This window comes from Pecten maximus, chromosome 11 (genome assembly GCF_902652985.1).
Source record: "Pecten maximus chromosome 11, xPecMax1.1, whole genome shotgun sequence".
NCBI classification, from domain to species: domain Eukaryota; kingdom Metazoa; phylum Mollusca; class Bivalvia; order Pectinida; family Pectinidae; genus Pecten; species Pecten maximus.
The window spans coordinates 13,546,099-13,607,046 of NC_047025.1; the positions used below are offsets into that span (position 1 = coordinate 13,546,099).

The following is a 60,948-nucleotide window of genomic DNA, read 5'->3' on the forward strand; positions in this document are numbered from 1 at the left end:
ACAAGAAAAAACAACCCCGATCAAAGATAGATCGCTATCGGTAGATATTCAGGTATATGTTATTAAAAGTCATCGGATCGTAAACTGCACAAACCCATGCTTTCCGTTATCGAACAATCTTCTAACTGTGCCCCGTATCGATATTCCACCCAGCTGTCACATACCCTTGGCGTTCACGAGTAAACGAAACTTTTCTGAAGATACACATTCAGATATTTCGCCTTCTGGTTATAAATCAAGGCAACTAATTCATTAAAGGAATATCATATCGCGAGCAGTGCACGTGTGGCGACCTTGGCGCCATCTGTAATTTACCATGGTCTTAAACTAATATACTTAACATGAATTCCCTCCTCCTGAAGCGAACTTTATGCCCTGGAAGTCAAATTGATATCACTGTCTCTGTTAAACGTTGGCAAATAACGAAACTCGCCAGTTCAAGCGTCATTTACTTTGAAAGGATTATCATTCAGTTGTCTTAAATATATATCCAAGCCAATATATGTTCAAACTAATATGTAAAATACAATGAAGACGACTCTCCTAAATCTTGATATTTAAAGTGAGGGGTGGGGGTGAGTGTTGATTCTTTATATAACATACCAGATGAAAAAAAAACAACATTTGACGATGAAAACACAATGAATACAGTTTAAAAAACATCGTTGTATGTGCTGATTTATCACTCATGTACAGTTAAATATAATTACGCCTGAAAAATATAATCCCCGTTTTATTCCCGTAAGTTGAGTTTTTTTTGCCATCTTTTCACATGAAGTAATACTAATTTTAATACGAATTATTGTATTTGATATTATTTAATGTAATTAAAATAGAAAGCAACCCTCCCCCCCCCCCCCCAAAGACCGAATTTGTGGAGCGGAAGGACACGGTAAACGATCGCGATGGTGCATTGGTGGGATCACCGGCTGTTGTATTAATTTAGCATCTTTTCGTACATAGTTATCAAAAGATTTAGACACATTGCTCATATTTGAATACATTGTTCACATTGTAAAACAATGTTCACATAGTAATACATTGAGCAACAATAATGTACTTAATACTTTTTTTGTGAAGTGTGTTGCAGTTGTTTATAATATAATACATTGTTCGTTATGTATTAAAGTGTTCAAAATGTATTACAGGTTACATAGAGGTTACACAACGAGTGGTTGTTGGATATGGAATTTATTTCACACGAGTAAGTTATTTTTTAAAAGTTGCAAAAGACACGAGCTTTAGCGAGTGTTTTGTGCAACTTTTAAAAAATAACTTACGAGTGTGAAATAAATTCCATATCCAACAATCACGAGTCGTGTGACCTGTTTCTACCACAATAATATCGACTTGAATCAAAGGGAAACGTGGCCAAGTATAATTTCGCGTATGCAAATAAAGTGTACCGGTGACGTCCGGGACCCGGTGATATGACGTCATTAGATTATTGATGACGTCAATAACAATTGCAGCTTGGGTCAAAGTTCACCGTGTTAGCCAATCGAAATGCGTACAGAGTTTATACCACGTGTGGTATAAACAGATTGTTAATCAACAGCTGTAATGATTAACTGATGGTCTGAGAGTTGAATAACACAGGGTATTGTGGTAGAAATAGAGGTTACACAACGAGTGGTTGTTGGATATGGAATTTATTTCACACGAGTAAGTTATTTTTTAAAAGTTACAAAAGACACGAGCTTTAGCGAGTGTTTTTTGCAACTTTTAAAAAATAACTTACTCGTGTGAAATAAATTCCATATCCAACAATCACGAGTCGTGTAACCTGTTTCTACCACAATAATATCGGCTTGAATCAAAGGGAAACGTGGCCAAGTATAATATTCGCGTATGCTAATAAAGTGTACCGGTGACGTCCGGGACCCGGTGATGTGACGTCATTAGATTATTGATGACGTCAATAACAATTGCAGCTTGGGTCAAAGTTCACCGTGTTAGCCAATCAAAATGCGTACAGAGTTTATACCACGTGTGGTATTTAAGCAATAAACTGCCTAGATGCGGCAGACCTACTGGTATAACTGCCACATGTGTCACAGACAAACTGAATGGTGCGCGCTTATATTTACGTTCTATTAATGAATCGCAAAAAATAAAAAAAATATGAAAAAAATCTTCCAAAATTCAAATTTCCCGCTTTCTACCGTCAGGGCAACTTCAGTTATACTCTCATAGATGAAGCTGCTTTTGGTAGGGATTTACTAGTAATATATAAGGGCATTGCCACACCAAATGTAAATATAAACAGATTGTTAATCAACAGCTGTAATGATTAACTGATGGTCTGAGAGTTGAATAACACGGGGTATTGTGGTAGAAAGAGTTTTATACACTTGTTGCCGCCCTGCAGGTAGGGCGTAAGAATTGTTCTAGCTGCCGTCATTGCACGATTCGTTAGAGGCGACTAAATTTGGGATCTTATCTTTTCTCTTTCTAAACAAATTTCTTCTTCATAATGTCTCCCTTGACAATGCCTCATTTTTGGGCTTTAGTTGAGATTTAGCCCACTGTGAGGAAGGCTGCAAGGTCTGTTCCCTGACTGAGACATTTGCATTATGGAAGTGGGACGACTAGTTGGCCCCTTGTCAGCATAATGTGACCGAATCTGGTGCCCTGCTGGATGTCTTCAGTAAGGTAGCATCATAATGTTGACATCAGTTTCGCCATATCACAAATAGACAAACACAAACATACCCAAAACTCACACACATTGACTACACGGACATATCTTCACACAGAGGAGGCCGTCCTGAAGCGACCATAGCTGCTGATAGGATGATAAACAATACACAACCAAACCAAATCGTTACAGCGGTTCATAGTGCATTTCAATGGTTGAAAGGTTTTACAGTTGTTCATTATATATAACAGTTGTTCATAGTACATGACAGCTGTTCATGATATATGGCAGTTGTTCATAACATATTACAGCTGTTTTAAATGTATTTCAGTGTCGATAACGAATTGCAATGTTTAAAATGTATTACAGGTATTCATAATGTATAACAATGGTTAAATATATTTAATTTGTTTTGAAAAGTTCATAATGTATTTTATTGTCCATAATATATTTTGAATGTAATGTGTATTGTCCGGATGTTGTTACAGAGAATAACGACAATAACAATGTTTCTACCACAATAAATGCGTGTTATTCAAATCCCAAGGCATAAATTGATCATTACAATTGTTGAATAACCTTGAATAAACTCTGAATGTGCTTTGATTGCTTGACACGGTGACTTTTGACCAGGACTATTTTTTAATCACGTGGTCAAATTCGTTTTGATTGACTTACTCTTGAATGCCGCTTCACGGGATCCCGGGAATGATATTGTACAATAATTAGTTCGTAGTTGCTTTTATTACATCTTTAAAATTACCTATATAGATTTTTATCAATTTATTGCTTTAAAGATAATAAACCTACTTATTATCTGTTATGATTTATAATAAATTGCAATATTTCCATACATTTCCGAAATTGACAGATTTGCATATCAATTAGCGGTATTTCACTTTAGGTCATATCCTTACACTCCAAATGATATTGTGAAAAGAACACACATTGGTACAAGACAGGTCAATTCATCCTCAGAATAACTTCTGTTGTGGTAGAAACAGGTCAAACAAACTCGTGATTGTTGTATATGGTATTTCTTTCACTCTCATTACTTAGTTATTTTTCCAAAGTTTGTAACTTTATGAAAAAATACTAACGAGAGTGAAAGAAATACCATATACAAAAACCGCGAGTTTTGTAACCTCTATCAATCGAACCAGCACTCATCCTCCGAGGTAAATACTGGCGGGAGTTTTGATCAGTTAAATGCAGCATATGCCAGGGCATAGTGTACATGTTCAGCAAAATACAAGTACAATTTATAAATCTTGTAAAAATCTTTTTAAACCTGTTCTTATCGGGATTTTTTTCTCACTCATCATCGCGTCATGCTACGGATGAAGCAGTAAATGGATACAAGTGTAACGTTGATTGTATCACTACGCGTTTTATCTATGCTATGAGGACTTTGATCTTTGGCGGTGTGTTCGATAGACCATGCATTTCACAGACCATGTCCGATTATACGCGCGTTAAGACTTCCACCATTCGAGACGTAACGGCTATAAATTTTAATTTCCATCATTAAGGTTACGCTGAATAATGATTGACATCAATATCAGATCGTTCTTTTCAGGTGATTTCTTTTCTTCTTAAAATTTTAAGTTTAGGAAAGTGTCGTAACTAGTGATAAATATTGTAAATTAGAAAACGGAAAGCGATAAGAATCTTTCCGACATAAATGAAATCAAAGAAATGCGTAAAATTTCTTTTGAAAATTTCTTTTTAATGAAATTGACACGACCTTATGGTTTGCGCAATTACAAACGGCCTCTGATTGGAGATATGCGCGCGCGTGGACTCCACGAGCTAAAACCACGCGCTCCAGCCAAGTACCTGGTCGTGTGCATTGTTGAGGACACCACCTGTCTTTTAATGGCGCTACTGTAAATCAGATACGTAACTTTATTTTCCCCCTTTTCAATGTCATTTTATCCTCATTGAAAGATTTCAAGTCATAACTATAAACCTATAATCCAGATAGGTGAAGAAAATTGAGCTGCATGTTAATGGAAAAAAAAATCGAAAAAGTTTAAAGTGAAATATTGAATAGGTTTTTCCGTTCACCCTAATCTTTTATTATCAACGAAATTTGCACGCTTTCTAATATCAAATATAAACCCACCTGTCGCTTTCTTGTGAGACGTTCGATATAGAGATATTCGGGTCTTATTGAGCAAGCTATGTTAGCTTAATGAGCACTGACAGGGCATGTAGGGACACATTAGTGTACTAATATGTCTCTTATACATGGTATTACAATAGTATATATCTATATTTATGCATATGTAATGCTCATCATTTCAGATCCCTCTCTTTATTGAGAGGTAAAAAGCATTGATGCAGCTAACTGAGACGTTATGGTCATTAGATATGCTGCTTGTCAATGATGTCTTGTCATAGGTACAAGTGAGAGGAACAGATGGTGCAATTCAACAAGCTTTTATATATCATCAGCCATGCTTGATTTCTCTATCTCTTCGTTACATTTTGCGTCTTCTTCAGTTTGAAAGCCCCCCCCCCCCCCTTAAAAATACGTTCCACGTTCCTGAAGTTTATTTAAGATAATCGGAAGAGAAAGCTTTTAGTTTCAGAGTCGATTGGATTATCTACGGTTTATGGAAGCGTTGTTGTTTTGTGTATCACTAATTCTACTAATATTTTGTGACTTTATTTCCTATCAATATGTCGGCATACTTTTTGTACATTTGAGATTTTTAAAACTTTGATGATGTATAAGGTTCTTAGTTAGGTTTGATGATTAGTTTTCTGTTACAATCTTGACCCAATGTACTGATTTCTGCTGGAACATCTTAAATGCAATTAGTAATGTCATATTTTTCATTAGGACAAACTCTTTTAAAAGAATTCAAAGGAAAATATGTACTGAACCGACCAAAACAAAGATAAATAATAAAAAAAAAATATTGAGGTGTTCGTTAAGTGAGATTTCACTGTATTAATAAAAACCTGATTATAAAATTCAACAAAGATGTTACGTATCAGTAAGCCTGCGGATAAATACATTTGTAATAAGGCTTCGTAATATATAGTTATTGTCTTTGGTTGAGGTGTATATGGATAACAGAGCACAGGCTGCGATATTGACTGGCGTGAATCAATATCCCAATTTAAGCGTTGATATTCACTACAGCTAAAGACGATAATTATTTTCTAGCATGTGACTAGAAATAAATAATGGGTGCGCTGTTCAATTCAACACCCCTTCAGAAAATTATCCGAAATCTATAGGGCCATACTCAAATTACCTTGACAATGACGTCATAAACAATAGCCTGACGTCACTAAAGGAAAGGCAATATCAAAATGTTAACCCTACACTCGATATTTGTCGTACAAATGAAATTTTACAGCAGTAAAACATATGTATATATATATAGAGAGAGAATACATGGTCAGTGTCTTAAAATATAAGCTGTATTTTGGCGAGGGTAAAGAAAGACAAAAGTGGCGAGCCTTGGCGAGCTACTTTTGTCTTTCTGTCCCGAGCCAAAAATATTCTATTTATCCGGCAACAATAAAAAAACAATCATCAAAAATAATCATTTGAAGTGACAGAAATATGTTCGTTGCTTCACTTTGAAGTAGGTCAGTCGAATTTACGCACGTGCTAAAATTCCAAAATACAGTTTTCCGTCACTGCCGTATACAGCAAAAATATATACTTATTGAACTCTCCTCCCCTATAAATACTCAATGTCAACTTACTGAAGTCCCCTCCCAAATAGATACACAATGTTAACTTACTGAAGTCCCCTCCCAAATAGATACACAATGTTAACTTACTGAAGCCCCTTCCCAAATATATACACAATGGTAACTTACTGAAGCCCCTTCCCAAATATATACACAATGTCAACTTACTGAAGCCCCTTCCCAAATATATACACAATGTCAACTTACTGAAGCCCCTTCCCAAATATATACACAATGGTAACTTACTGAAGCCCCTTCCCAAATATATACACAATGTCAACTTACTGAAGTCCCCTCCCAAATATATACACAATGTCAACTTACTGAAGTCCCCTCCCAAATATATACACAATGTCAACTTATTGAAGCTCCTTCCCAAATATATACACAATGTTAACTTAATGAAACTTGAATGAAAAGGTAATTTCTGTTATCTTTGGTGAATGAAAAGCCTGATTATGTGGGATTCAGTCATTGAGGTGTACACTGTGTACACTGTGAATGAAAAGGTAATTTCTGTTATCTTAGGTGAATGAAAAGCCTGATTATGTGGGATTCAGTCATTGAGGTGTACACTGTGTACACTGTGATCACATGTACCAGACGTGACTTACCTTATAAGTGTCCTATATTATATATATGGATCATAATTGTATAATATACATACATTATAGCTATATAAAGCTATGTGAACATAGGTTGCAGCTATGTAATATACATATATTATAGCTATATAATATACATACATCATAGCTATATAATCTACTTATATCATAGCTATATAATCTACATATATCATAGCTTTATAATATACATATATTTGCTATATATAGCTATGTGATATGCTTAGATTTTTTTTAAACATATTTGATTGCTTCCTAAAAACAAGCAAGATGATTGGGTACAAGTTAAGGCAACTTCAAGAAGCCCTTTCCTCCACATTTTACTTCAATGATGTAACAGCAACAAATATGTACATTATATACAATGAAGCTATATTGAAAGAAGAAGCAGATTGAAACTAAAGGAGATTTTATCATTTACAACAATAAATTGCATAATAATATAGAGGAAATATAAAATATAATATATCATATATCTGCGTGGCACATACTAGCTACACACTCTGACAACTTCCTCTGTTCCAATTGTCCATGTAAATATTCATGCCTAGTAATCTCTCTCTAATACACACTCCTGCTTCCTCTAGTTATCTTTCTTTGTGCCAGGCAGAAATTCAATTTCAATTTATTTTCTTATCTTATAAACACAATTTATATAGTGAAACATAATTAAGAATACACATTATATCTAGTTTATATCGCTTGTGATACGATGTTTCAGAAAAGGTATTTATAGGATTGGTAGATTTTATAAAACAGACAGGGAATAAGAGAATAGTTTATAGGGCAATCTCACCTCCTCTTCAACATTATATTTAAATCTATCATTTTTTCGAATAAATATTTGGACAGTTTCAAAAACAGTTTTATTGTCTTTCAATGTTAGATCAACAATTCATGCAGTTTCTAGCAGATTCTGAGAGTCTATTCCAGAGTCTGGTGATTGATGGTATAAAAGATAATCTAGAATTTGCAAGACTATGATTTGAAACAGTGTAAATTGGTATTATTTCTCAAAAAAATTTAGTTCTTTCTCCAACTAAATCAGGTAATAATGTATTCAAGTTTTCTACTGTCTCGTCTACTTATTAAAGTTTCCCATCCTGTTTCTAGATACAAAGATTGTTTACTGCCATACCTAGGCAGTCCTGTTACAATTCTAGCTGTTTCTAATTGTTTTTTTTTCTATTAAATCAACATGATATTGAGAACAACCCCTCCAGATTTCCCAAGCATATTCCAAAGTTAGAAGTGGGCTTTAATGAGTACTTTTCAATTTACTATGAATTTCAACTTTCTTAAAGCATTTACTTTTTTTTTTCAATGCTGACTGATATACGTTCTCTATATGGTCACCCTACTTTGCATTAGATCTGATGGTCACACCTAAATGCCTATAGTTATCTGAGAATTGGAGAATTGTCTCGTTGAAATACAGTTCAAAGTCAAAATCGTGTGTTATATTAGAGCTAATTTTAATACATTAGTTTTGAGGGATTAAATGTAACCACCCATTGTTTTGACCAATGGTCTATACATTTTAGGTCATGATTAGTTATAGAAAAAGAGACATAATTTCGTAACTATGTCGTCTGCAAAAAGTCGAGAAACACTTAATAAGTCAGCTATATCATTAATATGAATTAAAACAAGAGGAGTCCTAACACTGAACCTGGATGCATACCTGCTCCAAGACCATTATTATCAGAGTTAGATTCGTGGACAAAAACCTTTTTGCTTTCTGCCCATATTGTAATGTTCTAGCAATTTTAAAATATTACCTGACATACCAAATGCTGTTTGCTTTGCTATCAGACCTGTGTGCCAAGCCCCATTAAAAGCCTTAGAGACACACAAAATAACTTCTCTTCCATATTCAAACAAATTTTATGTTAAATTTCAATTAACTCGAGAACTATAGAATGACCAAACCCTGACTGATTAGTATGAGATAGATTTTTTCTTGTAACTAATTAAGTATCTGTTTTACAATAACACGTTCGAAGACTTTGCCTACTACTGATAGTAATGAAATAGGTCTGTAATAGCTTGCTTCCACAAACCTGGATACGTACACTCTGACAATGATCTATTGAATAAACTTGTAGAGGTTTACATATACGAGGACTGATTGATGCGTTGTGAGCCTCGTATTATTACTATTCTCTGACTGACTATAGGACCGTGTAACCAAGGACTGGTCTCATTTGGTTGCCCGGTAGTGTATATCGACGAGGTAGCACTCTAAATTAAACAAGACAAGCGACTTAAACGAAATGGTCAAAATCGGTCATGCACCCCAACCCTAACACTAAAATTTTATCATGTATTAATATATTTGTTCGTATTTTCGACGTCACCACGGCTTGTCATGAGGTCTGATAGTGACAGTTTTCGTAGGAATGCATTGTCTAGCCATAACCTAAAAATGCTTAGAAAAATTCGTGCACGCTTGTTTGGCATTTACCAACTGACAAAATATAATTCCTCCCATGGAAAAAAACCTCAATTAATCTATTAAGTTCCTTGTAATCTGCTTGGTTATAACACCAAATTTTGCTTTTATAAGATGTAGATAACTTAACTATTTATCTCGATATATACTAAACATGATCAGTAACATTTCTATCTATAGGTAAAACAGAAGGTTCTGTACGTTTGATCAGATATGGCAAGAGTACTGGACCAAGAACACAAGTTGGAAAACTACCAATACTAGTAGGTGCATTTACAAAATTTCGTAAACCAAACGTTGCCATGATATCTAAAATTACATGGTACCTGGTTAACTGTAAGCATATCTACATTAATATCATCTACAATATTTGGTGATATGTCTATTGCTAATTCTAAAGAAAAAAGTAATTACCTAAACTATTTTTGTTGTATTTGGTGTTCTGTAAATAGTGCATAACAATTTACGTTATGGGAAATCAAGCTATAATCGTATCAACTCATCACGGATAATTCGAGGTGTTAACTTCTAGCTGATTTGATTTGTTTAGGCACAAAAGCTAAAATCCTACCAGCAAAATTGTTTGCGCTAAAAGGCTCCATGAAACCATCTAATTTCAAATCACTCGATAAAATATTGTCATCAAGATGTCTTTCTGTTAGAGATATATCATATTCGCTTGCAATGTCTTCGATAAAACTTTCGAAATTTCGAAAACTGCGAATATTTAAATTAAAAATAGATAGAGCATTTCAATGAATATATAACATAGCTATATGATATACATATATTATGGCTACATAATATACATTTATTATAGCTATATAGCTTTGTATGTAGTATACATATATCATATAAAGAAATTTCGTAAACCAAAAGTTGCTATGATATCTAAAATTACATATATATTATATAAAGAAATATACAGAGAAAAATCTTTAAATTCACTACATAACACAATACTGTTGCAAGGTCGAAATCATTAATTTTTATGCAATATCTTACTTTACATCCCTTTTTAATTAAGCAACCTAATACGTCACAATTAAGATGTTTGTCTTATTAAATACAAGCCTGTTACCTTCTTGAGTAACACTAAACCCGAGAATGGCATAGGTCCTTTTTACACAAGTAAACCATTAGTCAAATTAACTACAACATTAGTGTAAGTAATCCTCAAGATACAATTTCTATCTCTTTGTTTGTCGACCACAGTTTACAAAGTGAGGGTATTGATATACATACGGCTATATGTTCCCCGTTATTAGTAAATACACATTTGTAATTGATTATGTGAATCTGTTGACCTGTGACGGCAAGATGTTGTCTTATTTATCAATCGAAAGATTTACAGCTAGAGGCCTCGGAGTCGATATATCCACCAACACTTGCTGCAGACGACACTACCTTGAAGGAGTTCAAAGCAACATCTGCATCCATTTATCTTAGTTAGATATTTCAATATGATAACGTCGGAGTTGTTTGTTTGCATCGACAATGACCTGTTGGTAATCACCACACATAGATTCACACTGATTGTCTGATGTCATATGTATGACATTGACAGTCTGAAAGACGTAAAACTTCCAGAGTACATCTGTCGACGTAAAATATAACGAGCACGGATTTATGGTCAGTAATTTCATATAAAACGTATCAAAGAATTGTACAAACTCTTCGCAAATAACAATTTAAAACTTGAATTTAATAAAAGAAACATTTATGCCGAATATTGAACTGCATCATACAACTTTTCGTCCTTCTATGACTTGTCAGTGAAGTTATGGGCAAAGGTTTTGCAATTTTGAAGAAAAGTGGGTAAAATGAAATTAGGGCCGAATGAAGTTAAATAATTCAATCCTCTGCTTTGTGATACTGCCCATACATGTACTTGTTAAATCATTCAGTCGATTTTCTATCGTTTCATGTTATGTTGAAATTGCCGTGAAAGATTTTAAAGAAAAGTACACGAATCCTCTACATAGAATAAAATTTAAATTGACCTCCGGTTTATTCGGAAAAAAACCGTTCAGTATTGACAATGCCTGGTTGATTTATGAATTATGAAATGATGTAATATCAGAAATCACAATCATCAATTTTTATATTTACAGTATACTTTTTTCTGACAGGCATGTTACGGTATCCCAGCTGGCGTGTTTCAGAGTTCGTTGTTATATATTAAAGAAGGATGGCAGCTTGGTGAAACATAGCAAGAACAATGTAAATCATGACTAGTGATGTTTGTTTAAAAGTTTTGGCAATTGCATGAAAAATTACATTAGTCAAAGGATATTTTTGCACTGTATAACCCTCATTATTATACAAAGTATTAAATAATAGCTGCAAATCTCTCCTCCTTCCGGGATCATATAATATGCATTTTCCCGGCAAATTGCCGAAACATATTTCTTGTTCGTATATGGAAAAAAATATTTCCATTTTAGAACATTTGAATCATATCCTTACAGCATTCCAAAATATTTTCTCCAATCTTATTGTTGGCTGAGTAACATTTGAGTTCCATGTATGCTGAAACAGACTGTACTTAAATATTTACATTTGCTCCGTGTTTTCCCATTGACACAATGCTAAGAGGCAGTTGCAACCATACCCTTATAACACACATTGCCTCAGGTAATAACACCCGGTGGGTCATGTGACATTATAAAAGGCGGAAACTATTTTTGTAGGTTCAGTTTTTTTTTTAATTTGGCGAAAATGGTAAGTCAATGCAAATATAACGGGTTCCAATGGCATTTGCCCCTCATACATCTTACTGTCATATCGACTATAACAACATTAAAATCACTGTTCATAGCTTAAATGTTCCACAGGTAAACGCAGGTAATGTTAATATAGTAAAAACATGTTGGCAAATTGGGGATGAATCTTATGATGGTGTAAACGTGACTGCAATTTGCAAATTATTTTCCATGTTTGTCATAATGAGTTCCGATATAGACTATACTGAACAATATAAAAAATAATGAACAATATTATGATAAACGACGTCACCTCCCGACGATATTACGTTATAATAATGTTGTCATTATGACATCATAGCCGCAGAGCACCATGGCGGGTCCGTGGATACGGACATTTTCACCGGAGCCAAACAGAAGAAAGGCATTTGCTCCTGTTCCACGTTAAATGCGTATGCCTCCTAGATACACTGAGCCGTTATCATACTTCAAGTTGCTTTTCCCTGATATTCTGGCAAAAGAAATCATCAGACACACTAACACGTAAGTTGAAATAAAAAGTAAAAACAAAAAACTATTTCCTTTCATACGGTTGTCGACATAATACAATGTATGAACATTATAAGTATACATAGATCGAAAGTATACATTCCTTGATAATTTCACATTTGAGCGTACGTGTATATATAACAAGTGCAATCAATGATTGCGAAAGCTCACCGGCGGCAGCAATCACTATTTTTTATGTATGTATAAGCATGTCATTTTGAAATTGTACGTCACATAATATCGCTCCTAGACCTCTACTGAATGAATGTATAAACCAAATGATTTTGATATATGGCGTCTTACATGTTTGTTCAACACAACAGACGTACCGGAGAATACCGTGCTACATGTACATGTATGATATTCATATATCATGAACAATCTAATCAAATCATAAACTGAGTTAGGCAAATCCTAAACCATATCCCAAATAAACACAAACTGTCCAAATCTGGGATGGTAAATTACAATTTTCTGGTATACATGTAAGTTAAAACTGATATATGTATTGTATACGTGTATGACGCACGTGCATGATATATCGTTATCTTTGATAGATGATTTTACATATCAATACTAATCATGAAGTGTTGCTTGTAGCATCCTTGGTACGACCCATCTGTCAGATTTCGACCTTTATTGCACTTAGTCAATCGACAATTCATGCGTTTCAAGGTTCCAAACAGGGAGTTATGCGTGGACGAGTCCCTTGTACCAACCTAAGGACACAGAGGTCTTCGACAGTACATCCCATCAAAGGTCGCGAAGGTTGGTGTCAAGTTTTGGGTACTGTGTGAGTCCTCTACAGGTTACGTGCTTCAGGTGCAAGTTTACAGGGGACGTGAATTAGACCCAGTTCCACCAGGACAACTCCAAGGAACGAACGTAGTTGTAGAGCTCCTACAAGGATCGCCACTTCTTCATAAAGGCTATCACGTCTTTTATGATAGTTTCTTCACGTCCTTGAATCTTGGACACAGACTTCTCCAACTCAACACATACTTGACCGGTACGTATACACTATATAGCCTTATTTTTCTTGTGCATGTACCCATTCTCCGGCACTACACACTCGAGTAAGTAAATTGCCAAACGTTTCAAGGCATGGATGTTCCTTATAAAGCTAAATGTTTTCTATGGGATGCCGGGAGGAACAAATATAGGGAGTATATGAATATTTCAAATTAAAGTGGAATAGTGTGAATGTGGTGTAATATGTTTCTAAAGTTGGATTTGCATTCAAAATGAATATTTTCGTTGTTGTTGTTTTTTTGTAATCATCTTTTTTCCGTTTTCTTCTCTTCAAATAAAACCCGTATTTTACAGGAAATTTACGAAAGAATCGACCAATGCCGAACCTCGTCAAAGACATGAACCAGCCAGGGAACACTGTCTACTTGCGACGTGGCGACTTCTTGTGTCTGTCTCATTTCGGCGCTGATCAAAAGAAACCTGTGTGGTTGCTATCGACACTTCTATCAGTACAAGATCTGGGGTCATGTAAACCGCGTGTCATTGCCCTCGTACAATACCAACATGGGAGCAGTAGATATATGAATGATGGTCTTCATTCATATGGAAAGCAGAGGAAATGCCAAAAGGTATGGAAGAACATACTGGTGCATTTATTTTTCAGAATCCTTATGAATTCCTATATACTTTATAAGGAAAATACAACATTGAAAGTAAAAAGCCGCCTGCAGTATATCCAAGCCGTTATTAAAGCACTTGCTGGAACGAAGAAACGTGACAACCCTCGCCGCCGAGCAGTGAAGAAAGTTTCATTAATCACTTTGCCACAAAAGAAGCAGAACGACTGCTGTGTCTGTTCTTCACGTATGCGCCATGGCCGTGGAATACGTCGTCGGTGCAGAACGATTTGTTCATTGTGTGAGCGTGGACTTTACTGCCAATGTATTGGAAGGCATTTGAACTGCATTAAACAATAGATTGTGTAATTACCATACAAAATCTGAACTGTATATATTCGTCTACTCCCCAATATATCTTGTTGCACAAGGACTAACATATTTTTAACCTCTTATGTTTCACATTCGTATAATGTAATTTATCTTTTTTTCCCGAATTTGTTTCTTGTTAGGACTAATAGAATCTTATCTCTGATGTTTTACGTTGGTATCATGTAAATCTCCCGATTACCTTTCATCTTTTCATATAATTATCTTCTGACTTGGAGAAAACTGTTTCGGAGATAATGTACAAACAAGTATTTATAATGGGAACGTATTCTGCAGACGTGTAATTGATATAACTCGCTAATTATGCACGTATTCAAAATATTTAATACCGTGTATTCATTAACAATACAATTTTTCATCCGCATGCCATGTTGTTGAACTAAAACTAAAACTTTATAGCATTACCGATGGAAAGTACATCCATTATGTAGCTCGCGTATAAACTACACCGAAAGTTATACGAATTTAAAAAGTAATTAGAATGTTAAATAACAGACGTTACTTTCTTAATTCTTAATTCAAATCCTAAAAGTATTTCTTGGATGGTTGGATTCAGCTAAACTCACGATTCGGTACTACTTGATTCGCTTGACACGTTCTAAATGTACCACCTACGACGGCTGACGATTACGAGTGGAACAGGTGTCGGGATATACACAGCGCATTATGACGTCACAATACTACAGACGTCACTGTAATTCAAATAGGCGGATCAGAGTTTTCGGCGGTCTAAAGGTTAAACAGTATTAACATGGAGTTACTGTAAAGTTAGATTTATATTGATGTGCTTTATGTGGATTTCTAAAAATGTTAATGCAACCTCATTTTTCTGCATTTAATAAATAACAATAAACAGCGTTAACTTATTATACAGTAACCTAAACATATTGTTTTTGAAGCAAGGGAATATAAATGCATTGAACATAATACACATACTACATCAATAACACGGAATCCGTCACAATTAAGATTAAATCCCAACTTACTGTACCGGGAACAAAAAGATAAGCTAATAAATAAATCGAAATATATCTAAATAAGTTAAAGAAAATGATGAAATAAGTTCATTCTACCCATTCAAACCATTCCTGTCTGGTCAGTATAATCCAATGTTCTAGGTTTAATGAGCATGTGTAGCCTCAGGTTGATTTTAGTTGGGCCATGACACATTGGCCGGAATTCAAACCACAGTCTAGCCTTCGGATAAAATATTCATTAAAGCACACCCATGAGAGATTTTGATTTGATAACTTATTTGCACTATCAGTCCAAACTATATCCTTACAATTTGTAAAAGTATATCGCTCACATTACTCACATTAGGGTTTTCAAAATCACGAGATTGCTGAAAAAAAACTTTATGCAAAAATACATCAATATAATATGTCTCGATTCCATAAATTGTCCTTCTAGGGCACGTTAGCAATACTAGACAGCATAGTTGGTGACATCCCAGACGGGTGTAAGGGAGATCGATATAGATCTAACCGAATGCTTAAGTAAGTAAATAGAAGTTACACAATGAGTGGTTTTTGGACATGTAATTTATTTCACTCAAAGTGTGTCTTTTGTAACTATAAAAATAACTAACGAATGAGAAATACATATCATCTCCAACAACAACTAGTCGTGTGACCATTTCTACCACGAAATTATGAGTCGGCATGGGCCGGAATAATTCACCGAAAGAGTTCTTTAGACCTCTGCGTAGACCTGGGGAAAGGGAGGTAACTTCAACAAGATATTACCAAATCTTAGTATATATCCGAAAAGTAAACTGAAGTGGCAATTCACAATGTTCATACAGTGAAATATGTAATCAAAATATAAAATAAACTGGACATAGGATACACAAGCCCGTTTACCTAAAATAGCATTTAAAACATGAGTTTATTTGGTGTATTGGCATTAGTTGTGTACTGCCAAGTAATACAACACCATCATGTATATGTAACTGTACAGGCGCGGATCCAGGGGGGTGTTAAAAAAAGTTTTTCCTCGTCCGAAAAAGGGGGGGGGGGGGGGTTCTGACCCCCCCAGGACACCCCCCCCCCCCCCCCCCCCCCTGGATCTGCTAGTGCACTGTATATGTTCTTCAAGAGTTGTTAACAACACAGAAGTTGAATCAATATTACAATATCACGACACTTGTTAGTTGCCATACAACATATCTCGAGACGGTGTGTTTGGATTTACCTCCCTTGTATTTGTGACCACGGACAGTACATCATCGTCGACCGAACACATTGCATCACTGGGTTCTCGGTAAATGAACTGAGATGGAATATCCATCACATCACCAATGAAAGGACGACTCGGAAAAGCAGCAAAATACCCAGTATCTATATCCTCAGGGACACATGGATTTGCCACGGGGATATCATGCAAATTCAAAGGAAAGAGGGAACTTTCCAAGCGGCTTTACTCCATGTGGAATCGGATGAACCTGCGCACTCCCTACTCTCTGTAATTCATCTAAGTTTGATGAATTTTCGTTAGATTCGGAAGGATTTTCATCCATCTCATTGACAGTGATATCCGAAGAAGCTCCAGAAGTTGACATGCTTCCTCCTGACTCCCGGCCATCGGGAGAACGCCTGGTTCTCTCTTGTCTCCTTGGTGGTGCCTTTCCAGCATTTCTGAAAACTTGACGCTCTTTCCCAATTGTCAACAGGTCGAGATAAAATGCGCTTCCTAACAGACCTACAAGTATAATGACGCCTAAACTTCCAATAGCAACAGCAGATGGTCTGTTGTCCTGCTTTGTCGAAGTGGAGTACATAGCGCTGGTTCTCCTGTTGTATTTAGGTACCTGTTGAAGTTTTGGTTGTGACGATGGCGGCTGAACACTACTATATTCAGCACTGGATTGCATGATTCCATGGGAATATGTACCTATAAGAATGAGTCAGTTATATGTATTATGCATTTAATTAAACCACCCTAAGCCTTAAAGCTATTTTACACCTTACTATTTTCAGTCTATCATTTGACAAACTGACTAAATAAACCAATGAAAAAGAAAAAGCGTGTGAAAAATTATAATATTTATTAGCAAACGTCCTACTGATTGTACTGATGAATTCCATCGTAAAGAACTATTACTATATACTACTATGTATATTACGGATTTAGTTGTAACCAAGCAAAACGCTGGCATATGTACTGCTTATATTTGGTCCAAATTATTTTCACATTCGTTTCTTGATAATGACAACATATTGAAAGATTTTATTGAGAAATCACAATGAAACGTAATATTCCTCGACACACCAAGTTTAGAATTAACAATAGTATAAAATTTCGTTTTTTGATTTTAACCTACTTTTAACCTAGGTATCGTTTTGTAAATATATAGTACAATATATCATACGTGCAGAACAATTTGTATTTCAAATTAACAAATTAACAAGTTATTTATTTCAATATCAATCTATTAAAGGTACATAATCAGCAAACGAAATCGGTCACTTAAAGGATACTGTACATTTAATAAACAACGCTAGCACGATCAAGAGGATAGAAGACGAGGACGGAAAAAAGTTACACACAGCCAGTCGGGGTATATGAAAAAAAAACACTTTTGATTGGAATTAATTGGTGTTTACTTTCTTGTTACTTCTATAGAATCTTTAATGTTAAATACGTTTTTAGTGAGGCCGGTTTCAGAGCTGTTTATTTCGTAAGGTAATTGTAAGGAACTTTTATAACTTTGATCAATAGAACAAATATATTTCCTTAAGCTAATAACGTAAGAATTTAATTATCAAACACTTGACAACTGATACCTAAGTATAATGCCGTTTTTGAAAACTCTCGGAAAAATCCAGATAGGAACAAAAGGGAATGAATATACGTCTCACTTTCTAATGAATTCTAGAAGAGATCATGAAAGTTGAATCAGCCAAAAATGATTAAAGACATTGATTTCTATATTTTCCATGATCGGTCATTTATGTCTATGATGTAAAAGCTTGATCAATTATGTCATTCTAAAGAAGTTAAGAACTCTACAGCTATACCTTTGCCGTAACTTTCAGGATTTGTCGTCCTTTTAACAGCGTCATTCTGATTTGAATATGGTAAATGGGGCATCAACTTTTGATTCAATGCATCATATGCACCTATATTCCCCAAGTAATAACTCTAGCTCTGAGAAATACAATGATTGAGTGACTGCCGGACTGCCGGACTGACCGACGGACGAACGGACGGACGGATGGGATGAAAATAATATATATTCATAACGAAGAAATATATATCGTAACTTGGAGCACCTGCTGTTGTTGATGTAAAGGGAGAGTATGTTTGACTATTCATGGTGGTAATTTGGATACATTGTGTTGGCTGTAACATCTCCTTGGTTGTCATAGTGACTGTTTCTGTAGTAAAGGACGTGGTTGTTGACGTCATAGTTTCTGTTGTCGTCGTTGTCGATGTAGCAGCCAGGCAAAACGATGATGAACTGGCGATACTTACTGAAGAATAAAAAATTTTTCCAAATATACCGGTGAGCTCTAAATAGTTAAGAAATTACTTAGTATGACATACATTGTATTCAAACGTTTTTCACTAATTTCACTAAATAAATGATTACGTTAACTGCATTTACTTATATTGTGCTCTACAGAAATACTATTGGTACAAGCGCCAGTTCAATAATGCGCTGTTCTATTTCTCTGTGAGCGCTAAAATTTGGTAATATGATAATTCTTACTAAAACTCGACCAAATGAGGGCAAAATATGAGCACAGAAATTGATTTGTAGGGAAACCCTTGAGAGTATATAATCAAAATAAGATCATGTGTTCCGGTAGAGTAAGCGGCTTCTGCTTCATCTAGAAATAGTTGCCGAGTACTTCATTTCCGTTATGTAATATTGGATAGAAAAACCACATGAAATATACCACGTAAAATACGTTTGTATATTACCGTAAAATTTGAATCGATATAAATACTGTATACATGTATATGAATAAGAGTGGACAACATAACAAAAATCAACAGGGATTTCACAGACCAAAGAGTGAACCTTTCTTAATAACAAATACATTTACTTATGCTGTCGTTTATGAAGGCGTTGATTCTGTCGGTTAATGCAATAAAACTCTGGCATCGTGAATCAAAGATACAGTTTGTAAGTCAACACTGGGAAGGTTCGTTGAGTGTATTGACATAAATAGAGAAACATTTTAACGACTAATGCTCCAGGTTTTCTTGCATTAGGATAACTTCTGTTGATCATACATTATTGCAGATGAGATACAACGTCCTCCAGGGCCATTGTGTGATACGCCATCTCCATTCTTTACACATTTCGTAGTCATGCGACGTTATTTACAAATGGTGAAAATTATGAAATTAATTAATAATGAGCTATTGCATCGTGCTATCTTGATTTCAAAATGCCTTTCAACCTTTTTTAAAATTTCGTCCTATGTATCAAAATTGTAGGCCCTTATCATCACTGACGAGTACTAAAATGACGAAACACCAGTCTAGTATGGAGTCGTCTAATTTAGTTTTAGTTTTAACTGTATTAGGTTGAAAGGTACTACTACATTGCGTGTTCTGTGTACAATAATTATGGATATTGTGTAATATATTATCTAATATACTCCATTACACATTATGTGATACAATTTCATTGATTTAGATCGAAGCCATAACCCCTTTGAAATAAGTTGAACTATAACATATCTACCCACATAGCTAGCAAATATTAGCCAAATTAGGTTTACAGCATTTGGAGGAAAAATCACAAGGAAAATCAGACCAGGTGTTCCGGAAGTGTAACAGTCTTCTGCTTCATCAACGGCATCGGCCATGAATACAAATGTTAAATCCATGAAAAATGAATTGGTCACTATAAGAGCTTGGTATTGACCATGACACCAATGATGCGGCAGACACTTAAACTTAAACAAATCACGAAGAAATGCATGATATTTTACTAAATACGATAAATGAAACGTTGGTATAAGTTAAATTATAATTTCTTTACCTGTACATCGCACTTTCACGTCTGTTGTGTGAGGTGCAATTGTAGGACCCCATAGTATATCCTCAAGACTGGCACATTCGTCAATCGTGGCTGGCTTGGTACTGCAGTTTACACCATCCAGCCAAACGGGTCCAGTTCCATCCTCAACTGTAGAACTAACATCATAATCTGCAAAACTGTCGGTAATAGATAATATACAATTATAGGCTTATAATGGTTTTATTAACCGGAGAAAAATATCGATCGTGGAAGAAGTACTCTTTAAATGTTAGGGAAGCTACAGAAAAGGTTATGCTGTGGTAGTATTTTGTATACATATTTATAAACTGATACAGATCTATTTTATTTCTATTCCATTGTACAAGCTTAGTTTTCAAAGATGAATCGCTTCCTCAAAAGGAGATTTATTTTCATGCATATTGGGTACTCATTATATAAATATGATACATATTTTGTTTGGCAATACGTTTTGACTATGGCAAATTAATTTTTGCCTTCTAACGTTCTGATGTGGATTGGCAAGGGATGCAAACTCAAAGAAGATCCAACAATTTGCTTGATCTTATTGTGTCTAAAGGTTTTCAGATTATAGCACCCCAACTATTGAGGAAGTAATGTTGTGCAAGTTAAAACATACGAATAGTATTTTTTTACTCGTATAACTACACAAAAGACGAACACTTTTTTAGGATAGCATAGACTATTAATGTTTGGCAGTGTGTACACTACTCACTCGTATCCCAGCATTTTACAAATAACAACACCCAGCGTGTCGGGAGGATTGCTGTGAGTCACGGTCCCCCATCTATTGTAACGGTATATCTCCACTCTTCCCTCCAATGTATCATTAAACAGCCGAATGTTCGGGTCTAGGAAAGAGAATGCATACAAAAAAGCATAACAGACTCGTATGTACTATGTAATTTATTAACGAACTCAATGTTGTGGGTTTTTGTTTGATTGCTACTGTCATATCAAATCATGAAACGAGTTTACTGTATAATTTTTGCGGTTGTCCTAGTCAGAAATAATTCCCGAGTATTATAGATCACAACACGTATGTGTTTCAGAAACAATTCTGTACATGAACATTATGTCTATTTTTGTGCTATATATAATGCTTTTGTTTGTTTTTGTTTAACGTCCTATTAACAACATTTAGGACGAGCCTTGATTTTGGTGGTGGATGAAAGCCGGAGTACCCGTAGAAAAACCACCGGCCTACGGTCAGTACCTGGCAACTGCCCCACGTAGGTTTCGAACTCGCAACCCTGAGATAGAGGGCTAGTGATAAAGTCTAATGCCTATGAATATTACCAGCTATATAATGATACGGTGCACATTATATCAAAACGACTATAATATTTCATTCATTATATATTTATGAAAACTCTCAAATCTATTTACCCTGTAATACCATTGGATTTTGAAAACTGAGATAATATCTTGACGTCATATAAAATATCACGTGACGAAATGACATGTGCGTATTCCATGGGAAACAGATACGTTATGTGATCATTATAATTGGATGTATACTTTAATGCTGTGTTATTCATTTTAAGAAAGTTGACACATGTGTGTCAGAATTATACAAGTTATTTTAAGACAGAAATAGGACTACCTACAGCTAAATATAGTACAGAAATGAACAGAGTGAAATGAAGAGTATTTAATAGCATTTCGTCATGTAAAGTATGCATCTCAATGTAATATTGTGTATATGACTATTCCTCGAAAATCTTGGGTTTTTGGTATGTATATCCTATTCAAAATGTCCAAACGTTTTTAATTTGTAAAGTCTTAATTTGACACCACTTTTCTTAAAAAATCCACTTACCAATATTTGGTATGATGTATTCACAGATGTATGATTTCAACACAGCACAATTTGATAGGTCCCATTCCCACTGTCCGGTGTGGTAGTAGTAAACACATCCGTTTAAGACATTGGTCAGATTCCCAATGACGTCAAATCTTCCTGAAAACACCTCCCCGTCCCGCCATAGTAGAGCACCATTGCTGTCGTTTAAACCAATGTAGTATGTTTCTCCTCTGTCATAAAAATACAGGAATATTAATACAAATAGACTTTTATATATATCTCAACAGATCTGATTTAAACATATTTTTATTTGTAACTGAACTTTACAAAGGGATTGGGCACAAGTTATACAACTTATATAAAGCCATTTCCCGATATAATTATACATAATCATTACAACAAGATGGCATATTTACATATTTAAATTTTGAGAGAGAGAGAGAGAGAGAGAGAGAGAGAGAGAGAGAGAGAGAGAGAGAGAGAGAGAGAGAGAGAGAGTTACATATCTATATATCCACCGAAGCATTTAGATTAGAGCTAATCTTCACCGATGCCGACAACAGAAGTATACACAAAGCACTTTCCAAAGCTTGCTGCTGGTACTAATGTTCATCACTTCCCATGCCAATGTTTCGTTCTCCTTTCACTCCTTACTTCCTTGAAAAGATCTATTCATTTCCCTTAAAAAATTATTGATATCAGTTGCTTAATGTGATAAAGATATAATTGATATTACGGAGTACGTATACCAAGGCTTTTTGGTGGGTTAAGGTTTTTTTAGTGTTTCTTCGATGCCTTTTATTGTGTACTATTTACGCGCTGATTTTGTTTTCAAATCTTTTCCTTGTTGGATGAAATTATGATATTTTGCCTTCGTATTTCATTTTGAAAATTCTTACACATTACCTCTTAGTTTACAAAAGTCAGGTGTCAGACATTGCAGTGTCAGACATTGCAACATATCAAATATTTGATTAATATTCAAATCCTGTGACTTACATTTGAAATAATTTGATTTATTAATCCAAATCCTATTTCACAGTGTGTGATTTATATTCGAAATCATGTGATTTACATTCGAAATAATTTGATTCGCAATCCAAATCATATGATTTACACTCGAAATCATGTTATTTATGTTCAATATATTGGAATAATTTACCTAAATGCTATTCCCATAAGATAACTTACGTGTCGAGAAATGTGGTTACGAAATCGTGTATGAGCCTGTTGTAAGGTTGGGCTAGGCTGCCACCATTGGGACACGATGCATGATGCCATTGAGAATATGAATTACTGGCGGCGTAGATACATAGGTTTGGATAAACCGGATGGATCGTGTACGAGGTTGGACAGCTGATGGCCACTGTAAGACAGGAAATTGACATATAATGATGTTGTAAACTCTCATTTTCATTCATTGGGCAGGCCTATCAGCTAGACAGTTGGTTTCGTATAATCGAAATTCACCGGCGGAATAATCACAATATACCGATATCATAACAAAGCCGTAATTCTAGCTGATATGGTGACCTTTGTAAAAGTACAAGGAGAAAAGATCAGGTATCTAGAGACACAACTGTGAATCAAGCTCTGGCAAGGTAATTATGAAAATATGATTGTATCTAAATTTTGAATATGAAAAGAAAAGTATAATGATATGTAAACGAACGATGAGCTAAATGAAAACAAAATAATAATACTAACTCAAATTTAATGGATCGAGGGCAAACCATAAACGATTTATATATTTAAACGAAGAAGTGGACAAGGCGTTGCATTAGAGTAAGCGTCTTCTAATTCGACGTCGATACAAGTTTTTTCCCTTTTTGTTTTTAATCGGGGACCAATATACGTGCTGCTTTTAAGCAATAGAATATCAACCATTCACCAAATGTGCCATGCCAATTAAAATTAACACAAATATCAATCACGCAGAAATCTTAATGTATTTCATTAGGCCTAATATGATTCACAAGAAAATGAAATATCAATTCAATTTGATAATAATTTTTGAAAATTATTACCGATCCATATATTAGAATAATTAAGAAGCTTACCTTGCCCATAGACATAACAAAATTGATATATATGGAGGAACACTATGATGAAACGCATCTCTCAGTGTTGGAATCCGTCACAAACTGAAATAGCAGTATATATCCTGTTGTTCAAGGTACATCCGGTTGGTTGTCTTGGTTACAAGCCAGCACAACAACTGTATTTACAGCTGTTTTGTAAGCAGCTTTCGAATCTTCGCATTTCTTTGAGATTTCTATGGTAGGAAACCGCATTCATAATCCATTGTTTGGAAGGATATATCTAAAGAAGCGCCATTCACCGTTAAAAGCATAAGTATGTAGATATACGGATTGTCATAATACTGAAAATTCTATGATAATGAAATCAGCCGGAAACAAAGCATATTTTACATAAGATGCCATTAACCCGATTAAGGCATGAAAGTGAGATACGCGTGCTTTCGTGCGGAGTGTGACCTAGTTCCTGAAACATTTAATCCTGCTTTGTCACTTCGTCTCTTTACACCGCTAAGTCAGATTCACATACTTATCATGACATCCGCTATTGAAATCAACTTCCAACATTGACTTTCTGCTAGTCATTCAACATACCATGAATTCCATGCGAGTTCGTTGCTGTAAGCCCAAACGTTTCACATGTTAACCTGTCTTTGCTGTAATATCTTTATACTTTTATCACTCGTAGATACTGTCCTTATCTAAATGGTCTTTCCAATTTTGTTTATGTGCTTATAATCAATGTCCTTGGTAGGTGGCCATATAAATTGACCAGTGTCATTTTGAAAGTGATATCGGCTTTGTCTACTGAAAACAATACATTGTACTTGTTTGTATATAGTTATCTTTCATGGTATTATATTGACCTACCAATGAAAACGCCCATTTTCAGACGGGCTAATGTTGAAATGGACTGCATTGATTATGTTATAGATGACAATGGTCTAGGTGAAACTGTGTATTCAAAGTAGACTGCTATCATCACAACGTATTACTGGATTGTTATTTCAGTACTTTTATCTACCCAATGTAATTATTGACTTCCTTGTTTGCATATATTTGAATGAAAAGGATACTTTTAAGGCTAGTTGCTTCCTATAATGGTCATTATCGTGAAATATTGATTTGTAAACAGTACAACTGGTATTAAAGGGATGATTTATTAATTTTGATCATTTACTAAACATTCAGGCAGAATAATTATATACAGATGGGTTTCATATCAATCATATACTGATGCATTTTTAAAAAATCGTATAATATGATAAATGTTTTTCACAGCAAAGTTGAATGTAAAGGAAATATAAACAAAACTTTACTCCTCTGGGCCTTTACACTCCTCCGGGACAGAACTCAGCACCCAGGACCTTTACACACCTCCAGATATAACTCAGTACCCAGGACATTTACACACCTCCGGATATAACTCAGTACCCAGGACCTTTACACACCTCCGGATATAACTCAGTACCCAGGACCTTTACACACCTCCGGATATAACTCAGCACCCAGGACCTTTACACACCTCCGGATATAACTCAGTACCCAGGACCTTTACACACCTCCGGATATAACTCAGTACCCAGGACCTTTACACACCTCTAGATATAACTCAGTACCCAGGACCTTTACACACCTCTAGATATAACTCAGTACCCAGGACCTTTACACACCTCTAGATATAACTCAACACCCATGACATTTACACACTTCCGGATGTAACTCATTACCCAGGACCTTTACACACCTTCGGATATAACTCAGTACCCAGGACATTTACACACTTCCAGAAATAACTCAGTACCCAGGACATTTACACACCTCCGGATATAACTCAGTACCCAGGACCTTTGCACACCTCCGGATATAACTCAGTACCCAGGACCTTTACACACCTCCGGATATAACTCAACACCGAGGACCTTTACACACCTCCGGATATAACTCAGTACCCAGGACCTTTGCACACCTCTAGATATAACTCAGTACCCATGACATTTACACACCTCTAGATATAACTCAGTACCCAGGACCTTTACACACCTCTAGATATAACTCAACACCCATGACATTTACACACTTCCGGATGTAACTCATTACCCAGGACCTTTACACACCTTCGAATATAACTCAGTACCCAGGACATTTACACACTTCCAGATATAACTCAGTACCCAGGACATTTACACACCTCCGGATATAACTCAGTACCCAGGACATTTACACACCTCCGGATATAACTCAGTACCCAGGACCTTTAAACACCTCCAGATATAACTCAGCACCCATGACATTTACACACCTCTAGATATAACTCAGCACCCAGGACATTTACACACCTCCGGATATAACTCAGTACCCAGGACATTCACACACCTCCGGATATAACTCAACACCTAGGACCTTTACACACCTCCGGATATAACTCAGTACCCAGGACCTTTACACACCTCCGGATATAACTCATTACCCAGGACCATCACACACCTCCGAAACAGAACGTTGTACCCATGACTTATACTTACTCAGAAGAGGATATTGGCCTCGTAACACCTACCAATGATAGTAAGTAACGTATTATTTTTCTTCAAAATATTTGCAGACGAAGGTTTGACTTTATAGGATAATATTATATATTTCAACTTGATTCATAAACTTATGTCGGATATAACAATTCCAATATGACCATCTGTAATTTTTTCCTGTTTGCTTTGTAAAAGATTAACGTATACCAAGAACACTTAGTTGAAAATACTTAAATTCCTCTAATAAACCACTCACAAAAATACTAACTACTACTGAAACCCGTATTTTTATTCAAAAACAGTTTTCATAGCTTCAGTTGCTGAATGAACTATATATTCCTTTCTTTTCAACAGCCAAGCAACATTCGTTCCACGTGTAATATAATTTATTCTTAGAAATTTTTTTTTTTAAGTAATAATAATTTTAATAGAACCTAATTCCCGTGAATGACGAATTTGCTGTGATCACAGAGCCAACATCATGGTGTTTCTCACGAACATACACTCTGTCGCCTACCTCAAGTTGAAGGACGATAGTTTGCGTCCCAATATTCTGGTTTACATCCGTACCAGAAATTGCCAAATACATTCGTGGAAAGCCATTGACTTCTATAGCAGAATATACGTAGGACCTCAATGCCACCTCTAGTGACCATGTGAACAGGTAAGTACCATTAACACCACAGGTGAAGACACCAGAGATCGCGTCGTAATAGCTCCCCTCATTCGTCTCCACTTTATCAAATATAATAATTTTTTGCGATATGGATATATCTTTGTTTATGCTTGTTCTTGCAGTAAATGCTGCCTTCTCACCTGTAAATAATAAATGAATAGATATATAAATACATGTCTGATGACTTGTTCTTGTGTGCATCCAGACGGAAAAGCTATTAAAAATGAACCGAAATGGTATTGAAATTCCGAAGCAATACCTGTCTGAGGAAAACGATCTAATTGTTTTTCTTGTCGATTCTTCCTTTAACACACATACTTAAAATTTAAAACTTAGATTAAGAGTGAATACCTGTGCGAATTATGCCTTGTTCGCCTTTTTGCCCAGCCATCCCCACAGGACCAATGTCTCCCTTTTGCCCAGCCAGCCCTAGAGGACCAACATCGCCCCTTTGTCCCTTCATGCCTTTGTTCCCTTTTTGGCCCGGAACTCCAACGAAGTCGGCTTTTCCATCTGATCCTTTTTCACCTAAAATGGCGCTAATTGACAATATGATGCTAATAAATCATTAATATATCTATATCAATAATTACCTTCGTCCCCAGTCCTATCTTCTCTTGCAATTACATGTATGTATATTCATGCTTATACTTTAAATCACAATTAAATGCAATGATTTGCAGTGTTACCTTTATCGCCTTTTTGCCCTTGTAGTTCCTTTTCGCCCTTTGCTCCTTGCAAACCTAAAAATATTACAGAGAACCTACACGAGAGCTCACCCTGAAACAATGACACATATATTATGGAATTGTGTATATATCAAATTTGATAGAACATTTAAGGATAATTTTATCACTAAAAAACCTGAGTCTTAGATTCGATCAACAGGAATTCATCTTTTGCAAGCATATTAACACCTTGATAATCTAATATTACTCATTACAAAACAATCTATTTACAAACGTTAATGCATGGAACCAGATTTAAACAATCTAAAAATTATATTAAATTTGAGTTAAAAGCTTACAAAATTTTAATATCTAAAAGTAACATAAAACACAAAATATATATTGACACATAAATACTGCAGTGGCAACAAATCAAAAACAAGAATACAGCATCTCTGACATAGGTTTATTTTGTCCTTTCTGTTTTTGTTTTCAGTTAGGCCTACTTTTTTATACATATTTTTTGCTTGTTCTTGTTTACTTATACTCTTATTCCACTTACATAATGCCTTTTGAACAAAATTTAATCAATACAACGCCAATTCGCCAAAGCCAACAGATATGGCCGTAATCAGCAACCATACGCTAGCGTTATCGGCTTTCTTCGACGACACGCACCATGATTCGTAAATGTAGGTCAAATTTAGGTTAAGTCAATTCCCCAAAATTATAAGCATAGTGAGGAAAACGGAACCAACAGGCAGTTCAACAAGAATGGATCGAATATGATTTCATTTCATACAAAGCAATAGATAATTTCCTATGAGATTTTGATGTCGAAAGTCAAATTGCAACGGGATATTTTTTATGGTGTTATGCAATACGTTTCTATGTATGTCTTGAATTTTTATTGAAGCAGAATTATACATTTAAGTGTAGACGTAAGTTAATCCCCATCAATATAATACAATACAAACCTCTGTGTGGTATAAACAATATATACTTACCCGTGGTAGAATCGTTCCAGTGATTCATCGTACTTACCCGTGGTTGAATCGTTCCAGTGATTCATCGTACTTACCCGTGGTTGAATCGTTCCAGTGATTCATCGTACTTACCCGTGGTTGAATCGTTCCAGTGATTCATCGTACTTACCAGTGGTTGAATCGTTCCAGTGATTCATCGTACTTACCCGTGGTTGAATCGTTCCAGTGATTCATAGTACTTACCCGTGGTTGAATCGTTCCAGTGATTCATCGTACTTACCCGTGGTTGAATCGTTCCAGTGATTCATCGTACTTACCCGTGGTTGAATCGTTCCAGTGATTCATCGTACTTACCCGTGGTTGAATCGTTCCAGTGATTCATCGTACTTACCCGTCGTTGAATCGTTCCAGTGATTCATCGAATGAGACTCTGATGTCGATTCTAAAAAACAACACAATATCAAGTATATTGATTAAAAGACGATGTTTTTAAACACTTTTCAATATTGAGTACAGAAAGGGATTTCCTTGTCTACTCCCTTCTCTGTTTTCTTCTCTGTATGTTCCTAAGACACCAGTCCTCATGTGACCCGGGCTGTTGGTGTTCCCCTAGACATTTTTTCTCAGAGTTATGATTCTGAATTTCCTCTTGACAGATGCCTCCATCCTTATGACCCTGTTTAGTGGCGTCTCCTAGACAGCCGTCCCCATAGGACCCTGACTGTTGGTGTCCCCTAGACAGCCGTCCTCATATGACTCTGACTGAAGGTGTCCTTCTAGACAGCCGTCCCCATATGACCCTGACTGAAGGTGTCCTTCTAGACAGCCGTCCTCATATGACCCTGGGTGTAGGTGTCCCCTAGACACTCGTCCTCTTATGACCCTGACTGTCGGTGTCCCTTAGACAGCCGTCCTCATATGACCCTGACTGTTGGTGTCCCCTAGACAGCCGTCCTCATATGACCCTGAATGTTGGTGTCCTCCTAGACAGCCGTCCTTATATGACCCTGACTGTTGGTGTCCCTTAGACACCCGTCCTCATATGACCCTGACTGTTGGTGTCCCCTAGACACCCGTCCTCATATGACCCTGACTGTTGTTGTCACCCTAGATAGCCGTCCTCATATGACCCTGACTGTTGATGTCCCCAGACAACCGTCCTCATATGACCCTGACTGTTGGTGTCCCCAGACACCCGTCCTCATATGACCCTGATTATTGGTGTCCCCTAGACACCCGTCCTCATATGACCCTGACTGTTGGTGTCCCCTAGACAGCCGTCCTCATATGACCCCGACTGTTGGTGTCCCCTAGACACCCGCCCTCATATGACCCTGACTGCTGGTGTCCCCTAGATAGCCGTCCTCATATGACCCTGACTGTTAGTGTCCCCTAGACACTCGTCCCAATATGACCCTGGCTGTTGTTGTCCCCTAGACACCCGTCCTCATATGACCCTGGCTGTTGCTTCCCCCTAGACAGCCGTCCTCATATGACCCTGACTGTTGGTGTCCCTTAAACACCCGTCCTCATATGACCCTGACTGTATGTGTCCCCTAGACACCCGTCCTCATATGACCCTGACTGTTGGTGTCCCCTAGACAGCCGTCCTCATATGACCCTGACTGTTGGTGTCCCCTAGACAGCCGTCCTCATATGACCCTGACTGTTGGTGTCCCCTAGACACCCTTCCTCATATGACCCTGACTGTTGGTGTCCCCTAGACACCTGTCGTCATATGACCCTGACTGTTGGTCTCCCCCTAGACAGCCGTCCTCATATGACCCTGACTTAGGTGTCCCCTAGACAACCGTCCTCACATGACCCTGGCTGTTGGTGTCCGCTTGACACCCGTCCTCATATGACCCTGACTGTTGGTGTCTTCGGTGGTACCCTTCCCAATACGACCAAGGCTGATGGTGTCAGAATAGACAGCCGTCCTGATATGACCCTGGTTTTTGTTTGATAGTTATCAATCGATCAGTGCATTAAGGAAAAGGATGTGCTGTAAATTTTGGTGAGAGATGTATTTGCACATTCTATCAGATAATTATTTTCGAGATAGTTTTATTCTTGTTTATTTCTTTTTAGTACAATTAGTCCAGAATTCCATATATCTACGAATTAATAAACTATCTAAATCAGACAGGAAATCTTCGAAGATACAATCAATCTTTGAAGAATAACATAGTCGAAATATTATTTTATTAAAAATGTATTTTTAACAGTATTGGGTTTTGCTTAAAAACATGTTTAAACATCTGTATATATCAGGTGCAAACAGGCAAGGTTGTTGTTTTCAAATATTTTTGATAAGTATTTTTCATGAAAAGGTTCTCAATGTTGGGACAGTTTTCGTCATTTTATATTTTGTAACCCGACCCTTTCAGTAAACTACTTTCTTTTGTCCTAGTAAAAAGCATGGATAAGCTTAATCAAAGTTTGTTAACTTATAGATTACCTGAATGATATGCCAATACAATCTTAAGTAGTTTAAGCAGAGGCTTCCTGAGAAACCAATTTATTTATGAAAAAACCCCTTAAATTAACCTTATTTTACATAAAAACTTGTTCTTGTCATATTTGTTTCTGTTAAAGCACGGTGTCCTTATTTTGTCAAATACGGTATGTATAGTACTTACGCACGTGCCATACAAACATGAAAGTATGTCAACTTACGCCGATCGACGCTTCTATCAGAATCGACCTCTCTTTTAAAGATCCCCTCTTCCCCTCCACCAGATGTATCGCTTTTACATCGATTTGACGGTTGGTTGTTTCTGTATAATTAAAAATGTATGTAAACTTACTTACCACAAGAGGGGTGAGGTGGATGTATCTTATCATAGTTCTTCAAACCATTTTGATTTTCAAACCTTCCCTCTGAATATCGACAATATTTGATCAAGGTCCAATCATTACTGAAGAGCCTTTGTATAATACAGTCAATAATTTAGCATATAAACTTCTCTTATTAGATTGTAAATGTTATATTTATTTGTGTGCCTTTTGTGCAGTTCCCAATCAAACAACTTTGTTTTTAAGGAACAATTCTAAACTGAGAAAACGAAAGATAATGCTTTGATTTTACCTGATCTCCTTGAAATCGTCTGAGAGACGGACAAACTTTCGCTCCAGAACCACGTGTTGCTTCCGTAGGTTTGCATACTCAAGAATAACGCTGTCTAATGCACCTTGTAGAACCAATACTTGCTCCTGAATGTTCTGTATTTGTAAGCTGCTACTATGTTCATCAACAGCCAATGTGGTGGACAGCCACATTAAAACAATGAGGTGTGGAAGCATATCGTATACCTTGTCTCCTTACAAGACAGCGCCTCGAATGATAACACACAATGATGATTATTGTCTTCTACAATATATTTCGTTTTAACAACTTTATAATCGACCGTGCATCATTGAAAAAAATGGTATGATTTAAGGAAATTTGTAATGTAGAAAACCGGGCAGGCTGTCATGTCGTAAAGACGACGTTTAAATGTATGTTTCAGTTTTGTAAAGAACCAATCACGAATTATATCGGTGATAAAACAAAGGCCGTTATTGACCTCAAACTTAAATGGGTCATTGTCTTATCTCTTAGGCTGGTAATATCTATATATGCTTATAGGTTATAACATTCTTAAAGTGTTTGTTTTAACAGACCAGATGGATTCCTTTCGATATGAGGATAAGCGAGATTTCTTAGTTCAAGATTATGAAATGATGTCATTAATATAGATTTACGAAGTAGTATATTTTTATGCACACAAACTTCCCTAATCAATAAGATAACATCTACGCCAAAACCCTCGGTTTTAAACCTGAAAGGTTTCACCAATTATCTTAAAAATGCTTATCCTAATTAGTTATATATCCTTGATATACGAAATTTAAACGTGATTATAGTTATATACCCTTGATATACGAAATGTATAACATGATTATAGTTATATACCCTTGATATACGAAATGTAAAACATGATTATAGTTATATACCCTTGATATACGAAATGTAAAACATGATTATAGTTATATACCCTTGATATACGAAATGTAAAACATGATTATAGTTATATACCCTTGATATACGAAATGTAAAACATGATTATAGTTATTTTGGATTTATCCCCCTTTGCACAGTATATCCGGTAGGCATATTTGGAAAAGCTACTGAGAAAGACAAATCCCCACCCTCCCTCCCCATTTTTGCACCTTTTCTGCTTTGGGTTTTCCTGTTTTACATTGCATGCACGTTCTCTAATTCGTGAAGACTTTGACCACGACATGCAGAGGTGCTGGCGGTGTTTTTCTGGTAGACAACAGATTGCTGTCACGTGGTTGAAGTTTTTGGCCATCATTTGCCATTTACTTGTAAGTTTAGGACCAATTAAAAGACATGAGTAGTGAAGAAATCTAATCTTTAGTTTGGTTCAAAGTGTCTTCTATGTGATAAATACCCTTGAGATGGGAATTGTATAAATGAGTATAGTTATATATCTTTAGTTCCTACTGGTTTGCATGTTTATGCCGTTGTTGAGTTCATGGCGGGGCTCTGATTTTTCATAGTCTGTAAAATCTCACGAATAAATGAACATCAATTTTTAGATCATGCAGCTTTATTGACACTTTAATCAGCATTCGTATCTTGAACCAAAAACACTGATAATCAGCGGCTTGTATTACAGGAGTATCTTCACCATACTACAGACTACACTTGGTTATAGTACAATGACGTGACTTTATCATAAAAAGAGTTATATTCCTCTAACGTGTCTGTTTTAAATCAGATCTAGCGATCAGAGCACTTTGCCTACTCCTCTGCCCAGCAGTCTCTTTCTGTAGCTGTTCACGCTCCAAAGCCTCTTGCTGACGCAATTCACGCAATTCTTTCCAGATGTCATGATCGCTGACGTCACTATGTGCATGGATACCGGGGTCGACGCCTGTCGCGCGGACCATATGTTCAAGTCTCTCGATGTTGGACTTTGACAATCTGAGATATCCGCACTGAAGCATATCCATTGGATTGAACTCGATACCAGAACCGCCGCTTAGCGCCTGCAAAATTTCTTCAAGGAACTGAAGTCTGCGCTTCTGTTGTCGGTTCTCCGCTGTGTGTAGACGATAGTCCGACTCTTTTTGTTTCCTGTCGACAAAGTTTAACACATTACTTCGTTTCTTAAAAAAACAGAGAATATCGGCATCCAATCGAAACCGTAAACTAAAAATACTAGGAAAATCCATGGAGACTCTAGACAATCACAGCGAGAATAATTAGACCAAGTGTTTCTGAAGGAAAAGCGTCTTCTGATTTATCGACGACACATGTAAACCTAGGTTTGTGATATACTTACGAAAACTGACAATAGTGACACACTTTGAGTCGCCTCTTACCTGTACAATAAAAATGCACTTGTATGCAACAGGATTATTCGTTATGTTCCTGCACCGGTTATTTATTTGAATACTTGAGAAAATTACATACATCGTGTAATGTACGAGTTTAAGGTTTACCTTGTGTTATACTGGCGAGCCTCCTTCAGCATTGTCTCGAGCTCCTGTAGAGATGACAAGTCCATTTGTTTTGCATCTGGGAATTTCGTCTCGTCCTGAAAGGGATTGCATAGCCTTCGTGTGATGATTAGGGAACTTACACTGCAAACTTTCGCAATAAAAGCGATACGCTAAACTATGACTCCGCTAATTACATCTGTGTGTATTTTTTCTATAGAAAGTACTGTGGGCGCGACAAATCTGTTTAAATTCTGCTTACGCGCGAAAACCAGGGTGGACCTAAATATATCAACGTCTACAGTAATCCGAGGGGTCTACTTTCCAAATAAGAGTGTTTGGTAAGAGTGTGACGTAAATATACATCTACAAGTGATAACGTGTACCTTATCTGTTAATCGAATCGAGGGTATACATTCGTTTAAAGATTGAAACCTATTACATGACATGCCTAGTTCTTTGGTATCACAATACCTTCCAGTTCGGCATGGCACGCTTATGCACATCCTGAACTTGGGTGAAAGCGGATTCGTTAGCGGAGGATACAGTCTGTATCGCCATATCATACAGTGACGTCAGTTCTTCTGTATCGTCCATGTGGTCATGGTGATCCATGTACCTGTGGCTCCCTCTGGATAACGATTCGTTGCTTTTCCTGAAACTTCCAGTGCGATGTAACCGTTCTATATGTTGGTGACCTCCTTTGGCATCGTGTCTCTCCTGGCCATGTTGACTAAGTCGCCTTTCCATTCCCTGGCCGTGCTGGCTTGACCGTCTATCTACGAACTGGTGATTCTTCTCGACTGTGCGTTTGCTCGGCAAGTGTTCCTGTTGATGATCAGCTCGATCTTCATGAGATAATATTTGTTCAACTTCAGGACTGCAGGTGCAATCTGTTACAACGATTATCGGCACTAAAAATAGAAAAGAAAGTAAACAGTATATAGGTTTTTAGTAAACAAACAACAACATGTACAATATTGGCTCAACACCGATAAAATGAGAGCAAATCATGAACAAAACATTTACATACATATATTTATCCCCAAACAGATGTAGGTCAAAGGTCAAAATTTTCATCTGAGGGACCTACTTTTTGGTAGATATGCCCCAAGTATGATGAAATAATGACAAATTGTGTATGATATACAGACCGGACAAGCTTAAGTACAGGAGGGTATGAGAGAATACGACACAATCTTATTATATAGGCACCCGGCTTCCAGTGGGGAGTTTTCTGGAAGGATAGTTGTCTCGACGACACCCGCCATGCAAGTCTTACTTCTTCAATATATACGAGGAAAGTCTTCTCAATACGAGCACCAGGGCAGCGACAACAGAACTGCCAGGCATATTGACGACAAAATAACACGCGATAGAACATTGTTTGGTGACATCATTTCATCAAACAAAACAATCTTAAATACAAATAAATGTATTCACCACATAAAATGCATTGTTCCAGATCAACAGTCTTCCCTTAAAATGCATTACAAATGAAAAATAGCATAGTTCAACATCTGATTGTTTAAAACCGAAAGTTATGTTCTAAATATATAGGGGCAGAGTACGATATGATATATCCGGGATGTAATTAATTAATTGATTAAGAGAAGCTCAAACTTTTGTAGGGTGTTAAAAGCGTAAAGTATTAACTTTTGTATTGTATAACAATGTACAAAAGCCTATTGTTGGTGTCAATCTACATTGATGATAATTACACATTGTCGGATATATAGCACATTTGTTATTAAATACAAACATTATCTTACATGATTGGTGTTTCTTCTGAAATTCGACACGTCGTCGTTTCTCTTTGTTAGCATTAACGAGGTCTGAAATGTAAATGGTACTTCCTTAAAAACTGATGATAATACAACATTGTAAAAGAAAGAAAAAAGTCTCTTAATTTGAGTTGCTACATAAAGTGATATCCGCAATGCTTTTAATATAACTTTAAAAAAAAAACAAAAACAAAAAAAAACAGTTTATAATTTAGGAACTGCCGAATTGTTAATATTACAGAAAATTGTGTGAATTTGAAATATACTTTTTAAAACCTAGATTAATATGTTATAGCTACCAAAAACAATAGGAGTTGGCGGCATTGTTGGCTTTGAAGAATATTAGATAATTTTATATCAGCATCGATGCTTCCTACTCCTGTTCAAAATAACGAACCTGCAGGCATTGACTTTCTTCTATCTTTGTACTGGTGTTTGTCGCCTGGAACGGAAACGGAAATGCACTAAGATGATTACTTTGTGAGTAGAAGATAAAGACAATCGCCATTTTGGTAATTGCAATATTGCCTGCTATTCCAAAGGAATGAAAGCAGGGTTAAAAAACAAAAACAAACAAAACAACACAACAATCAAAACACAGTACGTGTATATCGTTACAATATAAACAGGTAATGCCGTGGACATTACGTGTCAAGCGCTCAAAGTACAACATAATTTATTATAATAACTAGGAAATTTCGACTTATTACAGAGACAAAAAATCATAATAAATTATCAAAGTTTTATCAAAATTACAACCTTCATGAATTTTCGGAAATTTCGTCGACGAGGTTTTCGATATCCCTCGGATTGAATCCTGTGAAGCTTGTGCTTGTCCTGCGGATTCCATTTTCAGTTGACGATGACTTTTGGGCTGATTCGAAAGTCCCTCGCTTGAGTGAAAACTTTTGTCTGCGATTTTGGGCAACTGGGATGAGAAGCTGTGGTGAATATATATCATAACACCTTAATTACAAAAGGTAACTAGGGAACTAGACGGTACAATGCGAATTATAACAAATTACTACACACATGCATTATATACATGTTATAAGGATATTTAAGATAGAAAAATTAGCATTTCCTTTCGTGTAAAGATTAAAATTTACAAAAAAGTAACGCATTTATATAGCACCATAATTATTCCTCATTTATGGACCCAAAAAGTAAAATAAATAAATAATAAAAGGTAAAATGTGTGAGGAAGTGCGTGTTCATTTAAAAATATCATAAGACTCTTTCATACACTGTATGTAGGATAGGGATATTCCACCCGAGGGGTCACAACATGTTGTGAAACCCGAGGCTTGCCGAGGGGTTTACCACATTTTGTGATCCCGAGGCTGGAATATCCCTATCCTACATACACACATAATGAAAGAGTCTTTTTCTCTCATATCACTACCAAATGTCTGGCGAAAGTGTCATTCAGCCATCCATTTTCTTCGATTTTTCAATTTCTTTATTTGACGTTTTTACTGAATAATACTCATGATATTCTGAAAGATCCTACCCGATTTTGGCAAATTAAGTTTGCACACAATTTCCAGTCCTTTTGTGGTTAAGTGATGAACTAATGAACATTTTGGCGATAAAAATTACCGTAACTTGACCAACTTTTGACGTGGCCGTGATCAAATTGTTAACATCCGAGAAAAAGAAGTTCTATCAACAATACTTTGAAGAATCCAATGCTGAAATGAGTTTTCCAATTTTAAAAATAGTTTGATTTGATCATTTCACGGAACAAACCGTACTTTTTATTGCCAATTTTATGAAATACTACGTCACTGCATGACGTCACGACTGTCATTCATAGTTCAAGGCTATATTGAGAGTGATGTCGATCTCGATCGCCATGTCGCGGCGATGTTTCGTGGGTTGGTAACTTTAAGTTCACGGTGTTCCGATCTTTTCTGTGACAGGATTATATGTGTTTAACCGGTTTTCTTGATAGAATGACGAAGGTCACTCGATAACGAAGGCTAGGATGACAGTAAGGCCTAGTTTTCCTGGTTACTCTACACAAATATAGACTCTGTGTTACAATTAAAATACAAATTTCTTTATATGAACATCGAGGGGTGTCATTTTTTTTACCGAATGTTCGTTCATTTAAGAGCTAATTCCCAATTTCCAAATACACAGGTTACTGAGTAGGCCTAGAGTAAACAAATTCCAGGCCCCGGTGCTGACGCAAACGGAACCATTTCATCGGTTGTGATGTTTAACTTTTTCTTTTTATAAATATTTTTTAATTCAACTTCCTATCATTGCCAGGTTATTGTGTGTGTTTGCATGTTTTTAATGGCAAATGACAAACCTGTTGGAGGGTAGGCCGGTCTGTACTGTACTATAACTGTTTAATACAAACGGCCTAGCTGTAGGCCTAGTCTACAGTAACGGAGTTATATTTTCGCTCAGATGTAATGTCTAATCGTTTAACCGTGTAGCCCTATTGGTTTATTGCTGATATGATATACATCTATCTCAGAATGTATGTATTTTTATAGTTAAGCCCAACGTTTCAAAACCGACACTCAAGCAGACGACGTTTGTAAGAGTTGCCCCCCCCCCCCCCCCCCCCTTGCAGATTACTCCGCGCGCGTAAAACGATATCTTGTATGAACAAACTATATGCAACATGGCGAGATATGAGAGAAATAATCCTTGATTTTGTTTATGTAGAGGCCAGAGGTCGAGGAAAATATCACCTTCCGAAGGGATACCTGTGGGAGACATCTTGGCCAATTACAGAAGAGATATTTTTCTCAGTATTAAAGTAATATAAATAGTACAGTTACATAACAAATGCTCTTATGTCATTTTTCTGTTTGTAGATAAGAAGTAAATATCATTGCATTTATTTATATAAAACATACTCTAGACAAGTATAAGTAAGTTTCTTAGAAACACTTGTCCCTTTGTACTCTATCAAATACATGGTATTGTACAAAAGCGACAACGCGAGTTGAACATTTTTGAATTTGTCTCACCTGTGTCTGCGCAATCGTTCATTGTGACTGTCAGACTCCGAAAATCTTCTCTTTCCTTGATACTGAAAAAATAACAACCCGATATGACACGTTGATCAAACTTGATTGTATCCATTCAATACACGGAAGTGTCATGTGCAATTCACCGTAGACTCGGGTGATCAATGGAATTGAAAAAAAATCTAACCATTGGCAGAAGACAAATTTATACTTTAGGATATTAAAGGATATTTACGGCGAAACAGAGGTGACATGAAAAATATTTCTTTTTTATGTACGGCTATTTTTTCTTTTTTTTTTATGTAGGCTGAAAAATATGTTTTTCCTTTACGTGCTCAGGTAAAAATTATTAGGTGCTCACGTAAAATATTTATATACGGTAAAAAAAAACCCATTTATGTAGGGTAACGGACATAGATTTTTCCTTTAAAAGGAAAAAGTAAAAGTAAAAAATATTTTTCAGTCTACATAAAAACAACATTTTTAGCCTTACATAAAAATATATTGTTCATGTCACCTCTGTTCCGCCGTAAATATTACGTGTTTAATCATTTATATGAAAACTTCTGAGATGTAAGGGAGGATAGCCATTCCATATAGTGTGCAGACATAAATGTGAGAGCCAGTCTATATATCGGGTACAGACATACATGTGACAGCCAGTCTATATATCGGGTACAGACATACATGTGAGAGCCAGTCTATATATCGGGTACAGACATACGGATGATAGTCAGTCTATATATCGGGTACAGACATACATGTGACAGCCAGTCTACATATCGGGTACAGACATACACGTGACAGCCAGTCTATATATCGGGTACAGACATACATGTGACAGCCAGTCTATCGGGTACAGATATACATGTGACAGCCAGTCTATATATCGGGTACAGATATACATGTGACAGCGAGTCTATATATCGGGTACAGACATACGGATGATAGTCAGTCTATATATCGGGTACAGACATACATGTGACAGCCAGTCTATATATCGGGTACAGACATACGGATGATAGTCAGTGTATATATCGGGTACAGACATACTGATGATAGTCAGTCTATATATCGGGTACAGACATACGGATGATAGTCAGTCTATATATCGGGTACAGACATACATGTGACAGCCAGTCTATATATCGGGTACAGACATACGGATGATAGTCAGTGTATATATCGGGTACAGACATACTGATGATAGTCAGTCTATATATCGGGTACAGACATACATGTGACGGCCAGTCTATATATCGGGTACAGACATACGGATGGTAGTCAGTCTATATATCGGGTACAGACATGTACATGTGACAGCCAGTCTATATATCGGGTACAGACATACGGATGATAGTCAGTCTATATATCGGGTACAGACATACGGATGATAGTCAGTCTATATATCGGGTACAGACATAAATGTGACAGCCAGTGTATATATCGGGTACAGACATACATGTGACAGCCAGTCTATATAACGGGTACAGACATACGGATGATAGTCAGTCTATATATCGGGTACAGACATACGGATGATAGTCAGTCTATATATCGGGTACAGACATAAATGTGACAGTCAGTCTATATATCGGGTACAGATATATACATGTGACAGCCAGTCTATATATCGGGTACAGACATACGGATGATAGTCAGTCTATATATCGGGTACAGACATATATGTGACAGCCAGTCTATATATCGGGTACAGATATATACATGTGACAGCCAGTCTATATATCGGGTACAGATATATACATGTGACAGCCAGTCTATATATCGGGTACAGACATACGGATGATAGTCAGTCTATATATCGGGTACAGACATACGGATGGTAGTCAGTCTATATATAGGGTACAGACATACGGATGATAGTCAGTCTATATATCGGGTACAGACATACGGATGATAGTCAGTCTATATATCGGGTACAGACATAAATGTGACAGCCAGTCTATATATCGGGTACAGACATACATGTGACAGCCAGTGTATATATCGGGTACAGACATACATGTGACAGCCAGTCTATATATCGGGTACAGACATACATGTGACAGCCAGTCTAGATATCGGGTACAGACATATACATGTGACAGCCAGTGTATATATCGGGTACAGACATACATGTGACAGCCAGTCTATATATCGGGTACACACATATACATGTGACAGCCAGTCTATATATTGGGTACAGACATACGGATGGTAGTCAGTCTATATATCGGGTACAGACATACGGATGGTTGTCCGTCTATATATCGGGTACAGACATACATGTGACAGCCAGTCTATATATCGGGTACAGACATACGGATGATAGTCAGTGTATATATCGGGTACAAACATACATGTGACAGCCAGTCTATATATCGGGTATCCATACGGATGATAGCCAGTCTATATATCGGGTACAGACATACGGATGGTAGTCAGTCTATATATCGGGTACAGACATACGGATGATAGTCAGTGTATATATCGGGTACAAACATACATGTGACAGCCAGTCTATATATCGGGTACAGACATACGGATGATAGTCAGTGTATATATCGGGTACAAACATACATGTGACAGCCAGTCTATATATCGGGTACAGACATACGGATGATAGTCAGTCTATATATCGGGTACAGACATACGGATGCTAGTCAGTCTATATATCGGGTACAGACATACGGATGATAGTCAGTCTATATATAGGGTACAGACATACGGATGACAGTCAGTGTATATATCGGGTACAGCCATACGGATGATAGTCAGTCTATATATAGGGTACAGACATACGGATGACAGCCAGTCTATATATCGGTACAGACATACGGCTGATAGTCAGTCTAGATATCGGGTACAGACATACATGTGACAGCCAGTCTATATATCGGGTACAGACATACATGTGACAGCCAGTCTATATATCGGGTATCCATACGGATGATATATATAGCCAGTCTATATATCGGGTACAGACATACGGATGGTAGTCAGTCTATATATCGGGTACAGACATACGGAAGATAGTCAGTGTATACATACGGATGATAGTCAGTGTATACATACGGATGATAGTCAGTGTTTACATACGGATGATAGTCAGTGTTTACATACGGATGATAGTGTATACATACGGATGATAGTCAGTGTATACATACGGATGATAGTCAGTGTTTACATATGGATGATAGTCAGTGTATACATACGGATGATAGTCAGTGTATACATACGGATGATAGTGTATACATACGGATGATAGTCAGTCAGTGTATACATACGGATGATAGTCAGTGTATACATACGGATGATAGTCAGTGTATACATACGGATGATAGTCAGTGTATACATACGGATGATAGTCAGTGTATACATACGGATGATAGTCAGTGTATACATACGGATGATAGTCAGTCTATATATCGGGTACAGACATACGGATGATAGCCAGCGTATACATACGGATGATAGTCAGTGTATACATACCGATGATAGTCAGTGTATACATACGGATGATAGTCAGTGTATACATACGGATGATAGTCAGTGTATACATACGGATGATAGTCAGTCTATATATCGGGTACAGACATACGGATGATAGCCAGCGTATACATACGGACGATAGTCAGTGTATACATACGGATGATAGTCAGTGTATTCATACGGATGATAGCCAGTCTATATATCGGGTACAACATACCTCTAGTGAAAATCTTTCTTTGTCCTGTTGAAGACGTTCCAGTTGTTGTCTCATTGTATTCTCCCGTTGACTGAAAAAATGTAATCATTGACAATTTTATATTTATTTAAGTGTTTGATATATATCACGATACGAATAAATGTTTTAATCCTGCTAATCGCGCCGCTTTGTCGGAATATCCCACCCATATATGTTTTTGCTTTATACGGAAGTGATGAAAAACAGCCGTATTTCAGAATTCTTACCTACTTCCAAGTGAAACGATGTTTAAAAGGTGAACATATTTAGAACATATGTTTGATACCGTTTCACTTAGAAATGCTTATGATTTAGATTTCTCTCTCCTGTTACACGTGCACTAGTGTAATATACTATACGTGTATATATTCTCATTAGATTTTGTCCTGAAAACAACAACACAATCTTGGGATTATTTATCTAATGAAGAAGATTTACATTGATATATATGAGTGTTTTCTTTACGAAAACTCTGATTGTGCAGTCATGTTATAAAATGGCCGTAGCATTCATGTTCTTTATTTGAACCAGTTGGGTTAAAACTGAGACAAAACAGGGTTCTGCGCTCAGCAATTTTGGGAGTAGGACGACTGGTTTGACCGTTGTCAGTATAATGTGACCGGGTGGAGTTGTCCTGCTGGTTGCCAAGGTAGTATGCTTCTGTAGCAGGAGAGGAAAAATGCAACGACCAGGCCGGTTTCGAACCCTGGACCTCCGAACATTAGACGGACGCTCTACCTGACTAACGGCGTTCAGCCCAGTCCAGTTCCGCTACACTTCAGTGAGGTAGCACTATGAAGTCGGCATCAGTTTAGCGTTATTACAACGGAACAAGCACGAACATACCGCAGCTTCCCCAAACACAGATGTCTACTCTGTGTACGAATGCATGCGAGTAGCATGCATTCGTACACAGAGTAGACATCATGACCATATAGCTGTTGATAGGACGTTAAAGGGACATCACGGTAAAAACGTTGTAATTTTCAATGAATGTACGTGTTTTGTTCCTTTCCAGTTATGTTTCTGTGCTGTCCCAATGTTCATAGTCGATCCCTTTGTCCAGCTTGACCACTCAGTCCACTTGATTTAGTTGGGAATCCCCCTCTAAATTTAGCGCGGAAATTATTTTTAAATCATCACGTAACTGTTTTGAAATCGAGGCAACACAAACACACGATAGTTTACATGGCGAATTATTAGTTGGACAATGATATTATACAGTGGTTTAAATGTTAAATAACACGTTCTGTATATATTCCGGCACATATATTTATGTGTAAATAAGTGTAAACACCGTACATATAGTATAGTGACAGTAACGATGTACTGGTACAGACTGTATAAATATTACCGAGTTTCTGTAAATATTACCGAGATTGTCATGACCTACTATCCAGCAATCAAGCAGAATAGGAGCAGCGTCCGTATTACTGCTGTTTTCATGTTTGAACTGTATTGTACTGCTTCCCCAGTTTAATTCTAGGATTGTGTTTGACCCATTTTCCAATTATTTTCTTCATTACGGAAGCTGTTATCGTTTTCAATCGCAGTCGATTCACATTGGAAGCCATTTTTGTTTTCAGGTGTTTTAGTGTGTTGTGCGCATACGTGTTATCGTATATGTCACAAAATTTGCATATTTAGACTATTGATCAACGAATTGTGATAACCTTTTTATAATTAATAATTGATGTTTTTTATATACATATATCATCAAATTCGAATGGTTATTGTTCATAAGGATATTTTTTTTAAAGATATACCCAATAATATGAAAAAATACAAAATAAAAATTGGTTTACCGTGATGTCCCTTTAAACAATACAAAACCTAAATCGAACTTTTTGCGAAAGTGCATTTGAAACCATGACTCTAACAGGGATGTAACAAAGATAAATTCAACAAGGTTTAGCCGTGACCAAGGCCAGGAGTTCGTAAATTAGGAATAAGAGATGTTTTGCTGAGTTATGTGGAGCAGACTTTCCCCGAGGAGAGTACTTTTTATTATCATTCTTAAACTAAACCAACCTGCAGCATTTGGTTTGTAGCAGACTGTGGGCGTCTACTGTGATATCGTATCATTTTAAGCAATATGGTTATACTCAGTAATATATGTGACAGGTAATTCTATAGTGTAAACCGTATTGTAGTAGGACCCTAATGCAGGGAAGTCCAGATCTCACCATTCCTACATGATACATGGACTCACATTCGTTATCTACTATATAGACATGTCAGTCACTTACCATAAGTTTTTCTCTGTATCTGTTTGCAATTTTTCTAAAAATCTTTTCTGTTTGGAAAGTTCTGGCTGACCAGCATCTCGCAATGCCTTGTAGTTTAGCTTGCGCATATCCATTCCCACAACCCGAATGATAGGCTAGCCGCTATATTTGCTTACATTTTACACTTCGCCATCTTGTCTGCATCCAAGCATGACGTCATCATTCTATGACGTCACATTACATAAAGGGAGACAACCGGAAGCTTCTACATACGTGTCACTGTTGACCAAAGTATTGCCACGGTCTTGAGTGGAACCCTGACTGTAAAGTTTAGGGCCGCCGTATGGTACCATTTAACGAATCGTAAACATTTATCCCTTATCATGTTGAAGGAGTTCCGTCTGCATGTATGTAATGGGAGCAATGAAAATTACCCTGCCCGTGCCGGGCTTCGAAATAGCGACCTTTTGCTCTCAAAGAAAACACCCTACCACTAGACTAAAGGGAAATTCCCACTAGTTTGATCTAGTAAGTTGACCTTATACTTTTTGCATTTACGTATATATACGTGTATCATTGATAAAAACTAGACAGATTTTACGTGTATATATGTATATCAAATAAATAAATAGATAATATTATAGTTTCACGTCTCCGTAATTTTGATAAAAAAACGCATGCATTGAAACATTAATGATTACCGTTGGCCTTTCCATATCATTCTATAATGTACTTATTTAAAACATATTCAAATTCAGAATCGCGTAGTTTAACACAAACTGCATTAATTTTGTATTTCAACTATTTTGATTGAAATCAAATTAATAAATACCAACGTAATACAAAGCACGGAACCTGTAGCATTGGTCATGTTTATGCTACTGTCTCCGCTAAGGATCGTACTGGGTACCCCTGGCTTGTCTGACCCACTGTAGTTGAACTAGAGACATTCTCCATGGTCGAGTCCGTAGGGAGTCACACAATAGTATCATACGAGTGTGGAACTTCTAAATTACGTCGAGGCGGCAGGAAAAGTAACAACGTTTTAGAAAAAAAAAAAAAATAATAATAATAATAATAATAAAAAAAGATTCTATGTTATAAGAGGGAATTCTAGTTTTAAAAGATAATACTACATGTAGGTTAAAAGTGAATTCTAGCTTTAAAGGGTAATGCTAGGTAAAAAAAAGGAAATTCTAGGTTAAAATCTTTGATTTTTCAATTAGGTTTCTTTATTGTTTTGAGGATTTTCTATTTATACCTCTTTGATTATTAAATTTTATATCAACATGAGCCGAAATTTTCGCAGAGCCAGTTCAGTACTTATTACCATAATTGACTTACGTTATAACTAATGTCTCATTTCCCGTTTCTTTACTGACGATCAATCGTCTGGCTGATCTATTACTCAGCTTCTCCTACATTTACATGTATGTGATAACATATCAATTAAAACAGCAAAGAACAGAATCAGATGTTTTAGTGTTTGAGAATGGTGTAATTTCCATTTAATGATGGTATCGAAATATATTGTATATCGTATATTCTAAATCGAGCCTTGAACCTGTTGATATCTCCGAGTGAGGTGGCCGTACGGAGTCCGCGTCATTTCGGGCAGATATGGTACAGCACGCTGGGACTACTTAACCAAATCCTCACAAGGTATTTTGTAATTAATTGTAGCTGTTAAAATCATTATGACAAACAGTGTTTTGATTGTCTTAGGAGCATTCAATATAAGATGTTTGTTAATCTCTGTATAATATGTACGATAGAAGTCACCTGTTGTAATTTATTCCGTCACTGTAAGTAATGCGACTTAAAGCTTCTTTTATTTTATCTTATACGTTACTGTGCAACTCATATCTGCCGTTCGAACGAAGGATTTGGTTTGTTTGTTTTTGTTTAACGTCCTATTAACAGCCAGGGTCATTTAAGGACGTGCCAGGTTTTGGTGGTGGAGGAAAGCCGGAGTACTCGGAGAAAAACCACCGGTCTACGGTCAGTACCTGGCAACTGTCCCACGTAGGTTTCGAACTCGCAACCCAGAGGTGGAGGGCTAGTGATAAAGTGTCGGAACACCTTAACCACTCGGCCACCGCGGCCCCCTTCGAACGAAGGAATACCCCTTTAATAACATAAACGTTTAACAGGAATGCTCTCGTTCTACTACACTAATCCACATGATTTTACCAGCGAACTACCTCTTATAATATTATCATATTAGAAGGCTTAGTTATTGTCTGTCAATACACCGATATTGTTTACACTTACTTGTCGCGCGCGCGTCACCCGATACACGAATGAGTTTGCTACAAGTTATGTAAAGTGTGATGACGCCTTTCATCAACTGCATAGTTCAAGTATACTCCTTGAAAGTACTTATACACCGCATCCGTGTGCACATGCACTTATTGGAAGCACGCTTTTTATTTCAGTATTGACGTATTCGCAGTTAAGCAGCTACAGCGCTGTAGCGTATACTTGCTTGTCACAAAAATACATAAAATGATACCAGTGGTATAGAAATATATCCTATTAACACCACTACAGTGAACAAAAAATTATAATAAAAACAACAGTGTCCTTATAGTGTGAGGGTTCCAAAAATGAATTCGCTAATACACAATAGTCGTGACCTCGACCTTGACATTAACCTTGGCAATTGCCTTGACACCCTGATACATGATCTCGCTCGAGGTAATCTCATACTTAGACAATAGGTGTAGTGAAGGCGATCCATTAAAAACGAAACGAATTTGTTAGAATGATAGTGTTTTTATTAATAGTAACGGTGACATTGACCTTGACCCTGGCACCCTGAAACGTGAACTAAAGTGAAATCTAAAATAGAAACGATAACATTGACCTTGACCTTTGCACCTTGAAATACGATCCCATACACCCATACTTGATGAATGTATGTAAAATGAAGTTGTTTCAGCGATGAATAAAATATTTTCTTTGATATCTCTCATGTTTACGATCAGCAATAGTAATTTCTTATTTGTTCAATACACAATTCGGAAATGACGCAATTATCGTGACGTCAAGAACATGTGTATGACGAAGAATTAACAAAGCTCAGATGACTCGACCGCATGTCCCCGGGATGAAGGGACTATCCTTGTTTTCTGCAAGATTAAGTTACCTTCATGTAAATAAACAAATCAAAACTTACCTAATCAGAACCCCGTTTGTCCGCCTGTTCTTTTCCATACCACCTTGACTGCTCCGCCCAATATATCAATAGCGGTATTTAGGATTGTTGCACAGGGACTTGACACGAAACCCCAACTTACGGTTCATATATATATTATATAATTGATGTTTATGGCCCCCGGTGTGAGAATTCGTAACAAGTCCCTGTGTGTTACATGAATTGATGGGATTTAATTCTCATTGAATATACATGAAGATAGTGATATGTTAATTACAAACGATAGCTCTCATTGATGAAAGATAAAACAAAGATGTTTCAAACTCAGAAATACATCTTAAGGATATGCCCTTCTTACGTCTCAGTCACGTTAAAGTCTCGTTTCGATCTTGCATAAAACGTATAAATTGGCTAGGACAATCTAACTTCTATGTGTATGGTAAAAACAGCAGAATTCACATCAAATCGTATATATTATGTCAAATTCTAATCTTTGATCCACCAAAGCTCAAAAACAAGCACACCGACATATGATTTTCTTTTTTTTTTTACATCTCTGTATTCTCCCCTGTAAATGAAGTATAACATTAAAAAGTTAGTCATCAGAAAATTTTGACTTTTCACCAGAGCAGATCCTTAAGTTATTTTTATATGCATAAGGTCCTTCACCTTGCACTCTATCAGCTATTCCAACCACAAAGTAACCACCGATTAGCAAAAGGTAACTTGGTTTCTAAATTCTTAAAGCCATTTAGTAAGTAAAACAACATGCTCAATTTCTCACGAACACGTACCATATATATCTATATCATATAATGGTTTATCATGATAACGAAAACGAGACACCTACATCTCTCGCTACGCTCTGCTCTTTTTATGGTTGATTGGGACTGTCATGTGATATCTGTATGAAGACGGGGAGGAGTGACGGACTAGCAAGTGTGGACGCACAGCGACAGCGCTTTACGTATTTGTTTTGTACAAATATGATATCTACAAAATGTATGTTATCATAATTAGGCAAACACATGAGTGTTAGCTTCTTTTCAATCAACTCATGCTGCCGTTCGAACGAAGGAATGTCCATTTAAAGACAATTATGTCGTAACTGGTTCAATATTTGGCGGGTAAATTAAACATCTATCTTTATTATGGAGTTATTTCCCAACCTAATTTTTGACATTTGCTTTGACTTACTCGCCTCCTGGTTATTAACACTGTATCATTAAATTAGCATTAATAACGATTTCTAATTGGACGAAATTGTTGTATGATGTTAACATCACGTGACTATTCCTAGAAGGACGGAACAGCTCTATGATGTTCCTAGCATCACTTACGAATCCTAAAGGACGAAACAGCTGTATGATGTCTCTAACATCACTGACGAATCCTAAAGGACGAAACAGCTGTATGATGTCTCTAACATCACTGACGAATCCTAAAGGACGAAACAGCTGTATGATGTCTCTAACATCACTGACGAATCCTAAAGGACGAAACAGCTGTATGATGTCTCTAACGACTAAGTTTAATTAATTTTGGTTCTGCTGTATCTAAACCTCAATTCATTTCATAAGGAGCTAATGTCTTCTTTATCTTGTGTGCGAATCATACGTTTATCAGTTATACGGATAAGTGACCCGTTAAATATAAAATTACAATATGATTTAAAATGCTTGTCTGGTTTTCGGCTACAATTAATACATTACGAATGAACCGTTGGTTTAAAATGTTCATGTGATAGTCTCTAAATTATTGCAGACAAGCCTTTCACAGTCGATAGATTAATTTAAATATTGTCTTTGCTATAATCAAAAAGAATTAGATTAGCGATATCTTATTACAATATTTTCTTCCCGAAAATATGTTTTTATTGGTAAATGTTATCTGGATTAACATGTGGTTCACATATAGTGTTCGTATGCAGTTACGAATCGAAATATAAGAAGAAAATCCCTCGTATATGTCTTAATTATATGTAAGATCTATATTAGATCTTCTATTATTCTATTACAGTAAATCATTTAGAGTTCGCGAATACTTTATATTCGAGAACTTATCTTTCCAGAGATATTCGGGAACAAATGATTTCGCCAACGTTGATGTAGAAATGACTTAAATTCACGAATGATGAGCTATCAGAGTCACGGACTCTACAAGCCTCCTGTATAGAGGTAACCTTGCCATCCAAAGGTGTTAATTTCGTACAAATAACTGCGAGGGATTCGAATTCGCGATTGATTTTCCTATTAACTCTATCTCGTATTATCGCGAAAATAAATCCCATGCGAAACATAAGTGATTTGAAGTATACACAGTTTGACATTAATCTCAAGTGTATGTATGGTCTTAAAACGACAGTCAAGTACTTTTCTTTATCAGTCTGGCCTAGACGTTGTTAAGGTGTACCATCACTACAATTGCTGTTTCCTGCTCCCCATGTTTGATAAGACAAGGACCCTAACGACCCTACAGGCTGTCGGAAGTGTCAAACGTCTTCTATCCATGAAGGGGAGCAATCTTTAGCATGTCCACATCTTAAACTGACAGATCGATGAATTGTTCTATTCATCAACGTCAGCTGAATATTTTGCACGCTTGGCTTAGACTCCAATACGGAATTCTCTTAATTGTGATTATTTTAGGACAAACCATGTATATAATGCATAAAGTTCCTTCGGTAATTCGTTCGTGTGAGAATGTCATTCACTACTCTTAAGAATGTTTACCCTTCATAAATGTAAGAAATACTCTTCTCTCAAATTTAACTCTTTAAACGTTGAATTTGATTTGGAAACAATTTTTGTTTGAAAATCCTCTTCTTTCCGTGGACCTTAACTCAAATATCTACGTATGAGCAATTCTATTAAATCCAGCTTCATATTTTGATTAAAGTCAATGTAGAAATATGCATGCTTTAATGATGAATAATGAAGTTTTCAATGTGTAAATGTATATTTGGAGAAGGCGAATATAAGTCAAAATCATTGCTAGTAAATATAATCGGCTGTCTCTCGTACTTGATATACTAGAAGAAAACTTGTATAAATAAATCTTTATCATCTAATAACATTAATATAAGAATGCCAATATGGCTACCAGTATTTAATCATTCATCTGTGGAGCCACAATTGGATTACTCAGAATTTCGTAAAATTTTATGTGAAATCAGGAAAACGGCTTCCGCTCCGCTGTCTGTCTGTATCACTATAAAACGCACTGTCACTGGACCGTCAATAGAAAATTCGAGAGCCAATACACAGACCAAGGTAAGAGGGCCGATATTAAATAGGCAGCATGATAATTCATTATATTTACATTTCGCAGAGATCCTATATGGTTACATTGAATACTATACTTTCAGTAATGTAAAATGTACTTTCATTGTAACAAATAATATGACAATTGCACCAATATACATATATATGTATACTCTTTATTTCAGGATAAATAACTGATTCTGTATTTCAAATTACAACCGCTAAATGTAAATATTAACAAGAAAACACCCGGCGAGAGGGTGAGATTTTGTACTATTGATGCGCTTATTTTGTAGTATTATAAATTATATATATATTATATATTAATGGCCCTTTTCATTTTTTTCTGGTTTACATGTACATGCATTTAATTACTATAAAAATAAACTATAAACTATATTAATTTTACAACAATAACCAGAAACGATTTATATTAATGTAGGAATTATGTTTAGGGTTTAATATATGAAGGATCATGCTTGCAGATTAATAATATCATGTTGTATTTTATATACGGTTTTTTGAAGGTATAGCAAAACTGTACATTTCCCTTAAACTTTGCTTGCAAGGACAAGCAATTAAGTAAATCATTATCTTTAATTAAATTTTGATTGATATTATCTTGCGTAGTCGATGCTATTTGATGATTTGTGTTGGTGTTTAGGCTAATATTATAAACGATGAAGTTGTTTTAGATTTAGGATCAAGACCTTGCCTTGGGAATCAACAATATCAACAATAATCATTTAATAGTGTTATTGCTGGATTTATGACATGACAGAACATGTCAGTTACGTGTCGAAGCAAGTTGATTATCTGCCTTAAATTTCTCAATCATATACATGTAATTATGTACAAAGCTATAATGCTGATGGGGTGCAATTTACAACGGAATATGTGTGTGATGCTTACGTCTTACGTTAACCACCGGAAACAAGATCTTCCTGTTGTTATGTATTTAAAGCGTGCCACATCCGTATTCTGACATAAAGATAGCTGTCAAACAAGAGGCGCATCCAAGGGAAATATGCATGTTCGAGGGAAATAGCCATAGTCGAGGGAAATAGGCATTTGTGATAATATCCCCAATTCCATACTCTAACTGTTTTTACCGATACAAACTGGAGAGATATTTTTAACTAGAAAATATTTGTTAATTCTATCATTTAGACGACAAAACAAACCAAAATGCAACCACGTGAACTAACATATACAGGCTTTGATGACCGAGATTTCGTTAATACACAAGACAAAGTGCATGTGCTTAGATTGGATTGGCAAATGAGTAGTCTTTTATGACATCCTAATTTCATGCCCGAAGAAAATTATTTTGTTAACCCATATACCCATCTTTATTCCGAACTTTGACATAAAAAAAGAATGAAAGATCTTAAAACTTAATCACATTAATCAACTTGACAGTTGTCATTCTCGTCTATATTCTTACTTTTCAATCTCCAAATATAAAAAGGCAACATATTGATTCAACGTTTTTATGGTATCTTTATGATTGCCTATATCGATGATGATGATGATGATGATGATGATGATGATGATGGTGATGATGCAACTATGGTATCAATACCTGTTTATCTGTCACGTAATGACTGTTATATACTCAAATATTAAATGTATTAGCGTATTAATGCTATATCACAATAATCGTTTTCGAAAAAGTTTGATATCGCGTGCAGTGAACGTGATTTAATATATGTAAAGTATACATGATATATTTAAGCATTGAACTGTTTTTGTATGGTACATGTATTTATAATCTATTTAGCGTACCAACGTTAATTGACGTTTACACTTGAGTAATTTTTTGTCTGACACGTAGGAATACATTGTTGATAGCGAGGTGGGGGACCTGATTAAGCAATCAAACGTTTTAATTTTTATAATTTCTGAACACATTTTAATGAACTATAATCCAAATTAAAGAAATATGTGAAATGAAGCTGTAAACATTTAAAGTATCTCACCGAATGGAATAAATAGATAATGTTATAGTGGAACTATATTCTGTTTACATCCTGAAGGTGACAACCTTTCCCGCGAAATTAGAATCAGATGATTTACTAATATAATAGTTGTCGCAATGTTCCATAAAATGCATATAACGTCGAATGAATGACGTTTGTTGAATTTGCGTAAATGAAATACGATAAAAAAACGTAAAAATTGAATTATACATATACACATGTATCTTTTCAACATGACGCGTTGCCGCGCCGGTATACAACAAAACAGAAAAAATAACTTCTTGAATATATATCAGTGTATCAATGTTAATTGTTTCTAAATATGAAATAATCGTTTATGGCTTATCATTCATACAGTTTTACTGCGAACGCATTTATTTTAAAACTTACATTTGAGCGCGTAACCGCATTAAAAAGCTAGATTCGTGACACAATGAATTTGGGCTTCCACTATGCCTGTCATATAAGCCAATGTACAGAAATAAAAACGAACACAATCATTATTTAGCTGAATAATTCAAGTACTACACCACCTTACAGAAATTTACCGCTAAAATATGTACATTAATATCAATTACAGAGCTTCCATTCATTTATATAAAGAAAATGGAGGACGCTATCAGGCAGAGTTTAGTAAGAGCTCTAACATCGAGTCCGAAGCACATTCCTACTTGGTACAACTACGATGACGTTGGCTCAGAACTTCAGTTTCAATGTACAACAGATATTCCTGACTACTACCTATGCAAAAGTGACCGAGCTCTTCTAGAAAACAGAATACAGGTTTGTGTCATCAAAATACCAATACAAATGTCACAGGATGCTTATCAGACGGAACAGCACAGAAAAATAGTAAAACGTTGATGAAATTGAAAATACTAAGATCAGTGTTGAATAAGTATATGCTAGGTATGATTTTTTTCCTATCTCGATATATGTTTTGATAACATTATTTATATGGTTTGAGGGTTGTGTCAATATTTGGTTTCATTTTGACTTTTTTGTTTACCTATCATGTTGCATTTATAAAAGTATTTATATGGTTTGAGGGTAATATCAACATTAGGTGTTACCTAGATATTTTATTACTTATCCTGATAATTAACATTATTTTGTACCCCACCCTACAATATATGTATCTGATTGACTATAATAATATCTGGACTTTTTAATATAGCTTTAGTACATTTTTACCTTTCTGATGTGTTTATAACATTTTTAACATTATAATATTTTTGGAGTTAGCTCAACATTATGTCAAGATGAATCCCAGCTATGATGGCAATAGAGGCTAATATATCGAAAAAGATCAAAACACACCTATTAAGTATCAATATCTCAGATCAGTATAGTTTTTTTCTAAATTCCCGAGGGACGTTTTCTATTGAGATTATGTTTCAGTACATCTGATATCCGACTTTGCTATTGTATTAAGGATTGAATCTTGATTTGGTCGATTTCATGGGGTCATGAATTGAGTTGCTCTTGAGACAAATTTAATGAACTGCGAAGCATTTCATGTTGAATTTGTCTCGAGAGCAACTCAATTCATGACCCCATGAGATCGACCAAATCAAGATTCAATCCTTATATTTCAATTGGGTTTTTTTTCGAATCAAAAATTCGGTCTAAATATTAATGTCTCAAAGCTTGTGCAAGTCTAGTCGGTCGAGTAAAATAGTCCGCCATTTTAGGATTAAAAACAGCATTATTTTGTCAAAATAGAAGTATTTAGCATATCTGGTCTTTCATAAAATACAAGAATACATTATAAATTTGATAATTTTAATAATTATTCCATGTTTATAACAACAAGGTAGAAAAAGTGAAATCGTTCCGCCGAAGGATTTTGTCCAGGTATTCATACGCATTGATCAGTGTTAATCTGGTCAAATTCATGAGCAAATGAAACAGATTAAGTTTGGTAGTTTCATTGAGTCCAACTTGAGTAGAAATTGAAATATTTCAATATGAATATTTAACTCATCTAATACCTTAATATACATGTACATTTATTGTTTATATATTTTCTAGGATATCATTCCACGTGTTCCGTATGACGTGGCTTTGGTCGACCTTGGCAGTGGAAATTGTTCGAAAACAAGGCTTGTTATCGATGAGCTACTTACGAGGCAGAACTCGCTGACGTTTTATCCATTGGATATTTCTGAAGGTATGATAATCGTCGAACAGTATTAACTTACTTGATTTCCTGCAGTAAAACATCTGTTAACACCATTAAATTATAATGATAAAAATGAGGCTTGTTTGATAACCAGGATAACGTTTCCTTCACATTGCCTCCAGTTTTTCTGAAGACAAAATACTGACCAGTCATTTCTCTGCATTAATATTTCAAAAAAGCAGATAGTGAGAAGGATGCGGATCTATCAAGTTTTTATTCTAGTTATTTTAGTTCTAATTTTGAGAATATAAGTTAACCCGGATTTGCCCTTTATTTGTATGGCGGGTGTCGTCGTGACCTATATTTGTATATCGGGTGTCGTCGTGACCTATATTTGTATGGCGGGTGTCGTCGTGACCTATATTTGTATGGCGGGTGTCGTCGTGACCTATATTTGTATATCGGGTGTCGTTGTGACCTATGTTTGTATGGCGGGTGTCGTCGTGACCTATATTTGTATGGCTGGTGTCGTCGTGACCTATATTTGTATGGCGGTTGTCATCGATGAAGCTGACTACGCTTACTCTCCCGGATCACCTGGTCTTTTTCTCCTAGTATTTTTTCAATGACCTCCATGTAAATCTATGCTCTCATATTTTTCGATTTTAAGCCGGAGTTACGATTTCGTTATTATATTTGTATTTCCGCTGTATTCCTCTATGTAAAGTATATGTAATGGCTGATAAACTATCTGTAACCCTCCTCATACCTTGATGTTACAGAGTTTCTGTTGAAGTCTATGAAGAAATTATCTGAGGAATACGACGATTCTCTTATAATCAAACCAATAGCTGCAAACTATGTCCAAGGAATAGATAACCTCAAGTAAGACGGATATTTACATGAAATATTATGTGACGTAGGGATTGATTATATACAACAGCTGTTTTGTTGACATTAACATTTACCGGTCATCTCATAGATGATCCAGATTCAAGCTGCAGCTCAATATATTATGAAGGCAGTCATTTTTCATCTTTTCATTCCCTTACTTCCTGTTGGTACCATTTTACAAATCAGTTGGGAGCATACGAATCGATACTACAGCTGGGACAACTGCGAAATGCTAACCCGCAAACTGTAACAGTTTTTAGTAAATTGTTGACGCTCTCGCCCTGCCATTAGCTCCGATATGCTTGTGTGTTTCAGACAGATAACCGGTCCAAAGATTATTCTGTGGTTTGACAGCATCATCAACTTATCTTACGATGACCAGGTGGATACTCTCAGGCTGATCTCTACCATGATGTCAGGTTTGTTTTTAATTGAAATTTAACGTCACTTCCGGTCAAACATCACTGGATATTTATTTAAAGATATGTGTTTCAGAATACAGTTTTTCCTATCCCGACGAGGAAATCATTTTTAACTATAGGATTTAAGTTGTAATAATAACACTACACAAGTTATCAATACAAACGAATACATATACATGTTTTTCTTTCAAAATTAAACACAGCAGTGGATAAGACATTTAGAAATTAATCGATTTATTATGTTTTCCAGACAAATGCCGACTGGTTTTCAGTGCTGACGTCACACTAGACAGAGAAGAAGTCCTTAACGCCTACAATGATGACGCAGGTAATTTTAAGATCTAGTTCTTTTTTTCCTTTTCATTACTTTTCCTAAAGCGTGTCTTACATATCCCCTCGTTAGTGTTTAAAACATGCACTTGTAAAAGAAGAGGGTGATATTTTTTCGGATGATTTGAGAAAGAGAAGGAGATACTTAAAGTTTGGCATTCATCAATAGCCATTGTTTATAAAACAATGGTTTCTGTAAACAGTGTAAATTGCCGAAGTAGTTGTGCTGATCATAATATCGTTTCTTGTAGAAAACAATCATTGAAAATTGAAGCAATTTAAATTGACAGATGAGATAACTTCGTAATGAAACATATTTTTCGGATTGGTAAGTATAGTGAAAAGACAATAAAACAAATGTTTGATTTAAACGTGACGTTTCCGTAACTAGCCTCTGTTACCTCATCAAACAAATGAAAATACAGTGCACACAAATGTTTCGGTCTGCCATATTTTGTTTCCATTCATTATCGCTTCTCGGTCCAAACCACTTTGATTATATGTTCCAAACAGTTATTTCTTTTTTTTTTGATACAATGTAATATTTTATACCAATGCTGGGAACAGTTTATTTACAACTTAGGTAGTCTTAAACTACAAAAAAAGAGAATTTTACTGTTCGACAATTTGTATAGGTTTTTTTCACTAACCAGTTTGAAATTAATGTATCCTTTTCGATCTGGTTAAAAATCTGAATACATTCGCTGGCTTTGAATGACATAACGCTGTTTCTTTTGCCCCGGTGAGACTCTATATTAGCATAAAACAACCCCCCAATAGTTCGTATCTATCAGTAACATGGCAGTACTAGATATACACACTATATTCAGATCCATGAGGTGGTGTTGTGGAATACCTGTAAACAGATCAGTATATTTAGATTATAATATTAGTTTCGTTGTACCTCTTTATAACTGCTATTGGTTGTTTCAGTTGTTTTCTATTTTGCTGTTTCATATTCAGTGTTTTATTCGTTTCTATTTACTGTATTTAACGGGCAGGTGTAATGCAGAGATTCATTAGCTATGCCATGACTAGATTGAACAAAGAGGCAGGAAGTAATATTGACCTGGCTAGATTCACGTACGAAGTAGATTTTATATCATATCACGACCCACAGTCCATGAGCTACGTGAGGGCCTACATCCGGGCTAATGAAGATATCCGGTATACGTTACGTAAGTAAAAGTGTCTATTTCCCATTGGCCTATCTGCGAATAGGAAGATCTATTCCTAAGCTACATGTATAACAAACACACGAAAAAGATCGAAATAAATAAATAAACAAACATGCAAAAAATTAAACAAATAAATAAATAAAATAAAAAACACCAACAACAAAAACAACATAACAACGGCGACGACGACGACAACAATGACAAAGCCGAGCAAAAACACACCGCGAAAGAGAACACATGTATACACGAGCCTATTGGCAAAGCTTGTAATACTCATTGTTTCATTTAGTTATGGTAAATGTTATATGTTGTGTTACAAAATATTAACTTTTTACATAATGTTATTTTACAGCTGGACTTGGCATTGACCTGGAGATGGAGAAGGGAGAGTGCCTTTATTTTCACGAAGGTGATGGATTTAGTTGTAAATACAGCCTAGAACAACTGCGTACCATTGTCGAGAAAGCTGGACTCCGATTGGCCGAATCTGTATCAGTTGAACAGCGTCACGCGGCGTTCTGTGTATGTACCGCGGTATAAACAAACAACCTTGATATCTGGACGGAGTATAAACACACCAGGATATTTTGACTGAGTATAAACAAAACGGAGTTTTGGACGGAGTAGAAGCCATCCGGATATCTGGACAGAAAACCAATGTCACTCTCAAAATAATTATATACTACATTGACGTTGATGTTACTAATTGAACAAAATACACTATACTCGAATTTGTATTTATTTAGTACACTTCAATTGAATATTAACTGATATAGTACACTAACATTGTATTGATATATATCGCTACACTAAATACCTATGTTATACTTTAGGTTATTGTATCAACATTTATCTGGGTATTTTTAAATTGTCTTCTGATATATTTTAGTCCCAGTCCCCAAAATACGTCGTTTGGAAACTTATTCTCACGTGTTTGTTAAATTTTCTTTGTACTACATTGAAAATAAAGTAAATATATTGTATATTGATTCATTTTCGTTATAATATCATTTAAGCAGTATCAACAAGGATTTTGCACAAAATAATACAAAATGAATAAATAAATAAATAGTTGATATGAATAAAACTTACCTTGAAATATACCTCTAACGAAGGGGCGATGTTCTGAACACAATACGTCTCCAATCAGAAGCTGAGTCCTCGTTGGGAGTGATCCATTTTCTTCTTCAATTCCAAGAAAGATGTGTTTGTCAACCAACGATATCAGTTAATTTGTGAATTTTGAAACATAAGGGTAAAATAATGATTGATCGCGCTTTCATTGAATTATCTAGAGGAATGTTTACCACGGCCTACTGGTAAACAGGTGTTACTCGTTCCAACACATTTCAGTATAAAGAGGGCGTTCTTCTGTTCCTTTACTAGGATATCAAAACTTTCTTCTTTTGGTAAGAGAGTTTCGGTATAAAATTAAGTGGCGAAAACTTGACGGAGATAAATGTCTAGATTTTCCTTATATCACTTACAGTAAGAAATCACTAACTCAGACGTTGGTGTCTGTTATCATGTAGAAGGAAAAATTTCAGTTTAGAGAAATTGAGCTTCTGTCTTTGGGGCATACTTCATATAATTGTATTGTTAAAGTTTGTTATGTTATTATGAATCCTACAACAAGATTTCAGGATATCTATTTCCTTAAAATCAAAATCTCTTAATACCTTAAAATCAACATGTTATCTAAAGAAATATATATAGATGCCTTGAAACACACACCACTATCCCATGAAACATAGTCTTTCAATTTGGAACGACATCTTTATGATGATATTAATGTCATTTCCCCTCCATTTCCAAGATTTGTCAGTATCTTTATACCGACAAATCAACTCTGGAATAGAGATTTGTTACTTGAAACCAAACCCTTCATCACACTTTATACATGTATATTGGTTAATATACCTGAAATCCACTCAAAATCCTAAAAATTGA

General features: G+C 35.9%; 4 protein-coding genes across 6 annotated transcripts; 1 reads left to right on the top strand and 3 right to left on the bottom strand.

The window, feature by feature from the left end:
- Positions 1-16,741: 16,741 nt before the first annotated feature.
- On the bottom strand, positions 16,742-25,240 carry LOC117338199 (soluble scavenger receptor cysteine-rich domain-containing protein SSC5D-like). The gene is made up of 7 exons (XM_033899455.1): positions 24,562-25,240; positions 23,693-23,867; positions 22,517-22,731; positions 21,410-21,545; positions 20,677-20,852; positions 18,950-19,150; positions 16,742-17,567 (listed from the first exon to the last, which is right to left on the bottom strand). The coding sequence occupies exons 1-7, from the start codon at positions 24,617-24,619 to the stop codon at positions 17,053-17,055; spliced, it is 1,476 nt and encodes a 491-aa protein (XP_033755346.1). The 5' UTR covers positions 24,620-25,240; the 3' UTR covers positions 16,742-17,052.
- A 2,249-nt stretch (positions 25,241-27,489) lies between these two features.
- On the bottom strand, positions 27,490-32,959 carry LOC117338452 (otolin-1-like). Its single transcript, XM_033899805.1, has 4 exons — positions 32,487-32,959; positions 29,787-29,837; positions 28,093-28,280; positions 27,490-27,881 (listed from the first exon to the last, which is right to left on the bottom strand). Exons 1-4 carry the CDS (start codon positions 32,699-32,701, stop codon positions 27,490-27,492), a joined length of 846 nt encoding a protein of 281 aa, XP_033755696.1. The 5' UTR covers positions 32,702-32,959.
- A 1,037-nt stretch (positions 32,960-33,996) lies between these two features.
- Positions 33,997-45,887, bottom strand: LOC117338200. Its single transcript, XM_033899456.1, has 9 exons — positions 45,666-45,887; positions 43,399-43,468; positions 39,690-39,751; positions 37,453-37,634; positions 37,091-37,135; positions 36,682-36,744; positions 35,384-35,823; positions 34,913-35,007; positions 33,997-34,544 (listed from the first exon to the last, which is right to left on the bottom strand). The coding sequence occupies exons 1-9, from the start codon at positions 45,776-45,778 to the stop codon at positions 34,163-34,165; spliced, it is 1,452 nt and encodes a 483-aa protein (XP_033755347.1). The 5' UTR covers positions 45,779-45,887; the 3' UTR covers positions 33,997-34,162.
- Positions 45,888-51,530: 5,643 nt separating this feature from the next.
- On the top strand, positions 51,531-59,987 carry LOC117338042 (histidine N-alpha-methyltransferase-like). 3 transcript variants are annotated; one of them, XM_033899204.1, is made up of 9 exons: positions 51,531-51,547; positions 51,980-52,076; positions 54,653-54,832; positions 56,084-56,222; positions 56,957-57,059; positions 57,384-57,487; positions 57,741-57,818; positions 58,822-58,998; positions 59,351-59,974. In XM_033899204.1, coding segments are annotated over exons 1-9 (1,068 nt in total). In that variant the 5' UTR covers positions 51,531-51,545; the 3' UTR covers positions 59,539-59,974. The 3 variants fall into 3 exon arrangements, with proteins under 3 accessions (XP_033755095.1, XP_033755094.1, XP_033755096.1); XM_033899203.1 differs by lacking the exon at positions 51,531-51,547 and having other exon boundaries at positions 51,876-52,076; positions 59,351-59,987; XM_033899205.1 differs by lacking the exon at positions 51,531-51,547 and having other exon boundaries at positions 51,963-52,076; positions 54,630-54,832.
- The last annotated feature ends 961 nt before the right edge of the window (positions 59,988-60,948 follow it).

Bases quoted from the DNA above. Each gene is read 5' to 3' on its own strand.
- LOC117338452 (XM_033899805.1), bottom strand. From the start codon at position 32,701: ATGCTTCCACACCTCATTGTTTTAATGTGGCTGTCCACCACATTGGCT. The intron at 29,838-32,486 runs GTAAAATCAAAG...GTTGTTTTTTAG, and splicing joins GACGATTTCAAGGAGATCAG to AATCGACATCAGAGTCTCAT. The intron at 28,281-29,786 runs GTAAGTACGATG...ATTGTCAATTAG, and splicing joins CTGGAACGATTCAACGACGG to CGCCATTTTAGGTGAAAAAG.
- LOC117338042 (XM_033899203.1), top strand. From the start codon at position 51,891: ATGCCAATATGGCTACCAGTATTTAATCATTCATCTGTGGAGCCACAA. The intron at 52,077-54,652 runs GTAAGAGGGCCG...ATTTATATAAAG, and splicing joins GAGCCAATACACAGACCAAG to AAAATGGAGGACGCTATCAG. The intron at 57,488-57,740 runs GTTTGTTTTTAA...TATGTTTTCCAG, and splicing joins GATCTCTACCATGATGTCAG to ACAAATGCCGACTGGTTTTC.
- LOC117338200 (XM_033899456.1), bottom strand. From the start codon at position 45,778: ATGGATATGCGCAAGCTAAACTACAAGGCATTGCGAGATGCTGGTCAG. The intron at 39,752-43,398 runs GTATGTTGTACC...TTATTTTTTCAG, and splicing joins AAGAAAGATTTTCACTAGAG to TATCAAGGAAAGAGAAGATT. The intron at 37,136-37,452 runs GTTGTAATTTTG...TTTCCGTTCCAG, and splicing joins ATTTCCGAAAATTCATGAAG to GCGACAAACACCAGTACAAA.
- LOC117338199 (XM_033899455.1), bottom strand. From the start codon at position 24,619: ATGCGTTTCATCATAGTGTTCCTCCATATATATCAATTTTGTTATGTC. The intron at 20,853-21,409 runs GTGAGTAGTGTA...TATTACCGACAG, and splicing joins TGTAAAATGCTGGGATACGA to TTTTGCAGATTATGATGTTA. The intron at 19,151-20,676 runs GTAAAGAAATTA...TTTATTCTTCAG, and splicing joins CGTGAAAGTGCGATGTACAG to TAAGTATCGCCAGTTCATCA.